General features: G+C 39.2%; 3 protein-coding genes across 8 annotated transcripts in view; all 3 read left to right on the top strand.

Moving 5' to 3' along the window:
- LOC120434139 overlaps positions 1-195 on the top strand; it is a 21,075-nt gene extending 20,880 nt beyond the window's left edge. The window contains exon 3 of the mRNA XM_039601697.1: positions 1-195. This exon is cut by the window's left edge and continues 126 nt beyond it. Within this exon, the coding sequence (XP_039457631.1) occupies positions 1-195 (195 nt within the window).
- Positions 196-2,651: 2,456 nt separating this feature from the next.
- Positions 2,652-21,911, top strand: LOC116326908. Of its 3 annotated transcripts, XM_039601739.1 has the most exons (32): positions 2,653-2,941; positions 3,053-3,106; positions 4,859-4,924; positions 5,363-5,425; positions 5,546-5,611; positions 6,212-6,280; positions 6,410-6,481; positions 6,576-6,641; positions 6,781-6,840; positions 8,056-8,121; positions 8,199-8,246; positions 8,350-8,424; positions 8,539-8,607; positions 8,694-8,747; positions 8,840-8,911; positions 11,043-11,120; positions 11,223-11,279; positions 11,501-11,581; positions 11,694-11,744; positions 12,097-12,186; positions 13,079-13,141; positions 13,265-13,354; positions 13,566-13,616; positions 14,096-14,170; positions 14,309-14,359; positions 16,015-16,104; positions 16,273-16,323; positions 17,636-17,680; positions 18,727-18,804; positions 18,890-18,926; positions 19,075-19,126; positions 19,705-21,911. In XM_039601739.1, exons 1-32 carry the CDS (start codon positions 2,939-2,941, stop codon positions 20,684-20,686), a joined length of 2,925 nt encoding a protein of 974 aa, XP_039457673.1. In that variant the 5' UTR covers positions 2,653-2,938; the 3' UTR covers positions 20,687-21,911. The 3 variants fall into 3 exon arrangements, with proteins under 3 accessions (XP_039457674.1, XP_039457673.1, XP_039457675.1); XM_039601740.1 differs by lacking the exon at positions 11,694-11,744 and having other exon boundaries at positions 2,652-2,941; XM_039601741.1 differs by lacking the exon at positions 11,043-11,120.
- Positions 21,912-25,535: 3,624 nt separating this feature from the next.
- Positions 25,536-63,169, top strand: LOC116313439 (calponin homology domain-containing protein DDB_G0272472-like). Of its 4 annotated transcripts, XM_039602588.1 has the most exons (44): positions 25,536-25,677; positions 31,054-31,106; positions 31,593-31,619; positions 31,763-31,830; positions 32,509-32,562; positions 33,167-33,247; positions 33,414-33,476; positions 33,558-33,623; positions 33,721-33,786; positions 35,696-35,764; positions 35,851-35,901; positions 37,457-37,561; positions 38,971-39,042; positions 39,143-39,208; positions 39,423-39,491; positions 40,136-40,195; positions 40,341-40,412; positions 40,550-40,615; positions 40,857-40,922; positions 41,194-41,265; positions 41,407-41,472; positions 44,130-44,180; positions 46,397-46,453; positions 46,568-46,639; positions 47,443-47,502; positions 47,681-47,737; positions 49,624-49,692; positions 50,508-50,579; positions 52,043-52,108; positions 52,276-52,347; positions 53,135-53,188; positions 53,279-53,350; positions 53,445-53,516; positions 55,655-55,711; positions 56,192-56,263; positions 56,351-56,419; positions 56,623-56,694; positions 56,905-56,967; positions 57,142-57,204; positions 57,679-57,753; positions 57,839-57,878; positions 57,969-58,020; positions 58,508-58,922; positions 59,862-63,169. In XM_039602588.1, exons 10-44 carry the CDS (start codon positions 35,702-35,704, stop codon positions 61,500-61,502), a joined length of 4,221 nt encoding a protein of 1,406 aa, XP_039458522.1. In that variant the 5' UTR covers positions 25,536-25,677; positions 31,054-31,106; positions 31,593-31,619; positions 31,763-31,830; positions 32,509-32,562; positions 33,167-33,247; positions 33,414-33,476; positions 33,558-33,623; positions 33,721-33,786; positions 35,696-35,701; the 3' UTR covers positions 61,503-63,169. The 4 variants fall into 4 exon arrangements, with proteins under 4 accessions (XP_039458522.1, XP_039458523.1, XP_039458524.1 ...); XM_039602589.1 differs by lacking the exon at positions 49,624-49,692; XM_039602590.1 differs by lacking the exons at positions 52,043-52,108; positions 52,276-52,347.
- The last annotated feature ends 8,022 nt before the right edge of the window (positions 63,170-71,191 follow it).

The following is a 71,191-nucleotide window of genomic DNA, read 5'->3' as shown; positions in this document are numbered from 1 at the left end:
ATTATTCTTGATGATCTGCCAGACCTTCCTACTGCCTTTGCCTACCTGTTTGGCCTACTTTATGGGCTCAACATGGAGTTTCCCAAAGAACTCAAGTACACATTTGAAGCTGTGCAACACATTTTTATGGAGTTGACATCTACCTGTTCCCAGAGGATAAGAAGCTTCAAAACCAAGCTCTTAACCAAAGTCTAACCTATTTGACAACATGTTCAACTCAAATGCAACTTGTGTAAGACAGAATGCAGCAATTTGTTTTGATTTACAGTTTTTGGGTTTCGTGGTAAGTTGCTCTGAAAAAAGTTAATTTCTGGCTTTAAGAAAATGGTAAGGTGCAGAAAGTTCTGAATCAATCTCTTCTGTTCTAACTTTACTTAATGTAGCTTGCATGACTGATTGCAGATTTCATGTATAACAAGTTTTTATACAATGTTGAAAGGGTTTATTCTAACTTGAACTGTTTTAAACAATTTTTATAATCTGGTTTTAGGTACATTTGTATTAGTTTTATAACAAATGTGGTGTGATACTGAACTTCAGAGGAAATTGAGTGGAGAGAGAGGAGTGTTGATACCATTACTATTAAAAGACAAGTGGTGGAAAAATTTGTTTGAAAGTTGTTTGCTGTATGGAAACCAGATATTCACATACCAGATGTTCACATCCTGCCATCTGATGTTTTGAATCTGTTTGTTAGTGACTATCTATCAAGATAGGTTTGATATTCTGTCTGACAATACCACACCTTTAAAATTGGATGAGTAACAATTGTTACAAAAATTTGACTTTTTTTGTGTTTTTGGAAGGACTTTATTTGTGGCTGAATGTTGTCAGTATGTTAAAAATGGCTGATCTCAAAAGTCAACATTGTCAATGGTGCAGTTGTGTTTGAACACAAAGTTACTTGAAAATCAACTGTGTAAACATTCATTGCTACAACAGGGAGCACCTCAAGAAAACTATAAAAGATACTTTTTCTAAACTTTAGGAAATTGGCAAAACAAAAAAAAATATGTTGTGTAAACTTTAGGAAATATGTTGCTAAAACTAATACCTTGTGTAAACTTTAGGAAATACGTTGCTAAAACTAAAACTAATACCTTGTGTAAACTTTAGGAAATACATTGCAAAATCAATAAAATATGGGTTAAGAAAAAGCAAAATTATTAATTTTGTAAACACAAAAACATTAGCTGAAGCAACTTTTCTCCTAAACTTAAAATTATAAGTTATCCATCAGAACCTAAAAACGTAAATGCAGTGGGTTGCCTTGAGTTTTTAAGTTTTCGCAACGTTTTTTTTTTTTTTTTTTTACAGTGTACATTTGACGACCTCCCCTGTACCAATGACAAATTTTGACATTTCATTATATATGAATGAAGATCTGGTTTGACGGCCATTACAGTAGTTTCTGGGTTTTTCAAAGGGGAGCAGTAAAGTTATAGGAGTCCAGGCTTTATATTGTAAAATAATCTGAATGTACAATGCATGACCCGTCACTTTATCCATGTTGGTCATCATGTAGAAAACTCCTGTTTCTGAGTTTAATTTCCAAATTTTATAATTTTTCTTGAAGGACTTGAAGACTCTGTCTTTTTTTTTTCTTCCTGTAGGTGGGCATGTTTGTGTGTAGAGGTCCTGTTCTGATTTTAGAGGTGAATCCACTAAGACCCACTGAGCTGGTTTGCAGTGATGGAGAGGGAAAGCTCTACTTTCTCTCCTGGAGAGAGTAATTCTCTGTTTGTTACAAACTAAACTTCAGGAGTTCAGATAGTTTGTAGTAAATCACAACACTACCCAAAGACCATCAGGGATGTTTTCCTTTTGGCATCAAATGTGCAATAAATCTTTGTTAAAAAACCACACAAAAAAAAAAACCAAGAACTGAAAACTTTATGCTCTATGCTGACCCCTACTTTTGATTTACATGGAGAAACTGACACATGTAACAAGCAAGGTTTATTAAAAATTAAGCTTTAAATGTTATCAAATGTTTAAGTTCTGTTCAAGATGAACAAGAAAGTCTAAAAGGAAAAATAAAATAAATCTGAAACTCTTTTTTTCTTGATGGCTCTTTGAGTGTTAGAAAAACAGCAGTTGATATGTTTTGTTAGTTTGTTTTGCTTTTAATTGCTGATTATTTGATTGTTGATTTGCCCATTAAAACAGATTTTATTTAATCAGAATTTGATTAAATTTCTGGCAGAGAGCTCTGGCTATTTTGATTAATTTTTGTACTCCTTTTGACCTCTTCAAAGGATAATTAAATATTAATGGTTTTCCACACAGATATATTCTGTTTTCAGAGGGTTTTCTCTAAATGTCACCTGTGTAAATTGAGATTTTGATTATGTAAGATTTTTTTGTAAATATACACAATCATTGTTCAAAGTAGCTTTAAATATCAAATATTAATCAAGAAAAACGTTCAAAAATGTAGTAAGCGTGCCTGCCTCTGTTGGTAATTTAATGTATGATTTTATTTTTGGCACTTAGATCAATTTTTACAATTATTTGAGAGACAAAAGGGACAGTACACACCCTGCTGGTGTTCCTCTGCAGTTGGCTTTTTATAAGGCTGCAAAGGGGATTTCCGAACTGCTCCTGAACGCAGCAGTATCGGGTTGACCACTCCCACGTGAGATAAAAACACACCCTCACCTGGACCACAGGGTACAGGTGAAAAAGACAAGCTCCGCCAGTTTCAAGGGATAACCCAGATGTGTGGGAAGTATCTCCAGCCGGTTTCTTTTTTTTTTTTTTTTTCGAGAAGGGAGGGAGGATCCCGGTCTGCGCGGCTCACTGAGTGAAAACAACCCACAGTATCAACAAGTAGAGGACACAAAGTCCTTCTGAGGGACTTTTATATTCATATCCATTAACCTCTGCGAACAAACGGGATAAGTTCACCGTAACGGAGACACGGCACTTCTCTGTAATGGTACGTTAATGTGGCACAGCCGGACGGTGGCCATTTCGGCTGTTCTGGTGAACGCCTTTATAAAAACATAACGTTGATGACAGTAAGCAGGTAACCTGCTGTCTGTTACAGGAGCGGTACGATAACTTTGATTTGGACCTGGAGTGTGATGGAGGAGCTGTCTCTGTGAGTACAACTTTACTGTGTCGAGGGTTGTTTTTTTCCTTCCTGAAGTCAGTCAGTAAGCATGTTCAACACTTACTGACTGTACCGCAAACTGTGCGGCTGCAAACACACGCATAAGTATGCGAAGAGTTGCACGTTGGCTCTTCAGCGTGCACAGACCTCAAGGTAACGCCTGCGAGGTTACGTTGAGGGTTTATTTTTGAGCGTTTGTGACTTTAGTCGGGTGATCGAAAATAAACCACTGGACCCCTCATTAGCTTCTGCCTTTCACTGTTGTAAATAAACTTCTATACTGTTCAGGTTTGTCCGCTAGGACTTTTAAAACTCATAAAAATCAGCGAGTAGAGGTAAAAGCAAATCTGCTTAGGTTGGTCAAATCTCACAGTATGATTATTTTATTTTTTTTATCAATTCAATAAGTTTTGCCACTTTTTTAGAAAAATATGAGAGATTGTCAAGCATACCAACACTGTCACTAAAGCCTTGCCATCTGCTATCAGTCTGCAATTGAACGGGGTCAAGTTGGCAATTGCATACAATCTATTGTTGAATAAAATATCAATGTTTGATGTCCTTGCATCGATAGCATACCGCCATGCAAAATATTGTGATACTATTCTATCTAATTGTCTTTCAATACCCCTACAAATGCTTAGAAGTTGATTTAAATGTCCTCCAAACTACTCCTGTGAGTATGCACCATTCACTAAACTAGGGATGTTTAACTTAAAGAATCGCAGAAAAGTAGAAATCTATGACTGACTATCACAAAAGGTGGCACTTGTATGATACCTGATCCTGCATCATGCCCAAAAAAGCCAGTCTCTTATACCAGCTGACCTTGGAACCATATCCTGCCTCTAGTGGAATAAATAACTGACTGAATGTGTCACCAAGACAGCATGACTTGCCCAATAGGACCTTGGCCAAACTAACCTACAAAGATTACATTCACAATAATGAACAAACATACTATTTGTCTTCTCTGACACAAAAGAGTAAACTAAGTGAGCCTTTGAGCTCAAATCATTAGGATCCTTGTGTTAATGATTTTAATCTTTTGTTGACAACAGCATATAAAGGGATTATTTCCAGGCCTGCTGTTTTCTTCAACCAGAACATCAAATTACATGTACTGGGCTCATATCCAGCACTATATTTGACTCCAGTGTTTCATTGTGTAAAATAATGCACATTTGCCTTATTGGGCTGCGCATGTTCCCACAATTGGTCAAGACATAGTTGTAGTACATTCATGTACTAGTCTTTTACATGCTAACATGTGTACATGTTAATACACTTAATAACACTTAATAATGGAACATTTTCTCAAAATTTTTTCCATATTTCTTCTTTTGTGGGTCATTTTCTCTATGAAATGTACTGCTTGCATCATTTTTTTTCCATTTACTTTAAAGGAAAGATTTTTTTTTTTATTATTCATTTGTTATTTTCTTTAATGCTGTGATGCTCTGAACAAGTAATTCTAATCTAGATTAATTCCATTGCGCCTTTAAATGCAAAAATTAAAAAAAAGGATTTTAAGTTTACATAAACGTATTAAACAAAGTGGTACACTCATCAAATTTTCCAAGTCCAGACATGAAATCAGCTTAAAGTCTAGATTTTAAATTCAAACATGAGATTGGAGTGAGATCCTTAAAATTTGTATGTATCTTTTCAGTTTTGAGCAGAGTTGTGATCAGTGATGTAGTTTTATAGTAAAGAATGTCTCCTCTTCTTTTCAATCAGCAAAAACCCCCATTATTCGGTGGGATATTCAAAAAATCCTCCAAGTCTACAGAACCATCTGCACAGGTAATGTTGCGGCTTAAATTCACTTTTTAAAAATTATTATTGATTCACTTATTTATTTATTTATTTTGTTTTGTTTACAAAAGCTTGGATCGAGGGCTGACTTTCAACAAGTTGCATCGATTTAATTAACTTTAATCTTCAGTAATTAATTGACAAGTCAAATTAAATTTGTTGTAATTCAATTTAAAGCCGGTTTACATTTTATAATTACACACTTGTATTTCCAATTAATGAATCGTATTATTCATTAATTGGATATTCACTTAAATAGTTAAATGCTTCTGTTTTTTTTAAAAACTTGAATATTTATTGTTGTAATGATGCTGATGATGTCCCTGGGCAGTAAGATGACAGTATTATAAATCTGTGTTATAAAACTATAAACTATGAAAAAAAAAAAAAAAAAAAAAGAGTTAATATTTTATGTTGACATCACAGGACAATTTATCAGTCAACGGTGAGCTGTCAAAGAGCAATGACAGTCTGTCTGACAACACCAAGGTGAGCACGAAGTGTTTTGATCATCCAGTTTGCTTTGATTATCCGTCAGTTAAAGTTAAATTGAACCTGGCTGTTACCATTTAAAGAACATAAATCAGCGTTTTATTGATAATTTTTCAGAAGAAAGGATTTTTTAAAGGAATGCCTAAAAAGACAACCAAATCTGCCAAAGAGGATCAGCCACAGGTAACAACTTTAGAGTGCTGTACATCTTTTTCTTCTTATCATTATTATTATGTTTAAAATATTTTTTAAAAGGTATTAATGAAAAAAATATCAATACAATTATATACAGATTTGCTGGAAATTGAAATCTCAGATTGTGCACTAAATCAGATGGATTACATGCGTTATACCACAAATGCATGCAAATCTTGTCTAGTTTTGAGCTACAGTAGCTGTGTGCCTGAGTGGACAGGTTTTGTTTTTGTGTGTGTTTGTATGAGAGGGGGGGAAACTGCATGCATCAGCTATCTGGAAAAGTGCTGGCAAATGAACAAAACACTGAACCCTGCTTGTCCATCTGACGGATGCACCAGTTTAAACAAAGAAACTTATTTTATTCATTTAAAACTGCATAAAAAGTGCTTTATGTAGACAAAAAACATCTTTGCATGTCTCTTTTTGTTACTTTTGCGAGTCAGGGGGGATGATAAGTGGGATTTTTTTTTTTATTAAAGGACTCCAAAATGCATCTCAGTAATTTGATGTACAGCTCACTCCTCTTACTTTCACCTGTGTTGAAATAAATATTAAGTGGTCAAATGCTTTTGTTTCTCTTGTTAGAAGGATTTGTCCGCACCCAGTAAGATCTCAGGCAGCAACGACAACCTGTCTATAAACAGCAACACTAAGGTGAGGTTTTAAAAAGCAGCGACCAGTTTTAAAGTCAGCTTTCACACTACAAGAAGCGAAGCGAAGGTAACGCACAGGGTGAAATCCTTGCTAAACACCAATTTGAATGTGATTTTATTTTTTCTTTAGGAGACCAGTGGGATGTTCAGCGGTATGTTTAAAAAATCCCCAAAGCCTTATGGAGCGAGAGGACAATCTCAGGTAAGAGATTAACAACATTGTTGCAGTCTGTTTTCTGGATTGTTATGAGTGTTATTATTGATAAAGTTTATTAACATTTTTTTCTCACCTTCAGGAGGATTTGTCTGCACCGAATGATCTCTCTGGCAGCAATGACAATCTCTCTGAGAACCACGCAAAAGTGAGTTGTTTTTCTCCTGTTTTTTGTTTGTTTACTTGTTTTTTTTTAATGTTCACTACCATCTGTAACAAACAATGACCAGTATAAATAACTATGTCTCATTAAATGCTGGCTTCATGCTATTTTTTTTTTCTTTCAGGAGAAAGGAGGAATCTTCACTGGCATGTTCAGAAAAAAAGGTGCCAAATCTCAGTCTCAGGTAAAATGATTAAGTAGCCAGTAAAACAAAGGTTTCTAAGCCTGAAATAAAACGTAGATGGTTAAAAAGAATTAAACAGATTTTACACTTTTTGTTCATCAAATGGTCAAAAATCACAGAAAAATCCCTCAGTTTCTGTTAAATAAGGTGACACAGGCGTCTTCCACAGCCGGTTGTGGCAGATGGCCGCCCCTCCCTGGTTCTCCTGGAGGTTTCTTCCTGTTAAAAGGGAGTTTTTCCTTCACACTGTCACCAAAGTCCAAAACGCAGCAGCCAGACTATTAACTCGTTCTACCAAACGTGTTCACATCACTCCCATCTTATATTCTTTACATTGGCTCCCAATAGAGTTTAGAATTCGCTTTAAAATTCTTGTTTTAACATATAGAGCACTAAATGGCCAGGCCCCCGATTATTTATCCAAGCTTCTTATAAAATACACTGCTGCTCGTCATCTCCGCTCACAGACTCAAAGTCTCTTAGTTGTTCCCCGTACACGACTGAAGACAAAAGGGGACAGAGCCTTTCAGTCTGTTGCACCAAGGCTGTGGAACAATTTACCACTACAGTTACGTCTGCTTGACTCTGTGGATTGTTTTAAAAAACAGTTAAAAACTTTTCTGTTTAAACAAGCCTTTTGTTGATCTCTTCATATTTTATATTTTTTACATTATTTACATTTGATCTTTTATATTGTGTACATTGTCTATTGATTTTTATTGTTTATCTTAATATTTATGTACAGCGCTTTGTGATTGTCTATCTGCGAAAAGCGCTTAATAAATAAAGTTTACTTACTTACTTACTCATAGCAGGTCATATAATTGTTGGGTTTTTCTCTGTATGTATTATTGTAGGGTCTACCTTACAATTTAAAGCACCTTGAGGCAACTGTTGTTGTGATTTGGCGCTGTATAAATAAAATTGAATTGTCTTATTGTCACACCAGTAAGGCTTAAGAGTATTTATAATCAACCCCCAAATATTTCTGGCTGTTTTTATGTCAGACATGTTTCACTTCACAAACATGTCCTGCATGTTAATTATAGGCGTGTCTTTGCCCAGATGCCTTTAATTGCAGAATTTTCTCACTAACAGTAACCTAAAGTCTGAGCTGTCTTAAGCAGTCTTATTGTTTAATTAAAATGGTGCCAGATTCATTGAGTCTTTTAATCTTGTTTGTTAATCTGACGATGACCTTTCCCTTTTGTTAAGGATGATTTGTCTGTTGATGATGAACCCCTTGCTGGTAATGACAGTGCTGTGAAGAAGTCTTCAAAAGTAAGTGATAAGGTTATTGTTACAATATACAGGAGATACTATCAGTTTCTAACCTTAACTGCTCTGAATTCTGTCAGGGTGGCGTTGCAAAGATCTTGAGGAATCCCTTCACCTCCTCGTCGCAGGTTATTTCCTCACTCAGTAATATCACGTCCTCTACCTGCCTGGTACACCTGGTACACTTGTGGTTATGCTTTCTGGTTTGTGATATACTTTATATGTGACCAGGATAAGGAAAAGACTGACCCCTCGAGAGACTCACAGGAGACTGTTTCTACCACAGAGAAGCCCAAAACCAAGCAGGTTGGTTGTTTCTCCAAACTGAATCTCAGCTCTCTTTAAAGGATCCTTAAACCTGAGATTTTGAAAAGTTGGTTACTGTGACATTAACTCGATCAAAATTGGCATCATCTACAGGAGAAGAGCTCCAACAGTGATGATGAGGAGACAAGCGACCACGGAGATAACGAATCCACTCACAAACAGGTTTGTGTTCATGTTTCCCCTGTTTTTATTATGCATTTAACATCTGATTTATTTATTTTTTTATTTTTACCCTACCTCATATTCAGAATAAACTGGCTGGGGCAATGACAAAGCTGAATCCGTTTCGATTTGCAAACAAGGTAAGGATGCTCTTGATTATCCCTCGAGGGGAATAAATATGTCAGGATTGTACAGCTGTGTTCATCCGTTGATTCCTGTCTGTTCTGTACAGAATGAAAAGCAGGCGGGCTTAGATGAAGAAGATCCAACTGTCAACAACGAGAAGTCATCAGGCCAGAAGCAGGTACTGGGATAGATACCTTTCCCTGTGTAAAGTATGTTTTTTGACATTTCTCTGGTTATTTAATTCAAGACACGTTTGACAGACACTGAGGGGAAGCCTTATTTAGTAGGAAGCTTGCTGCTTCCTGTTGATTCAGTCAGGAGGTGGGTTTTGTTTCACCACCATTGATGTAAATTTGGGAACGAGTGAAGTGCTTTTTTGTTTTTCCCATGGCTTTGTCTGCAGTCCTGCTTCATTTGTCCTGTCGGGGCTTGTTGAGATCTTCCTGCATTAAGTCTTTAAATTAAATGTTGCTGAGACAAAACTTCTTGAATATCTGTAATCAGACTGTCTCGTACACTCGGCGTTCACAAACCTTTTTTGTCAGTTATTGTGTCTTCATTCACAAACTCACCCACTAGAAAAAGGAATGGGATAATAAAGGAGGCTGGTGTAGTTCCCTGGGTTGAGGAGGCAACTCATATGCCATAAAGCTATTTCCCTGAGGCCATTTACTGGGTGGTCAAAGGAGCTTGCAAAGAAAAGCGTCTGGACTTCTTTCAGTTGCTTGAAGACGTTTCACCTCTCATCCGAGAAGCTTCTTCAGTTCTAAGGTCAAATGGCGAGAGTCCCAGATTTAAACCCAGTGGGAGTATCCCCAAGGAGGGACAAAGGACCCCTGGTGATCCTCTAATCACATGCGCCAAGGTGTGAAAGCGGGTGTGGGACCTAATCAGCCAGAGTTTTGGGTGAGCTCATTGTGAAACCTGGCCCCACTTTGTCCTGTGAATTCCTGAGGTCAGATGGCCCAGGATGTGAGTGGGCGTTAAGGCGTCTGGGGAGGGAACTCAAAACTGGATTATAGATGGCAGACAGTTGGTGTCGTAAACCACCGAGGTCATCTATGTCCACTGTGAGCGACCATCTTCCCTCCCCAGACGCCTTAACGCCCACTCACATCCTGGGCCATCTGACCTCAGGAATTCACAGGACAAAGTGGGGCCAGGTTTCACAATGAGCTCACCCGAAACTCTGGCTGATTAGGTCCCACACCCGCTTTCACACCTTGGCTCATGTGATTAGAGGATCACCAGGGGTCCTTTGTCCCTCTTTGGGGATACTCCCACTGGGTTTAAATCTGGGACTCTCGGCCATTTGACCTTAGAACTGAAGAAGCTTCTCGGTTGAGAGGTGAAACGTCTTCAAGCAACTTAAAGAAGTCCAGACGCTTTTCTTTGCAAACTCCTTTGACTACGATGACCTGGATGACTGAGAACCTTCACAGACCATTTACTGGGTGTCTTCTCCCTGCCCTCTCTCCAGTTATTATCTGTCCTCTCTTCTCTATCCTGTCTCAATAAAAACTTAAAAGTCCCCCTCAAAAGATCATTTAAAAAAAGGACTAAAACACAACCAAACCAGGAATGCCAGTGCTTACTACCTGAAACCTTGGGCCATTACGGTGCCACCAACTTTTAATATGGAGATCTAAATGATGAAGATTTACTATAATAGGAACAAGTGGCTCACTTAGCTGTTTTCTCACTCACATCCAAATACAGCTCATCACTGAAACCAGGTGTCAGCTTAAATCTTATAAAGGAGAATGACAAACAAGTGGAAGAAAAGTGTACACACACACAATGAGAGTTGTGTTTTCATATCTTTGTGGGGTCATCTAATTGACATAATGCTTTCCCTAGCCGCTTACCCTAACCATCAAAAATGAATGCCTAACCCTTACCGTTAGTCTAAACTTAACCATAGCCTAATTAATACCCTGACCCTAATATAACTGACACTAAAACCACATTCTGAGTTTCAAAAATAATTTCAACTCACGGGGACAGGCATTTTGTTCCCATAAGGGCTGCTGGTCCCCACAAGTATAGTAACATTCCAATTTTTGGTCCCCACAAAGATATGTAAACATGGTACGTACACACACACACACACACACACACACACACACACTCAAAATATCCTCTCTCCTCACAGTTCTTATTCTGTACCTTTCACCACTTCCTCCTCCTCCTCACTGCATGGCTTCCTCTTATCAAACCTCCCTGTCCTCCTGCACTGGTGCATTCAGTTACACTATGTGTGTGTGTGTGTGTGTGTGTGTGTGTGTGTGTGTGTGTGTCCTTGTCAGGTCAAAAGTAACATGAACCAGTACGAAAGAAGGGAAAGGAGTGCAGCTATCCTGGTCCCATCCAGACCAACTCAGGAGGTTCACATGCAGTCAAACACAGCTGCCTCTTTGTGTGACGTGTGGCCTTTGTTGGAATATTCTAACTTCTGCTCTCTTTGTTGATGTGATTTCGTTGTGCAGGAGAAGGTAACGTCCTCACATGACAAAGTAAAACCAAGAAGAACTGAGGATAATAATGTACGGTTTGCATTTCTCAGGTTTTACGTTACTTGTCCAAAGTTTTGTTACGTTTGAGGGTGGCTGTTAGAACATAGATTAGATCATTTTAATGGCTATAAAAGAATCAAAATCTGTAAAATCCACTGTTGTATAAATGAGAAGTCACTATTTGGGGTTACCTGGGTCTTTCACATTCAGTTTCAGCTTTGGAACAAGTGTTTTATTTTTGTCCTGTACAGGAAGGCAAAGACATGACCTCCAGAGAGAAGAAAGAAAAACCTGCAAAGCCTCCTGCAGTTCCTGCCCGACCATCAGAAGAGGTGAGCTCCCTGAGTTTAGGGAATAGTTTCTGTCTGCATAAGTTTGAAGATGATGTGTGTTAAAGCACTTTAAACCCTTATCGTTTAGAAAAATGTTGTGGTTTAATTTCAGGAGTTGAACAGAATAATTAGACACAGTCGACAAAAGCTGAAGAACCAACAGGTATTAACATTTATTCATACAGTACAGCGAGTAGACTCTAAAAAAGGGTTTAATGTTATTTTAGACAAGTATTGATTATTGATTATCAGCAGCTGACTATGAGGGAAGATTCTTTTTGAGTGCAGCTGCAAAAAAAAAAAAATTAAAAACGTACATAAAATTAGTCAGAAATGTCTTTATTCTTCTGAAGAACTGAAGTTTCTCCTTAATGTTCATTTTGGCACATGAGCAAACATCTGGGATCAGATATAACTGATCGAATGTTTGACTAACCTAGTTCATAACATCATCATCTGTTATTCCAGTAAATTCCTGCCCAGTACAAAAAAAAAATGTAATTCATTTGCTGCAGAGCCCATCAGGTGAAGAGGGCATAAAAGAAGATGAATCTGCTGTAGCCAAAGACGGCGATGATGAGAAGAACTCTCCAGAGGGTAAAACTGTAAGTTTGTCTTTTCATTATTGTGGGTCAGACTAGACCCGCTGCATATCCCATATTTTGGCTTTTCTTTTTCTGGGCATAGGTTCTCTGACTTTGCTCATACACTATCTGCATATTGAGCCATTATATTGAACAAAATAATAAATATCTAATATAGATGAACTGATCTAAATAGAATGACGAGCGTATATATTTAAATGGTTAGCCTTTTTTTTTTTTTTTTTTTTTTGTAAATCCAGTGTGGTATGAACATTTCTGTGCTTTTACATCAGGTGAAAACAAACATGAAGTATTTGTGGCAGCTAATCCTGCCAGGATCTAACTTTTCTAGTTCTTGCTTCCTCCTTATCGAGTGTTTCATGTCATAGCCACACATGCAAATGTGTACATGTGACACCTCGTGGTTTTTACTGCTCGCATGGAGCTTTAACCCCTTCACTACAGTGTTGTGTGTTTGTTTTCCCTTCAGATGCATGGTAAACTCATACTGTTGCGTGCCATGTGGTGTCATATCAATCCTTATCAAAGATAATAAAAGTAACTTAATTTCTGGTTCACCTTTCTACCTACAACAAATTATGTGACAGAATTTATAACAACAGCAATATTAAAACATTCCAAAATAAATAAAGTGAGTGAAAAAGAACAAAAAAAATGTGAAAACTGAAGAAGACATTATAAAATGTAATACAGAAGTTGGTCTATACAGATGGGTTTTTAAACATTTTTGAAAATAGAGAAGTGATTGTACTTATTTAATAGTAAGAGGAAGTTTGTTTCATAGTGTTGGGCCAAAAACCAGAGAAATCAGCAGCTTCAACATTATTATAGCAGTGTGGGATCATCTTCAAAGAGAATGGAACAGAACATGATACTTCTTTTTTTTTCACAGGCTAAAGTGGAAAAACGCAAGCGTCACAATCCATTTATGGCCCACTTACGTTCTGCAGACAAGGTAACTGATGGCCTTCATCAACTGGACTAATGTTAGATTTTACATTGTTCATTACCAGGATGCTAAGTCTATTTATTTCATTGTGTTCACCTTGCGTTATGGTGTTTTTATTATTTACTTCAGGATGGATCTGATGATGAAGTGCTCAAAGTTGATGACGAGTCTGCACCCAAAGATGAAAAGAATGAAGAGGAGGGCAAGGGAAAAACCGAGGTCTTGAACATAACTTCCTTGTATTGTTGTGTTAAAATCCAACTGTTGATTTGATATTAACATTTTTCCCCTCGTGTTTTAAGAAATAAAAATAATGCCTCATTGTTTATTTTTTTGTAGGAGAAAAGGAAAAAATATTTGATCTTCAAACTAATTATTTCTTTTTTTGTTTTGGGTTTTTTTGTTGTTGTTGTGTTTGTTTGTTTTTTAGACTAAAGACAAGAAAACAAAGAGAAACAACCCATTCATGCATTGGGCCAAGGTAACACGCAAACATGCGACTTGTACAAACAGGTTTCCCATGTGGACACAAAACAGAAAAAAATCTTTAATCTCATAAAAATAATGAGAAGCAAATGTTTTTCCCCAAGAGACTGAATCTGTATCATTGTGGAGCTGTTTCAGCATGTCACTGAACTGGAGGAACCAGAATTCAACCTGACGTCATGCTACATGTGACCGTCATGAAAAGTTCATCCACCCATTTACACTGTGCTAGTTAAATCAATGGCACGCAAAGCTATGGGGTTGTGACTAACTAAAACAAAACTTAATGTGCTTTTGATGACATTTCATAATAATTTAGCCCTACTTTATCAGAAGTTTAAGTCTCAGTGCACATAAATGTATTTGGAAAAACGTTTCCACAATATATAGAATCCCTTCAACAAAGTGAGCATATTACTGATACAGTGTGTGCGTTTGTGATTGGTCAAATATGTTAAATGTTATTTACTGCAGGCTGCATCTGATGATGAAGGACTTAAAGAAGATGAAGAGAAAAATAATGAAGTGGAGGACATGGAAAGAACAGAGGTCTTACAGCTAAAAGCTTTCTGTTCATTAACAGCTTTTGATTTAAATAAGTTGATAATCAAGTGATTTCAGTCACTGCAAAAGAAACAGTTCAGTGTTCGACTTTCAGACTTTGTTGTTTTTTTTGTTTCTTTTTAGAACAAAGTCAAGAAACCAAAGAAACACAACCCATTCATGTCTCGGATCAAGGTAACATTCAAACATGCAACCTGTAGAAACCGGTTTGTTGTGTGTGTGTGTGTGTGTGTGTGTGTGTGTGTGTGTGTGTGTGTGTGTGTGTGGGGGGGGTCATATGCATTTTTTTCCCTCCCAGCTGACCAAATTTGTTTTTTTGTGCTAATTACATTTAAAAATATCTCCATCCATCAATTTTATTTTGCTTGTCTGTCACAAGCAAAATGAGAGAGACAGACATCCCTTCACACTTACATTTAGACCTAGACTATGTCCACACGTACCCGGGTATTTTTGAAAACGCAGATTTTTCTATGCGTTTGCACCTTTAAATCCACACGTAAACGGCGTTTTCGGTCACTGAAAACGGAGATTTCTAAAACGCCTGCCAGGGTGGATATTTTTGAAAACTCCGTTTTGCATTTACGTGTGGACGAGGAAAACGGAGAAACGCATCGTCAAAGGTGTGCGCCTTTTTTGACGTCACGCTGTGCGCCACGTTTTGTTTCGGTGAAATGAATTTCTACAATACTGTTAATTGTACTCTCTGCGGTGTTTAAATGCTTACATATACACACACAGTTATTGTCCCTCTTCCACACATACCACTCGGTTCTGCTTCTATGCCCCATCTTTATTTACTATTTCCTACCGAGGCTTCTAGACTTCTGATTGGCCAACATTTCTACACGGTTAGGACTATATCGCCACCTGTTGCTTTGGCATGTTCCTAGCAGCGTTTTCCTTCATTTCTGCGTTTACATGTGGACGGGATTATTTTTTTAAAACGAAAACGGAAAATCTCAGTTTTCAAAAATACCCGTGTACGTGTGGACGTAGCCCTAGAGAGTTTAATAAATATCTTTATTTTTGTCACAATGTTTGAAACGGACTCACGCGCAGACCAGGAATCCTTGGCAAAAGAGAAAGTGTGTTTATTTACAGTGAGACACCAGGTGAGAAAATATATATATACACACATACATGCAGGGGAAAGGGTCCAGGGGGAAACGGGGATTAATCCTATACACGCTCTCCTCCTCAGTAAGTTCCAAACACGCACACACTCGCTCGGTTCCAGGGCAGATCTATATGCACACACAGAAAGAAGTCCAGGTTAGGAATAATCTCAAACTCACAGATTCAGATTCAGAGGGACTGATGCTGATGGCTCAACCATCCAGCGAAGGATGACACAAGTCCACCATCATAAACAGTGCTCCAATCAGCTGGGATCGGCTGCAGGTGTAACGGTGAGCACAGGTGTGTGGGCCAGGGGCGGGAGCCCGTAATTAGCACCGCCCCGGCAGAGGAGAGAGAGGGAGCACAAAGGAAAATACACAAAACATGTTGCCAAACACAGAGTCAGCCGGCGAGGCACAGGGACCATGACAATTTTATTCATTTATTTATTTTCATTTATCTATATTTACCATGTTAAAGGTTGTTTTGGTGGCTTAATTTCCATACCTCATCTTTATTAAAGTTTTGCTCCTTGTGGCACCTAAATGTGACACAAATATATTTTTTTGTGAGCGCATTACTGTTAGAAGCGTATTTGTGAACCTTGACTATTATTAGATTTAACATTCATTACCAGGACGAGATGGTAATTTTTTTTCATTCTCACGTTGATCTTTTTATTGTGGTGTTTTTGTTATTTGCTTCAGGCTGCATCTGATGATGAAGGGCTGAATGAAGATGAGGAATCTGCATCTAAAGAGGAAAAGAATGAAGACGTGAGCAAGGAAAAAACAGAGGTGTTTAAGCTACTTTCCTTCTCTTTATTAACAGCTTTTTGTTTCAAGTTGGCATGCGATCATCGTGAACGTTTATTCATTTTACTGCAGGAGTATTTCAGTATTTCACATTTACACTAATAGTATCATCTGTTTCTTTTTGTTTTGTTTTGTTTTCTTTTCTTTTAGATCAAAGTCAAGATAAAAAAGAAGCACAACCCGTTCGTGCCTGGTGTAAAGGTAACATTCAAACATGCAAAATGTACAATCAGGTCTCTTGCCATGTGGACAAGGTCATGTTGGTCTAATCAACACAACCAAAGCATTCCCCAACAATCTCATAAAAACAGTGAGATGCAGATATGTTTTTTTTTTTTTTTTTTTCCCCACGAAAATGGATCTGTACCTTTGTGGAGCTGTTTCAGCTTGAGGCTGAGCTGGAGAAACCAGAATTTAAGCAGACTGATCTAACCTGACGCCACTCCATTTATTCTGTGCTAATTAAATGTTTAAGTGAATGTCTGTTTGATGAAAATCTAAATCAGAATCAGAGGCTAGGGGCAAGCCTGGTGGAGGCCAACACGTTCTGAAAATATGCTTGACTTTGTGGCAAGGACTGACAGTTCTCAGTTTTCAGCTCTCATGAGCATCTGATGGCCTGTAACAACAGACCTGGACCCACATACTGCCAAGTATTCCACAGGTTCCCCCGAAGAACCAAGTTGTAAACTTTCTCCATGTCTACAAAACACATGTAGACTGAAAGTCAAACTCCCACGATCCCTCTAGAAGTCCCCCAAGAATGAAGATCTGATCTACTTTTCCATGTCCAGGACAGAATGAGCATTCCTCCTCCTAAATCCAAGGTTTGACAATTAGCCTTTGCAGCATCCTGGAATAAACTTTCCTAGGTTGGCTGAGCAGTGATTCCCCAATAATTGGAGCAGACCCCTTTTTGAAAACCATCATCCCACTCTGACAGAACATTAAAGAAGCACGTCAACCAAGATGGCCCAACAGTTTCCAGAGCCTTTAGCGTCTGGAGGCAGATCTCATATAAACCTGTTGTCTTGCCATCAGGGAGCTTCTCAACTAACCCAGTGACCTCTGCCAGTATCAGTTGGTGAGGCTTCCCCCAAGCCTTCAAATTCGCATGAGCTTTAAAGTCTGCCAGGAGAACAATAATACTACCCAAGGACTCCTAATTCTGACTGTTACGCAGTCAGAATTTATTTATTCATTTCTATGCTTCAATTTCTCTCGCTGTTTCGAAGCAAAGCTGTATTTCTGTGTTGTTTTGGCAGGTAAGTTTACATAGCCCAAATTCCAAGTCCTGCCTTCTCGAGCAGTTCACTGACCTAGTCCTAAACCTCCTGAATACCAAAGAAACTAAAAAGGAAGTCATTGCGTCTTTTTTCAGCTTTTTTTTTTTCTTGAAGAAAAATGACTTATTAAATAAATAAAATAATTTAAATGTCTATAATCACAGGACTTCCAGATAAGGTTGGTCTTTCAAACGATTGAACTGTGTGTCTGTGTTTATTTATTTCAGGCTAAAGTTGTACAGAGACGTGCACAAGAAGCAGCCAAAGCAGAGGTAGACAATATAACACTCAAGAAGCTTGCTTTCTTCTTTTCTTCTCTCACCCCTCGCACATCAAACTTTAAAACCAAAACTAACTATTTAACCTTTCCACACACCCACACACCCTCTTAGCATGTTTCACTGTATTTGCCCACTACATTGGCATTTTGGTGGTTTAATCATTGTGGTTCAGAATTGACAAACTATCATCTGTTTTCGTCACCTAATGCTTCCTTCCTCCACCCTGTAAACAACCTCATTCTTACAGTCATTTGCAGAACTTGTCTCTAGGGTGTACGCTCATCTCCCAACAGCCTCTATTGTAGTCTACATGTTCTTTGTTTTGTTTTTCCACTGCTGACATGAAACCCACACACAACGGCCACACGGTGTTTGTGCATGTCCGTACCATGGAAGATGAGACGAGATTAGACTACAATGTGCCCGGACTTGTTTGTCTGCTTCCTTTTCCTTTTGTTGAGTCCTTTAACTTCTGCAAAAACAGCAGAAAGAAGTCATTATGCCCAGAATCCCTTTCACCAAAACTTCCTCCTTTTTACACGCAAAAAATATAAAACAGAGGAAATGTGTTGCATGATAATGTGATTCATCCTCAAGCACTTTTTTTGGGGGGGGTGTCTTGTCATTTCACTGTTCTAAACCATTTTCACGCATAAAGACTGGACAATTTTGTGAGAATCAGGTTCAGCTAGCATCTGAAGTTGCCGTTTCTCACAAGCAGCAAACAGAAGATGATCATAGTACTAGTTTAGGCAAGGGTGCTCCCTGGGTACCACACCCAGGCCGTAATTACCTGCCCTGATCTCTCATGAGTTCAATCCAACATTAAACAAGTTTCATTCTAGCTGGCTTTAGTGTTCTGTATGGTCTTAAAATCTAGCAGGTTTTAAGACCATATAGCTCTGTCGGGTAATCTACGTTTGAAAACAACTACACACTTAAGTTTCACTGCAGACACGGTCTTTTGTTAAAGTAATTATTATAAATATGGTGGTTTTGATATGTCATTTTATGATTTACCATTTCTTTTATCTCAGAATGAAGGTGAAAACAGGTCTGTGTTCGACCAGCTAGAGGACTACCGTATTGGCCCTGCCTCAGCAGAAGATAGTAATGTAGGTTTTTAACATTTTAATGCAGTCTTCACACATTGTTTGAAAAGAAAACATAACAAACATGGATCCTAATGATGTCTTTCAGGATGTTGATCTTATGGAATGGTGGGAAAATGTGGAACGTAAGTTGGAAATGAAATGTTTTGGATTTTTTTCACATCCTTGGCTTTTATTTTTCTCAGTTTTTGTGTTGGGGTTTGTTGGGATTTGGGGGAGTAAGATACACAAAATGATGATAAATCATTCTCTATGATTTTTTTTTTTTTTTAGAATGGAAAGACACACCTCAACATGGAGACATGACTGAAAAAGAAGAGGCCAAGTAAGTAAATGCTTTAACAGGTGTTTATGTTTCATTAAATGCTGTTTTTGGTCTTTAACCCTCTCAAGGCAGGCGTTGCAGATTTGCAACAGTTAAAAGCTAACAACCTGATTACCCCACATACATATTTCGAGTTTTTTTTACTCAGAAGTACCACTGCAGGTATTCTTTTGTGCATTAGCAACAAAAACTTAATTTGAGCCTGAGAGGGTTAAGGGGTCTGTTCTCCTAAACTTTTTTACTTAATCGCTTACTTTGATTTAAACAATTTAGGGAGGAAGCACATTAAAATGTTTGTGGTGTGTCTCTTAAAAGGATGGTAGGATTTTATTTTGATTTCTTAATTAATCATTAATTCATGGCTGTTAATTCCTTGTCACCTGCTATCTTTGCCAGATAGCAGGTCTGCTGGGATTTCTCAATGTTTCGAAAAAACAAAATATTCTACTGGCCTCAAAATCACCAGTTGGATATCAAGATTTTGGTTAATTAACACTTATTCTGTTGTGTAAATGAGACAAAATGGCCTTTTTTGATGGAGTTACTTTGTATAATAGGACTCAAATTTCTTTTCTCAGGGCGTTTGCTTTGACCGCTGAGAAGCTGCAGAAGGGCATCAGAGTCTTCAACAAACTCTTCACTGAGCGGGCAGAGAGCCTCTGGCAGCATGTCATCGACCTCAACGCCATCGCCGATGGGCTCGACAAGTTCAGCAAGAACACAAAGATCGCTCAAATCACTGGCGGCTCCACCAGCGCCGTTGGGGGCGTCGCCACTGTTGCTGGCCTCGCTCTGGCTCCGGTCACCATGGGAACTTCCTTGATTGTGACTGCAGTGGGACTGGGCATTGCCGCGGCAGGCGGTCTGACATCAGCAGGTGCTGGCATCTCCAACCAGGTCAACAACACCATGGACCGCAAAAAGGTGGAGAAGATCGTGCAGGACTACCAGGAGAAGATGGAAGACCTGAACAAGTGCCTGACGTTCATCAAACAGGGTATTGAGAACCTGCGCAGGTTTGACCTGATCAAGATGAAGAATAGTGCATACAATCAGGACTTTCCTGCACTTACTAGCAGATTCTATGAAGATGGCGCCATGGCAGGAAAGGCGATCCTCATCAATGCCAATGAGATCATGCGTTTTGTCCAGATTGCCCATGTAGCAGGTAGCACCGCAGCCAGAGCGGTCCAGATTGCTAGTATGGCAACTGGCGTGCTCACTGGACTCTTTGTAGTTATGGATATCTACTTTGTGTCCAAAGACTCCAAAGAACTCAAGAAAGGGGCAAAATCAGAGTTTGCTGCCAAAATCAGGGAGGTGGCGCAACAGCTGCACGATGGTCTGGTGGAGCTGAACTCAATACACCAAGAGCTGCAGTTCAACTCACCAGAAAATCATGCAGAGAAGACCACTGAAGATCTGGAAAGTGAAAAGAAAGAGAAGGATAGAAAAGATTTGGACAGTGAAAAGAAAGATGATGACAGCTCAGATGAAGATGAAATCGACCGCATTAAAAAAGCCATCAAAAAGGACCTTGAGAACCGAGAATATGTTTGACACATAACTAGGAAGTACTTTCAGCTTTGCTTCCTTAGTCAGCTTATTAGTCACAAGCAAAAGTTTTGTATTTTACTATCTATGAAGTATTTGATTTTTAAAGAAAACTGCAATCAGACGTATTTTAATTGTCCGAAAGGAGCCTTTTATGATGCCTTAGAAATTCAGTGTAGCCTTAATCAGCCTTAGTCGTATTTTTGGTTCTCAGGGCTACACTGATGCCTTGATTGGTATGTTTCAGATAACATCACAAATGGTTTATTCGTTTTGTATATTTTAATGAAAAGCGCAAATAAAAAGAAGGTAACTGGACCATGTTTTACTGCAGTAGCTGTTTGGAACCCCTAGTTTGCTTACGTTTGTTTCAAACTAGTGAGTCTTTCCATTCAAACGGGCTGCTCCATTAAGCCTTCAGGATTGACTTGGCTGCAGGCAGTGTTAACAGTGTTTTAAAGCACTAAAACCGCTTTAGAGCCCGAAGCTACTGACTGTGTACACAGGAACTTAAGATCTATAACATCACTTCTAAAGCGAACAACTTTAGAGGGGGTGGTGTTAACTGCCTGTCCTTTTGTAAATTGTGTTGCAGTTATACATATATTCAGAATTGCATTTATTTCAGTTAGTAGCAGCTCTTCATGTATTTTAGTGCAGATGGAAAACATTTTATTTAGTATCCTGTTTTTGTTTTGTTTTTTTTAATTTGTGGTTTTTTGTTTTCCTTCCCAGTTTACATAATTGTTAAATAATATATTTCAAATCATGTTTTCACACTAACTCTAATATTCACAAAACTAAACTATCGTAAAGTTAATGTGGTTGTGACTACGCTTCAAGGTTTTAACCAAGCTAAGTCTGAACTTATGAACATAACACTTAAACAGTAGCAGAAAAGGACAAATATGAATGAAACCATTTGGTTTGTAATCATTTTTTTCTCTTTGGTGATTTCATTTTGTCCAGGAGGGTAAAAAAGACCGAGTCATTCTGTCCTGAGAAGATTCGCTTTTATTATTTTTATTAATTCAGAGTCGAGGGTTGACGAGCTGCCTGTACTGTAAGCTCTCATGGTGACAGCTCTGTGGTCTGTTTCATAACAGTTGTATTTATTTATTTATTTTTTCATATTCTGTGCTGGCTGAAGTTGATCATTCAGTGATGGTGTCTTTGTGCAATATTCTGTTCAATATGTGTAATAAATGTGAAATTAAAGGTCAGAAACAATTTCTGTTTGTGCAATTTGTTAAGCCTTTACTTGACTGGACATTTCTTCCTGCAAACAAACCACTGTGCAGTTACTGAGTTGGTATTTACTCAGGTAATATCGGCGATAAACCTTTCAGAAATCTCCTCCTGCGCTGTTTGCTTCTATTTGAAGTTTTCTGTGACTGAGCTGAATAGGTGAATTGTGTTGGTTGCACATGTCTCGGCATTTAGAAACCAAAAAGTTGCATTTAAAAAAAAATAAAAAAAATAAAAGTGTTGTTTCATAATGTTGTTGTAGAGGACGACGGGCACACAGTATAAATAAAATATTACTTAATGCTTTTTTTTGTAATTATCACAGGTTTGTCATGGCAGCAACAACACACACTTACACAGAACAAATCAACTGAATGGATAAATGCATCCCTCGGGTCCTCCAAGTCTTGTTTTTACTAATTACTGACTTTTATTGACTTCCAAAACACTTCTTTTTTTTTTTTTTTGATGGCTGTAGTAAATCTAAAAAGTTACATTCAATTTAATTTTAAAAAAATCTGTAAGGCCAGAGGCTGCAGTCAGTAAATTTCCACTGTTTATTGTTATTTCTTTCTCTCTGAAAGTATCAGTGTTTGTTTTTCCACCAATGACGATGACTCAATTTTGACTTTAGGATTTAAAATAGTTACATGATGTGAACACATATGAAACTGATGACTCAGAGTAGCTCCCAGAGGCAGGTAACCCTCAAAGTGACCACGCCCCTTTTTCAGGTGAGTTCACATCACTAAAACCAGAAAGGAGACAAAGAACTTACAACCTCTGCATCTGGGAAGACCAGGTGAGAAAACAGGAACAGTTATTTCATAAGTATTTACTGACTCAGATATTTTATATGACGAGAACGCTCCTGATTGAACAACAGATTATTTCCGTGAGGATTTGAGGTACAAAAGCTGTTCAGGGCATGTTTTGGTTTGTTTAAGATACTTTTTCAACCAGCAAACAAATTTGCCTTTGGGTGGTGACGAAATGCTTGGGCGTACTGAATGAGACAGGCAAGTAGCACACATAATATATGTGTTGATAACATGTAAAGGAGGAGCTGATAATAAAAATGATATCGGGGTCATTGATTTGCATACTTCTGTTTTTAGGGTTGTTTTTGTTAGCATATGTATCTTTGCTTTTATTTCCTTTTCTATATTGTGGCAAGCTCAGTCACGGAGGAGACAAGGGTTTCTTTGGGAGCACCCGTTTATTTACAGCCGGCCCAGAACACTGCCGCTGCCTCCCTCCTCAGCGCGGCAACCACATAAACAACACAAAAATGGCGCTCTCACCCGGAAACACACAGTTGCAGAGAGAGCGTCACCCGTAACCATGGCAACAGAACATAAACGTCAATAACAAAACCCCGAACAGCCCAAGGCCCGCTACAATATATTAGAACAACACTGAGTGCAAGGTTTAAGGTTTACCTGCCCTAAATTTACAGCATTGGCAATAATTATTTTTTATTTTAATGCTAAAATATAATTATTATTGCTAACCATGAATTTTCAAATTTACTGTTTTACAAAATAGCAGAAAAAGAAGTAAAAAACGTAATTATTTTTTGATCAAGATGCGAAATTACAGCTATTTGTTTGGATTCATTAACAAAAAATTAGTTTTAGTGGAAGTACAACATTATGCTTGGTTAATTTCTGACTTCTAAATCTTGCACTTCCCCATATCAATTGTTAACGTGTTATATAAAAAGTCAAGAACTTCATCTGAATCAAATTACTAATGTAACGCCTTCAGCGAATGATAAAACATTACATTAGAAAGAAACACCGTTGTCATCATGGATAGTGTTGTAACTCTGTTTATCGTATAAGATAACTTTCATATACAGATGTATAGACAGTAAAATAAAATAGACAAACATGGCCAAATAAATGTTAAAATACGTGTAAAATACATTTTACACCTACGATTTTTTGTCCACACATAAGCCAAAATATCACAAGTAGACATATAGGTTTTAAATGATATAAAATAAAATAAAATAAAATAAAATAAAGGGGGCTTCTACGATAGGGCACGTCAGAAAACGTTTACTCTAGGTCAGGGGTCGGCAACCCGCGGCTCTTTTGTCCTTATACTGCGGCTCTGGGTGGGTTGGGAAAATAAATTAGAAGTATTTAGCTGGAGTGTATTTTATTTATGTTAGTGCTTTTTTAACTTGTAGTTCTAAATGGGAAGATTATTGTGATTTTGTAATATAAAAATACAATTATATTTTATTATTTCATCGCTCAAAATAAGCGTCACACTCGCGGAAGCCGGTGTACCCGCCAAAACGCCGTGCATTTATCGAGACTTTCGACCCCAGGTAGGCCAATTATGGATCTTCGAATTCACATTATGTCGGCAGCTGTTCTCAACCGTGAACTATGTTAAAAACAAACACGCTCACGCCTCGCAGATGACAGCTTACAGTCCTGCGTAACGATGAAAGCCCCGATTTCTAGATGCTGTGCGCAGAGGAGTCTCATTGTAAACATATCACGGCAGACCTGACGACGTTTGCATGGACATGCTTTTCAGCATCTCTTTATTGACCGCTTTTCACACACGGTTGCTGTACGCATACAGCCGGCTGTAGCTTTTCAGCTCACAGCCCGACATATACCAACAACAGCAGAGAGAGCAGGTGCCGCTCAGGTGCGTCCAATTCCCATGCAGCAGCACTGCAGACCACGCCCCGCTACACACATTAACCAGGTAAAATACATATTTAGGCAGAATTTTGCAAATATCTATTTTTAGCGGCATAGTGCTTTTAAAAAAATATTTTTTAATTGAAAAAAAAAAACTGTTGTGAGGGTGGCGGCTCACAATGGTTTTTGTTTGGATCATTTTAGTTCAGCTGGGTGTCTTTCCTTTTGTTATATTTCTTTAATAGTTCAAATTGCGTTAATTGCATAAATAAAACGTGATTTTCTCTGTAGCGCTTCATGGATTTCATAAGCAACACACCTTAGATTCTCTGTGGATTCTTTTAAAAACCAGTTAAAAACGTTTCTGTTCAAACAAGTTTTTTGTTGATCTACGTATTTTATATTCTTTACATTATTTACATTTGATCTTTTACATTGTGTATAATGTCTATTGATTGTATTGTTTATTTTAATCTTTGTGTACAGCGCTTTGTGACTGCCTGACTGTGAAAAACACTTAATAAATAAACATTACTTACTTACTTTAGTTGTTCACACAAAGCATAAAGGTAAAAAACAATATATACAGCGTTATCTTCATTTTAGATGTCAAAAAGTATTTGCGGCTCCCAGTGTTTTCTTTTGCGTGGAAACCGGGTCCAAATGGCTCTTTCGGTGTTAAAGGTTGCAGACCCCTGCTCTAGGTGAAGTTTTGTGTTATTTGTCTAGATTTAGCTACACGCTAAACCTCACCGGAAAATGAAAACGAAAAAAAAAATGAAGCAGCTAGATCTTTTTCGTTTTGTTTGTCATAAGGATTAATTAAAGTTCATTTCAGTTCATAATTTTACTTGAAATTACAAACACAAAATTCTCGAAACTTGAAGATGTGATTTCGCCGCTTTTTGAGGAACCCCTGAACGCACCATTGTGCGGACGTTGTTGTGCGGGTTTAGTGAAGTTTTAAAAACTCCGGGGAATGTCCTGATAGTTAAGGAGTCGTCGGTTCGCTCCGCGCTGGTTTCCTTCATTACAAATTAGATGTCCACGAGTGTCTGCGACGTCTTCAAACCTCCGGTAGGTGAAACTGTTCAGTGACACATTAACGGGACCTTCTTTCTTTGTACAAGCCTTTTGCTTATCATTTACAGTCAAATATACGCACTGTGGGCGCTGACATGCGGTGATTTTAGTTTCCAGTGTTGACACTGTACTTGGTCAGCTCCTCACAGCTTACGGTTTGTCATTGACTCAAATACATTTCTACAGGTTTGAGAAACACCGTGAGTACAAATTAAATGGCTGTATTTGTAATTAGTAACCTGAAAACAGAATTCAGTTTGAATATTTGTGATTAATTTCCTTAACTGTGTACTGTCGCGTTTCATATCGCCGGGAGCAACCTAAAACTAAACAGTAACAATAAATCTTTGGGAGTAAAGCCGCGGAAAGCAAAGTTAAAAACAAAAACTACAAAAGAAAATGCAGAAGTGGGGAAACCGTTCACGGGAATCATTGGTGATCAGTATCGCCTCTGTCAGTGTGCCCCAGGGTGGCTGTGGCTACAATGTAGCTTACCATCAACAGTGTGTGAATGGGTGGATGACTGGATGTAACGCGCTTTGGGGTCCTTAGGGACTAGTAAAGCGCTATATAAATACAGGCCATTTATTTTAGTTTGACCACTTATAGAGTAGCTTTGCATGATTCACAGTTTACTTTTGCCTTGCTGCAGACCCTTAGTTCATCCTCCATCTGAAACAAGCTCTTTTAGCGCCTCTCTCTTTGAGCAGTCTTTCTTCTGATTGGCTGCCCTTTACATACAGAAAGTTTGAACAGCAGACGGGTGGCTATGGTTCTCACAGCCAGAGCTGACATGAGCATATCATTGAAATCACCACTAGCTGATATTGAGCATTGAGAACAGTCTTTACTCTGAAGTTTATGCATCGTTGTAACAGTATATATGGGAGAAAATAAAGAGAAGCCAAATAGGTCCACTTTAAAATACTTTAGGTATCTCTTTTAAAATCATATGTTGCTGAAATCAACAACAGACTAACAATATATATATTTTTTTGGATTTTTTCAGAATAACCGGGTATACTCTGTTTTGTTGTTGTTGTTTTTGTTTTTTTGATAAGCTGTTGTAGACCAGAAACAACTGTATGAGTCGAGTGTTTAGAGCATTTTCGTGCAGGGACATTCCTTCATCCACTTCATGTAAGAGTGATTAGATTGAAAGCAAGGGAGCATTTCTGTTCAGTATTCCTTTACAGCTATCACAGCAGACTGAGCTTAGGCACTTGAAGGGGTTTTTCTTCAAGGAAATTCTTTCATCCAATACCAGGTGGATGTTATATCAAACAATCAAGATGTGGTTGAAGCACAGACTTCAGGTTTAATTTGTGGGTGTTATGAACAGTATTGCATTGACTGTTTTGGTTTTACAGCCATTTTTATGCACAGTCCCCCAGTTCAGGGGCTCAGTGTGGCTCATAGTTGGATGAAGTAACATAATTTCAAATATAAAAATAGTCTAGAGAATCTATGGACATCACCAAATGCTGAGTTTCCTCCTTTGAGATGCTTTGCCTGGCTTTTACTGCAGCTACCTTCAGTTACTGTTTGTTTGTAGGCCTCTGCATTCAATTTTGTCATTAGAAACTGAAATGCATGCCATATTGGACTGAGATCAGGTGACTGACTTGGTCATTGAAGAATATCTCATTTCTTTGCCTGAAGAAAAGTGAAATGGGTTTCTTTTATGTGATACTTTGGGTCATTATCCATTTGCGCCTCTCTCTCTGAGCAGAGAGCCCTGTACATGTCAAAATTCATCCTAATCTTCTTTCAGCAGTTGCATCATCAATAAACACTAGTGAGCCTGTTCCACTGACAGCCATACATGCACATAGCATAGCATTGGCTCCACTGTGTGTCACTGATAATATGGTATGCTTCAGATCATGCACTGTTTCTCGCCTTCTCCATACTCTTCCCATTCAGTTGTGAGTTAAGTTCCAATTGTCCAAATATTTTTTTCAGCATTGTGCACCTTATTTAGATGTTTCCTGGCAAAATCTAATCTGTAACCAGAGGCTTGCACATTGTTGTGTTTCTGTGTCATGATTGTAAACCTTGGCAATAACACACAAACTTACTTCAGAGTGGTTTTAACTAGGCTAAATATTGTGAAGCTATTTTTAATTTTCTTAATCATGGACACCCTGTCATCATCTACTTTAGCTGTCTTCCTTGGTCTTTTGGGTCTCTTTATGTTGCTGTGTAGCTAAATTGTGCATTCAGTTAAATTTTAAGAATTTATCAGATTGTTGATTTGGCCATCTCATAGGTTTATTTTTGATTTGTGAGGCTAGTGAGGGCTTTTGTTGTGTCAACATATCTTCAGACCTCATATTGAGCTAAGAAATGCAAGTTCAACACTTGGAATCAACTACATATCTTTTAAAACAGTTTGTCAGTGAGTTGTCGAATTACTTTTGAGCCTCTAAAAATTGCAGTCTATGTGGAAGTCTGTGATTCCTATTCTCTTAATGCAACACATTTGATATTTTCATTCAGTTCAGTTCAATTTGATTTTATTTACACAGCGCCACGTCACAACAACAGTTGCCTCAAGGTGCTTTATATTGTAAGAAAACAGAGAAAACCTCAACAGTCAGATTCCCCCCTATGAGCAAGCACTTTGGTCACAGTTGGAAGGAAAAACTTCCTTTTAACAGGAAGAAACCTGTGGCAGAACCATGCTCAGGGAGGGGCATCTGCATTTGGGAGAGAGGGGAGCAAGATCAGACCTCCAATAAGGTCTTAGGAGAGTGTCTGTGATCACTGCAGGATCAGAGGAGCTGAAGGAAGTGCATACTGGGGTATTTCCTCCTAATGAAATGAGTGCTTTCAGATTCGTGAAGTCCCTCTTAAGGCAACTTCTGATCACTTCCCGGTTAGAAATATTTCCCTGACAGTAAATCTCTGGCTGAAATGGCACCAGTAACTTCACTATGCAGTGTGGCAGCAGTTTAAAATTTGCCTTTTTTTAAAAAGTTGCTTTAGCAAGCGTTCTGGCCACGTCCACTCAGTGCATACTTGCCCGTTAAGGCACAGTGATGTCTGTGTTTTTAATGCTTTTGCTGTGACTGCAGAAAAAAAAATCATTCATCCTCTTTTTCATGTGTTAACATGAGAAGTGTCTACACAGTCAGTGTTTGTATTTTTCTGTCTTCTCCAAAAAAATCCAGACTCTGTTTATGTATATTTGCGCTTGTTAACAGATTTTTAAATGCTCCTACTTCTTTCTTCTTCTTCCTCTTTCGTCTGCTCCCTTTGCAGGTTGCAAACAGTGGATCAACTTATGTCTCATTATCCAACACAATGTAACACATCCTCTGGTTCATATGAGGCAGAAATTTTTAAACATTGTATAGCGCATGATGTATACAATTTATATAGATATATTTATTATTTTCTTTTATATGTTAATTAAAAATGAAATGATAGCTGCCAAATCCTTAAAACTTTGTGTAATCTTCTCAGACTAAACATCCTGTACTCTTTGTCACTGCAGCAGTACCAAGATAAAATCATTGTGTTTTTTGACGTTGAAGGTTTCGCCTGCTTTTGACAGTTTTAAAAATTCCTTACATTTTTGCCCTTTACTCATAAATAAGTGCACACTAGTGTAGTCATGTAGTTGAATTGTAGCCACTTCAGATCTGAAATCCAAGCTGAACATGCTCATCATTTGGCTTTATTTAAAAGATCAGAGCTGATCACATGAATACCAAAAGTAATGATCCATTCAAGGGCTTCTGATAAGATAAAAATACATTTTTGAGACAAGAAACATTCCAGCAAACAGCAGGGAATTTAAAAATTCCTGTGGGAAACTGAGAGAAACGGACATCTGTCTTTTATTTACATTAACAGAGAATACTCATTTCATTTAGCTTACTGATCAAAAACAAAACCCAATGTGTACACCTGACTTCTGTTACAGGTATGGCTATTTTTCCTGTTGTGACAAAGAGGAATGTCTGTTATGGAGCCATATGAGCTGCTGAAACTTTAAAGGGATGGGTTTTTTCCACAGCAGACACCTAATGTCACGTGGCTGGAAAACCACATGTGGGAAGCTGACAAAGACTTTGTCTTCCAAGGCCTTTATAAGGCCACTATTTACAATACCACAGATATGCCCCAAGAGCATTTAAAAAAAAAAAGCAAAAAAGTAATTTAAATAAATAAGCTTTCATGCTAAAATGAAGCTATTGTATTTTAAGTGTGGTGCTGATGGTAATTATTGTTCTAATATGCAATTCACAAAGGAAATGGTGGAGCTGCCAACAGCTGGAAAATATTACAGTTAACTGGAGATTGTGGTGAAAAGGCTAGAAAAACTATCATGTAATATGAATCACAAACACTAAAGCCTCACATTAAACTCTTATTGTTCTTGAACAGCTTGGATTTAGGACAAAATAAGCAAAATTCAGTTAAAATTGGAGCTTAGTAATTAGAAAATAGGAATATCACTAACACAATTGAAAGGGAGATTTAGAGTAGTTAAGCATGAATCACTGTTCTAAATGATCCTCATTCATCTTCTGTTGGGCCTTCCACTGTCTGAAACACGTTTTTTCCCCTTTACCCTCCATTTAATCTGTCTTTCTTCTGATTGGCTCCCCCTGCAAACAAAACAAAATAATAAATAAATAAAAACAGAAATGGAAACTGTGACATTTTAATATATCATGAAAAATATTAGCTCATTTTGAATTTGATGGCAACACTTGTCAAAAAAGTTGAGACATCAGAAACAAACAACTGGAAAAATAAGCGTTACTAAAAAGAAACAGATGGAGGAACATTTTCCAACTACTAAGGTTAACTGGCAGCGCGTCAGTAACATGACTGAGCTTCTTAGAGAGGCAGAGTTTCTAACAAGGAAAGGATGGGCAAAGGTTCACTAATCTGGAAAAACCTTTGTCAATAAGTTAAACTGGTGTCAAATTGTGAAGACTACAGTTACAGTACATAATATCATAAAAAAAAGATTTACAGAGTCTCGAGAGGTGCAAGTGGCAAAATCAAAAATCAGTGTTGGATGGTTGTGATATCAAACCTTTCATACATAAAAACAGACATGATTTGATCATGGAATTCACTCTGTGAACATCTTTCATGGAAAATATGGACGCTGCATCCTCCAGACTAAAGAGGGGAAGGATCATCAGCTTTTTTTTAAGCATATTAAATTTAGAAATTCATGTTATAAACTGGAGAACAAGATTTTTTCACTTGCAATGAACTGTGGACAAGTCGATATTTGCTCTGCTGAATGGTGGAAGGTGGTCTCTTACTGCTGCTCCTGTTGGCATTTAAATGGTGATGCTGCCATCACAAAGAAGTTTAACCTTTTATATCTCTCTGTAGGCAGGATGGAGGCGTGTATGATGAAACCAGAAGTCAAGAAGAAACCAAAATTGGTGAGAACATTTACAGCCAACACAGACCAAACACAAGCAATGCACAACTCCAACACATCACCCATACAGTGCTGTCAATTGATATACAGCCTGCAGGGCAGATGTTTTAGGTGTTGTAAGTGAGGTGAGAGTACTTGCACAAATTATTCTGTGTACAAACTGCATTTTAAATTGAACCAGTTTTCCTGTAGAATTTTTCAAGCCACTTTGCAGGAAGGATGCTGGAGGAGTTATTTTGTCTGTGTTTTCAGGTCTTCTAATCCTGGACTGACTTCATGACAAAAAGCTGCACAATATCTTTTTCTTGTTATAGCTACAGATTGTTATTTATGTATGCAATATGTCAGAGCTGCTGTAGAGAGTACTAGAGACTAATCAGACATCTTGTTGATGTTTGCCTAAGGTTACAACCTAAACCTTTATAGCCCAAACAGTACTTAGCATAGCTAACACCTTGTCTTTTTTCCCTCTCTTCTCCATTTATAGCCCAAACCTCCTCCAAAGTCCACCGAGGTAGAGTGATAAACACATAAATATATTCATTAAGCTGGTGTTTTAAAATGTTTGGTTGTTTTTTAAAGTGTGTGTGTAGTGGCATAAGGATATTATAAAGTATGTCATGATATGTTATAAATATATTATAAACATGTTTTCAGCTAAGAAAAATGAACCACAGAGACCTCAGATACCCCCTCCTGCGGTTCCTCAGAGACCAACAGATTCTGTAAGTGCTGCTTGTAAATGGAAAATAAAAGATTTCAAATGTATTCACATCAAATGGTTAATGATAATAAAACATGCTGACTTATTTCATTTTCCACTGATACTATGAACCTAACAGGAGCAATACATTATTAATTATTACCTTATCTCGTTGTACTTAATGGGCCATTCTTATTTATTTAAAGTATTTTGTTATCGTTTTGTCTTTTGGGAAATCTTATCTTATTCAGCCTAAAGATTTTTCTTAAGCTGTTTTCACACATGCCTGTCAGCCTTGAACACTGACACAAGTGCATGTGAGAACACAGTCAGATCGGTCATCAGCCGGTCTTTAACCTGCCAGCGCTCGAGCACAAAGCCTTTGTGATGTCACCGATTTGTACCAATGTGAGATTAGAACAAATAACTGTCAGGTGAATTCACAGGTAGTGAGTGTCTGCCTGTGAAAAGCACACAGCGCATTTCCAGTAATCACATTTTCACCTGCTTTGCCATAAATGTGAGAAAGAACAACTTTGGACAACGTTCTGACAGGATCCTCTACATTTTTGTGTGAAAGTGGCTCTATGGTCTAAAAAACTGTGCCTTTTTTAAAAATCTGTTTTAAATCTGTTTAACATGTAAGAAATAGTTTTACTGTACTCATTTATTTCAAAGCAGATTTGTATTTTCTCTGCAGGAACTGAGTCACACGCAATACAGACTGAAAAAAGTGACAGCAGCATACAATGAGGTATTTACTGCTGTTTACTACTTATATCTTTACAGATCACGCTATCACCCTGAATCTGCAGCTTTCCTTCATTTTCCTACTTCAGATAAATATTCCGATAATCTCTTCAAGTAAAGTGCTTCTTTACTTTAATCCTTTGACTAATGTAATGATAGGTAGGTAGATATAGATTCAAGGTTATCTTTATTGTGTTGTTGTCTTTTTTTGGGTGTAGTTTTACATGCCCATAAACACAAAGAATAGCAACCAAAAACAATTACACCAAAAATAACCTAAAGAAATTACAGGAAACTAAGAAAGTTCATCCAAGTGTGCAGAAGTAAAAAAAAGTGCTGGTGTAGTGCCAGAAACGCAGAATGCTGTTTGCTGTTAAGCACATCAGTAGCACTCAGAATAAAACACACATGGACTCTTTAGTCCTCACACAATTTCTCTCCTAATTACTCGTCTTTTATAAAAGTAGTATACAGAGTAATATATACATGTGAAAACCATGCTGTGATTGTGTGTCATTATGATTTAATCCTTCTTGCCCTTGTGTACTTTTCTCGCTCATTTGTGTGAGCTTTAAAAACACGTTTATACGCTTTGTTTTCTTTATTAGAACGATGAAAATGTGAATCAACAACAGACAAAAGATAAACCACCTGAGACGCCCGTGGTCCCACCCAGACCCACAGAGAAGGTACAGCACATCTCATTTTCTCATGTTGAAAATAACTACTGTGTCTGTTTTCATGTTGACATGAACATGAGTCGTGTCGGGTTTGGAGCTTCTCAGGGTTTCATGTTTCTTTCCTGTGCCATATGTCTTTTGTTATTGTTCCATGTGGGGCGTTTTGTGCGTGCAGGAACTGAACGCCCCAACCAGATACAGCCAACGCAGGACGAACGCACAGACCAAGGACACAGAGGTACAAACGCAACAAAGTACCATCTTCCTCCTCGTTTTTTTTCATAAACTGCCAGGTCAAAACCTTCCTCTTTCTCTCCAGAGTGCCAAAGAAACCGAGCAACCCGAAGCTGCTGCGGTTCCCAAAGATGATGCAGACTTCAAACAGGTATTTCAGCTGCAGCCAATCACGCCCAGCTCAGGCTTAGGTCATGCACAGTACATACAATGTTATCCTCTTTCTCCACACATGTGCTTTGTTGTAGGGTAATTACTCAGTCCTTACTGGATTATTTCATCGGAGCCAAAAAGGGAGAACGCCCACTTTCACTGTAAGCAAAGCACCTCCAGCTGTTCACTGTAAATGCACAGCAGGGCTTTAGACTGTCTTTAAATGTTGCGTGTGTGTGTGTGTGTGTGTGTGTGTGTGCGTGTGTGCTTTCACACAGTTTCAGGCTAATGTAGTTGTTTGTTCTGTTCTGTAAGCACTGACGCACAACAGGTTTCAAAATCAGTCGCTGATGGAAGTGGCAAAATCCTATTTTTCATTATATGAATGGATATTTCTGTGAAATCATGATGCCTGTTCCTCCATTTTAATAATCCTGGCTCATCACTCGTCCTTTCTTCTTGAAAGAAGAAGAACGTCTAAAAACCCTCAAGCAGAGGGATCAGTGTTGGGATGATCTGATATCGTCGTGTTGGTGTTGTTCCCAGATCATCATGAAAATGTTGTTCCAGGTTCAACATTACAAGTGACCAATCACATTGTTGTGACGTTATTCTTTTGCACGCCGAGCCATTCGTGCATTTATGAAATTCCAATGTTGCAAGGACAATATCAATTCTGCTTACCGTTTATTAAAGGGTTAGGGTTAGGGTCAGGGTTAGGGTCCATTGATTGGCGGACAAGGTGGTTTCTCACAGCGTAAGTACAGGTTTTTGTTTTACGGCAGTTTTTCCCGACGTTGCAAAAGTATGACATCACAATATTCTGATTGGTCACTTGCAATGTTGATCCTGGAACAACATTTAGTATGATGATCTGGGAACAACACCAACACGACGATATCAGATCGTGCTCAGTGTTGGGACTAATAGGGGATTTATAGTCCTGTGTTGAATCTGTGGCAGGTACATTGTAATTGAAACCTTTCTGAAACCCTGTGCAATAGGGCAAACTAATGTTCGTCCACCTGCACAGGTGTGCTGTCTTTGGGCAGTCGTGTGGGCTACATTGTAAGGTCTACATAGATTTACCGCAGATGCATAAATGAAACATAAAGCAGCGTCCAGACAGGAAACAATTCGCTTGTCACACACACTTTGTCGTTGATGGTCACGTGTATTTACCACCTTGTCACAAATGAATCACCAGTGTCCTTCACTCTCATTGGTAGTCGCTTCAGTCGCTCACATTGAAACTTGACATCCACCTACTTTCTGTTGGGAGAAATTAGTAGCTGAATGTCTTTCTATGTCAGAGCTCACGCCTTTACTGAGCTCCTGTGATGGTCTTTACAAACATGTCACAACGTTTCCGTTAAAAATAATAGTGTAATTGTGGCTTTTTATCAGGTTATAGCTAATAAACGCAATTTCTAACTTATCAAGGTGCATGCATGTGGACAACAGCAGTTACAAACTGATACCAAATTTAATACCAGTTTTTAAAAAAAGTTATGAAATATGAGAATTCAAAGCATTAACAAAAAATAAAAATACATAAATACTATTCTTAAATACTATTCTCATAAATACTAAACATTTACTTCCTTCTGCCATGTTTTTGCCTATAACCCATGACCTATATCATGACATGGTAAACTTTCAGACTAGTTTTACAAGCTGGAGTGGGCGTTGCTGTGACTTTCCACAGTTGGGAGTTGTTTCTTTTCCGGCGTGATATGATTGCATAGCTGAAGTCTCTGTGTGAAACGTAGTATCTGTATAAACAAAGTGCATCACGTCATGACATTAAAAAGTTAACGATCTCTGCAGCATTAAAAAAAAGAATCCTGCCCCCCTTTGCCGGGTCTCTATTGAAAATGAGATTTTAAAACATTAAAATACTTTTAAAAAGTTTAGTAAATGTTGTTGATGTCCCCACTGATGCGTTATGTGTACGTCTCCACAAATGACAGCTGCTGTTTGCGACTTTTTTAGCCTTTCTCCTCAGCTGAGTAGTCAGAGTTTGGTTTTAATGTGGATTGATGTGCTGAGCTTTTCTTTTCTCCTCAGAGTTACATGACGAATGAAGAGGAAAAGACTGATGACGTCCCAGTCAAACAGGCTCCCGACAGCAAACCGGTATGTGTGGGTGGTCATGCGTGTTACCAAGCGCTCCACTGTCAGTGATGTCAGCTGTTTTTGTGACATGTGACTGTGGTTGGCAGGGCGTTCTGAAAGGAGTAATGAAAGGGTTGCAAATCAAGTCATCACCAAAGGTATGAAGCACAGCCGGAGCTTTCTGCTGGTGGTGGCTGCTGTGCAATACTGTCTCACAAACACTTTGACTGATGGTATGGTTTGGTGGTCGTGGTGGTGCTAACTGCATTATGTGGGTTTTCTTCGCTTTGCCTTGATGTTGCCTTACTTTCAAAAATGATCGAATATGTAAAAAGACAAAATATATCTTTGGTTGCACAAATTGAATACAACTTGTTGGTTTAATTCAGGTGAATAAAAGGTCTGCTGTATATAAACATGTTCCTACTTTAACAATCCACCAAGAATTGGAAGCAAGTAAAAGTTGGTGCATAAAATCACACTTCCTGTGCTTAACCCGTTTCTTTTAGTTTTTGTTTTTGGCTTTCATAAAAACCAAATTAGTGGATTTTCCAGATGTTAAGTCAGATTTATTTGGTTCTCTAGTACATACTAAACTATGCTTGTTAGGAGGTTTCCTGTAATTCAACTCAGGTTGGAATAAATGACACTCAGACAAGTTTTACAAATTTAACGTGCACACGGGTGAGAGGATTTCCTGCTGAGCTTGCACAACGTAACTTCTCTAATAAAAAAGAGCAAACACATCTAGAAGACCTTAAATGAAAAGTACTTCTAAACATAAACATAATAAAATCTTTCAACAATGCTGCACACCTTATTTGTTCCATATGCTATTTATGTTGTCTAAGTTGTATGTATGCTATCTATTATGCTATTTTCTGCTCTTAGCTCTGAATGGTGAGAGTAGGTAATGTAATCACCATGTGCACAGATCCAGCTGTGAACACAGAAGCCCCGTCCACCTGATGTTCAAACTTTGTTTTTGCAAGGGTCAGCCAATTAGAAGTCAGCTTTATTTGTAAGCACATATAAAAGCAACAGCTCTTGATAAAACTGCTGTACAGCTGACAGACAGCAGTACCTGATGAATGCGATACCTTCTGATACACCGAAAATCCCCGTAAAGCTTGTCTTCTCTTCCTTCTGAAACCGTTTGAGTTTTGTCTCTACCACAAACTGTAATGGAGTTTCCGTTGGGTTGAGAGCTGCGCATAAACAAATCCCTGCAAACTTCAATGAAATTAAGCAATGTTGTAAAGAAGAGTGGGCTAAAAATGACTCCACAGTGATGAAAGAAGCTTTTTAGAATTGCATTTTGTTAACTTTTGTCTGTTTTTGTTTTATACTTTGTCTTCCCTGTGTGAAGCACTTTGTGATCTTTTATCTAGAAAGGTGCTATATAAATAAAATTTTACTTACTTCAAGTTGTTGCTGCCAAAAGTGGTTCTACAAGCTATTAAATTATGAGGTCTAGTTAGTTAGTTACTTCGCTACTAAGTTTTCACATGACATTCACTTGATTTGTAACTTTGTTGAGACCTGCATTTGCCTGTTACAATGTTTTGTTTTGGTTAATGAGCAACTTGTTTCATATGTAAAGAAGTTGTAGATGCTGGCGCCCTTGCTTTAGGGTACAGCCACATTTGTTTTTGTTGGGTTTTTTGTGTTTTGTTTTTTGTTTATCAATCATAATGTTGACTCTTCTTTCAGGCCAGCAGAGAGCACAGCCCAGCTCCTAGTGCAGAGGAAGCAGGCCCAGTAAACCAACAATCTATAAAGAAAATCAAGCAAGAAAAAAATGCAGAACCTAAACAGGTACAAACTAAAAAAGGAATGTTAAAAATAAAGTTCTGCTTTTCCATTTGAAACACACACATTATATATGGTGTTATTTTTATACCTCTATTCGGAGTGCACATTAAAAAATTTTTTTGCAAAGGCAAATGTTGCATTTTGAGGAGAAAATTATTTTGAGCAAAAAATAAATAAATGTTTGAGCGAAACAAATTCATCGCTTCATCCAAGAAATGTATTTCAGTGTTTGCTGTTATCCATATGTCTGTGAAGGTTCTCAGTCATCCAGGTCATCGTAGTCAAAGGAGTTTGCAAAGAAAAGCGTCTGGACTTCTTTAAGTTGCTTGAAGATGTTTCATCTCTCATCCGAGAAGCTTCTTCAGTTCTAAGGTCAAATGGCCGAGAGTCCCAGATTTAAGCCCAGTGAGAGTATCCCCCCAAAGGAGGGACAAAGGACCCCCTGGTGATCCTCTAATCACATGCGCCAAGGTGTGAAAGCGGGTGTGGGACCTAATCAGCCAGGGTTTCGGGTGAGCTCATTGTGAAACCTGGCCCCACCTTGTCCTGTGAATTCCTGAGGTCAGATGGCCCAGGATGTGAGTGGGCGTTAAGGCTGTTATCCATATACACACACACAATAACAGCTCCTCTCGCTCAGTTGTTGGCGTTTACTCTGGCTCAGATCTCTGATCTGTGGGCTCACAGATATCTGCGGACCTGCTCTCAGTGTGTCGTTCTCACTCACAACATCTCTGCTCTGTGCCCGCTCAACTCTCTGTACACTGTTATAAGTATGACACAAAACTAACCAATCACAGACTTGGATGCAAAAATTCTGATTGGATGTTACAATCAGCTCACTAGACACTGCATTCTGGAAACAGAGTCCAGAATGTTGCTAAATCCAGTAGAGGGGTTTGGTTAAATTAGATTAAAACCAACAATGGTGTTAAAATTTTTATATTTTAAAATAAAATAATTAAACATGCTAACCAAAAATGGATTTAGCTACATTCTGACCCGGAATATAGTATCTAGCGAGCTGAATTGGAGACCGTAACAGCCAGAATTTTTGCATCAAAGTCTGTCTGCCCAAATTAAACTTTTCTTTGCTCAAAATAATTTTCTCCTCAAAATGCAACATTTGCGCTTGCACATTTTTTCTTACGTGTGCTCAGAATAGAGCCACAAAAATAACGCCATAATTATATGATTAGTGTGTAACTGACTTAATATTGTAAAATGGTTTTGGATGTCAGATTACTTACTACTTACTATCAAGTGCATTCCTCTTCGAACAAAGCCATAAAGCAGAACTTTTAGATTACTTCCATAGTGCACACTAACTCATGGTGCAGATGAAGATATGCATCATTTTTATTTTTATTTTTTCATGAATAGGTTAATTTTTATCTTTTACCATCCTTCAGGAGAAAGGAGATCTGTTTACTGGAGCATTCTGGCAAACACCCAAAGAGAAATCATCTTCTCCAGCAGTGACGGTAGCATCAGCCTGTTGATAGTGTTTGTTTTTTAATGTCAATTTCCACTTGTTCATGTGTTTGTCTTTTTTGACTCCTTTTTCTTTGTGATTGTTCCCAGGTCAGTAAAGCAGACAGTGATGCTGAAGATGCAGAAGAAGAGGCAAAAACATCAGAGACGCCCCATGTAAGTTTTGTTACAGTGGCTTTAACACTGGGGGGAAACACCACAGGAGCAAGGAGGCAAACATGCAATCGTTTAAACACAAGGCTCTCATTCTGTGCATGTATTTAGATCCTGTTCAAAAGCCGTATAGCAGCATATGGAATGACTCTGTTTTGTTGATAGCTATTTTACTGCTATGTTTACTTAAAAAGAAAAAAAATTCATTCCTTTGCAGGAAAAGGGAGGTTTCTTCTCTGGTATCCTTAAAAAAACAAAAAAATCACCAAATGAGATGTCAACACAAGTGAGTGTGCACCTTTCTTAAAATATTAAAATACTGTAAATGTTGAAATCAAAAATGCATATTTGAGAAAATGAGCTTACTTGGATGTGAAATGTAGGGGGAAAAAGTAGCCATTTTATTATTATTATTATTATTATTATTATTATTGTTATTATTAATGTTATTATTAATGTTAGTGGATCTCCAAAAAGATTATCTGTTCATCTAGATGTAGCGTTTTTAGCGTTTTGTTTTTTTTCTTTTCCACCTCTTCCATGTACAAGTTGGCCACGATGGGTGACACTGGGAAACCCATGGCACACCCATTTTTCTGCCTGTAGTACTGACCCTTGTATGTGAAATTGGTGGAATTAACACACAGTTCCAAAAGCAAACACACTTGATAGGTGCTCAGAGTGCCCTGTTGCTGAGGTTGAGGTTATCCTGTAATCTCTTACAAATTAACCTCAAATGCTTCAGTGACTGGAACCTGCAGTCAGCTGAGACTGAAGAAGTCATTTGGATGAATGATGAATGTTTGTCCCACTGAAAACGCTACATTCAGAATCAACTTTTTGGGATTTCTGGATGAATGAGCATACATCAAGATAATATTAGTGTTTTTTTTTTTTTTCTTTTTATCTTAAATGACTTTGGTGTTTCAGGAGAATCTGAGTGCCCACAGTGACTTTTCTGCCAGCAGCGACAGCCTTTCTGAAAACAAGGTGAGGTCCTGTAGCTGCTGTAGTGGTAGCAGAGATAATGTTATCTGGAATTACAGTGTACACATACAGCTCAATGGTAAATTTACCTGCAAAATTACTTGTCTGACTTTAGAATAACAGAGCATGCTGTTCGTGTCTTTTTCAGGAAGAAAAACAATGGTACAGTGGGATGTTAAAGAAGCCGTGGAAACCAACAGAAAGTCCTCAAAGTGATCAGGTAGAATCATTAAAAATACAGATGAAACATGTCGGTTTATGTGCAGATGTATTGCATAACTACTCACAAGGTCACATGATTAGATTACTGCTTCCATCACCTGATAATCAAATTCTACACTTGTATTTTATTGTCAGGACAATAAAGCAGACAGTGGTTCTGAAGACATAGAAGAAGAGAAGAAAACATCAGAGACGTCTCATGTAAGTTTTCTTATTGTCACTTTAGCATGTGAGGAATTTCTCTTCCACAAGAGAAATTGCACAAGAGGAAAGAGGCTGAGGGAGGCTTAGTGTACAGTAAGAAAAGCTGCCATGGAGTTTGGAAGCTCTAATTTTGTACATGTGTTTAGATCCTGTTCGTAGGCAACAATCTTAATTCTCTTGTGTTTGTGGAAAGATGGAGATGTGTGGTCGTCATCATGTTTTATCTTATCTATCTCAGGAAAAGGGAGACTTCTTGCCTGGCTTCCTTAAAAAGCCAAAAAAACCAGCTGATGAGACGCCAACACATAATTTAAATTGTTAAAGTAATAGTTTTACTTTTAGGAAAACTTATTCGCAGGAGAAATGCATGAAGAGAAATATTCATTTTAGTTTATTATCAGTATATTTTTCCTCTTAAATGACTTTCTGCCAGCAGCAACAGCCTGTCTGAAAACAAGGTGAGGTCTAGTAGCTGCTGTAGTGGCAGCAGAGATAACGTCACGTGGAATTATATACACACAGAGATCTGTGATAACTAGACTAAGTGAGCACGAGCGTCCTGTTCCTGTGTGTTTCAGGAAAAAAAACGTTGGTACACTGGGATGTTAAAGAAGTTGCCGAAACAAGCCGAAGCTCAAAGTGATCAGGTAGAAAATCTAATAAAACATCCCATGACTCCCATGATGTTTTCATAACTACTCAAATAAAGCCAAAAGGTCACATCCATTAATACCTTTATTGCCCAACAAATCAAAATTAGCAAAATTAACCCATTTACTTTCTTTCAGGACCAGCAGTGCCTGCATGGTGACTTACCCAACTCTAATGATGATCTGACTGAAGCTCAGTCAAAGGTGTGGATAACTTAATATTATCTTTATGTAATTCCAATTAATTTTTCTGATGTCACCAGGAAAAGGGTTTTATTTTTTTATGAGTGGAATCATCTGCAGAAATCCTAAAACTCCTGGAGAAGGGACAACTGGGCAGGGGATGTGTGAATCGCTGAAATGATTAAACGACAGGCTCTCAATATTTTGTTGTGCTTAGTTTATATAACTAAAGTCTTTAAATACCTAGTGTGCATTTGGGGAGGCCACCTAGATACATTTGCAGACTCTCCGTGAATCGCTACCTTATCGTGGTGGAGGGGTTTGTGTGTCCCAGGGATCCCAGGGGCTATGTTGTCTGGGGGCTTTTCCCCCCTGGTAGGGTCTCCCATGGCAAATTGGTCCTGGGTGACGGACCAGACAAAGAGCGATTCAGAAGACCCTTATGAAGAGAACATCGAGGGAACAGTTTACCCTGCCGGGATAGGGTTACGGGGCCCCCCCTGGAGCCAGGCCCGGGGAGGGTGCCCAGGCGAAGCGTCTGGTGGCCGGGCCTTAGTCCATGGGGCCCGGCTGTGCACAGCCCGAAGAGGAGACATGGGCCCATCCTCCCGCAGGCCCACCACCCGCAGGAGGTGCCATAGGGGTCGGGTGCATTGTGTGCCGGGCGGCGGCCAGGAGCGGAGGCCCTGGTGGACTGATCCCCGGCTGCCAAGACTGGCAATAGGGACATGGAATGTCACCTCTTTGGTGGGGAAGGAGCCTGAGTTAGTGCGTGAGGTTGAGAGGTACCGGCTAGATATAGTTGGGCTCACCTCTACGCATGGCTTGGGCTCTGGAACCAGTCTCCTGTAGAGGGGCTGGACTCTGTCTCAGTCTGGAGTTGCCCCTGGTGAGAGGCGGCGGGCTGGGGTGGGTATTCTAATAGCCCCTCGGCTTGCTGCCGGTACGTTGGGGTTTTTCCCGGTGGATGAAAGGGTTTGTTCCCTGCGCCTCAGGGTCGGGGGACGGGTCCTGACTGTCATCTGCGCTTATGCGCCGAGTGGCAGTTCAGAGTACCCAGCCTTCTTAGAGTCCCTGGGCGGGGTGCTGGAAGGTGCCCCACCTGGAGACTCTGTTGTCCTGCTGGGAGACTTCAGTGCTCACATGGGTAACAACAGCGAGACCTGGAGGGGTGTGACTGGGAGGAACGGCCTCCCCGATCTTTCACTTCGGTGGCCTCAGAATCTCATCTCTGCTTTTTGCGGATGATGTGGTTCTGTTCGCTTCATCGGGTGATGGCCTCCAGCTTGCATTGGAACGGTTCGCAGCCGAGTGTGAAGCAGCGGGAATGAGGATCAGCACCTCCAAATCTGAGGCCATGGTTCTCAGCCAGAAAAGGGTGGAGTGCCCACTCCGGGTCGGGGATGAGTTCCTGCCCCAAGTGGAGGAGTTCAAGTATCTCGGGGTCTTGTTCGCGAGTGATGGGAGAAGGGAGCCAGAGATCGACAGACGGATTGGTGCTGCGGCTGCAGTGATGCGGACGCTGCACCGGTCTGTCGTGGTGAAGAGGGAACTGAGTGTATCTCTCGGCTGGCCTGGGAACGCCTTGGTGTTCCCCCGGATAAGCTGGAGGAGGTGGCTGGGGAGAGGGAGGTCTGGGCTTCTCTGCTTAGGCTGCTGCCCCCGCGACCCAGCCTCGGATAAAGCGGATGGAGATGGATGGATGGGACTCATCATTTTTATATATATTTTTTAGTCTTTCTTACAAAATAAAAAATACGGAACAAAAAAACTTAAAACTTCAGTCCAACCTATCCCATCTCATATGTTTCCCGCTAGTTTCTACAAATGTCATTCAGCTTCTTCTCCAAAGAGGATCTCATTCTCCCATTAAACAGATTCCAATTCGACCATCTTGGGCATGCAGCATGTCCTCATCCTGCTCTGGATGTCTGCTGAGAGCTGCAGGGCTCCTGCAGTCCAAGTTGGTGGAGTTGGAGTTCATCCACGTGACATGAGACTCACTGAAGAGGGAGCAGAATTACATCTTTCAGCTACATCATGAAACACACAACAGTTAAAATGTTTGCAGAGGAGAAACGTAAAAATGGCTTTTTAAAAATATTTTTCAAACTCAGTGTTTTGCAGCAGTCAAATACATTCATGCATGAAGATGCAGAAGCCATTTGAATGTTTTTGCACCTCTGGTAGATGCGTGCACACACACAAACATCTTACATTTTCGTCCATGAAAAACACATGAACTACCGCAAATATTGGCTTATGTAGAAGGAAACTAAGGTAGGGTTCATGTAGTGTAAAGGGAGAACGTGGAGAAAATTGAGTTCATAGTGTATGTGTTAAGATAAGTTAAAGGAGTAAAGAGCACAGTAATGGAGGCAAAAGTGACAATAAAAAGTCAGCAGTCAGATGACACTAAGGTTTATCTGACTGAAACGCTGACCAATTTTAACAATTTTCCAAAGAAACCTGGAGGCATTTTGACATAACTCTAAGTGTTGTAACAACAAGAATAACATGTGAACCAGAACAACGCTGTGTTGTAAGATAATCATGTAAAGAAAAACAGTATTTGCTTTACTTGTGCTGAAAAGTAGCACGAACAGTAGGCGTGCCATTAGTACCATTTTAATCAAACGTGTTTGTATTTTTTACAGTGTGTGACTTTTGCATTTCAGGATAAAGAGTCACTGCAGACTGAGGCATCGGCCAGCGACGAGAGCACAAAAGTAAGAGTTTTTAACAAACTTTGGAGGACTTTGTGTTATTATAATATTCATATCTGAAGAGAGAACTCTCCGGGTGATTGAACCAGACACTGCTAACTGACTGATGAAAACAGCACCTGGTGGTGAAATCCTTTTGCCACTGTGTATTAGGAGAAAGGAGGTGGAGCCTAGCAGACAGCTATAGCTGCCAAGGTTGGCACCTACCTCTAATCAAAGCAAACACACCCAATAATTCAAACATAAAGCTTAAATCATTTTTAAACAAGGGGGTTGTGAAAGATTTCACACCAGGACTGCTGAGGAGCTCATCCTGTGGTCAGACTTGACCATCTTGGACAGCGTTTTCTGCTCTGGAAAACTGCTGCAAAGTGGAGGGCCTCTCTAACCAGCTCAAGGACCAGCACCAGCTGTGATCCAAGACGATGGAGCTGGAGTTCGTTAGAAGGATGAGAGACTCCTGGGCTAGCAGGAGGTTTATTTGGATTTCCAAATAAAGGTTCTTTAACGATGTCCCACATTTAGAGTCTAAATGGGAAACAGTGTAAATTAAAGTGGAGCTTATATTATTACGAAAGAATATAAATTCAAGTACCAGGGTAGCTCACTGGTTGAGCAAGTGCCTATATGCCTGATGGCTTTCCTGACTACTCTACACTGTTCAACTTTAAAAATAAAAAGGCAAAAGTCCCAAAATAAATATTTACAAAAGAATAGAAATGCAGTGCACAGGAATAAAAAAAAAAAAAATGGATCATGAGAGTGTGCTCCAAGGTAAATTAAGGGATTTGAGTGCAAGCAAAGTGAAGGTAATGGTGGGAAAATGATAAATGAGAACGAACACTATCTAAACATCAACATCTAGATAGGGAGGTGTTTTCTTAAGTTGTGGTGCATTTGACCTCTCAGTGCCCCCATATATAGGCCTTACATCTCCAAAAGTTGAATCTGTTCATCTGGACGTAGCGTTTTGTGGGAGAAACGTTTCGTCACTCATCCAAGTGACTTCTTCAGTCTCAGCTGACTGCAGGTTTCCCCAAACCTTATAAACAGTACATTTGCATAATGACTGAAACCAGCCCACTGAAGGAACAATGGGCTGGGAGGTCAGTTCCTTAATCATAATTATGCAAATTCCCATGACCATTGATCAACAATCACTGACCAAAACCCACTGATCAAAGAACACTGAGGCTGAAACTGAAACGTTTCTCCCACAAAACGCTACGTCCAGATGAACAGATTCAACTTTTGGAGATTTACTTTCCTGGATGATTGAGAATGCATCAAGACATATAGGCCTTACAGTTTAAGAATTATTGCCTTGCATTACAAATATACTGTTGGGTAAACGTATCAGTGAAAGCAATATAGAAATTGTAAAGAAATGTATATTATTTTCAGAGACGAGCAGAACTTAAAAAGTAGAAATGTACAGGAAACATTCAATTTCTCTCTCACTTTTCATATTCGGTCATAGAGAATAATACCTCTCTGGTGATGTGTATGCATATTTTGGAAGATTTTCTTTTTGTTTTGTCACTGCGATTGTATCGTTTACAATTTCCTGAAGTGCTTTGCTTTGGTCTTTCAGTTCTGATGAATTGGTTAAGCATCACCATGTTTGTTAGTTTGTTACCGTTGTAAAAATATCTTCCGTCTGCCCTCTTCTGCTCATCTGCTTCACAGTTTTAGGGGGCTGAAGCCTATCCCGGTTGTCACAGGGTGAAAGGAAATGTACAGCATACACAAGTCGCCAGTCTGTCACTGGGCCGACACATAGAGTTGATTATTTGGTCCAACTCTGATACATATCTCCGATTATTAATTAATCTAAAACCATGAATGTCTTTGGAAGCCACACAGCCTAAATCTGAACCCAGGATCTTTTTGTTTTGAGGGGGTGCTAACCACCACACCGACACCCATGAGCATGCTAGCTTCACAATCTGTGTGAAATGATCTGTGTGGTTTTGCTTATCCGAAATGCAAATAAACACCATATTTACTTGTACTTTTGTACAAGTAAACTACAAGTTTTGTACAAGTAAAACTACAAGTTTCCTGTAGTGCTTGCATTTTAGCTTCATGTTATGATTAAAAGTTCATACACGCTGTCACCATTTAGTTCTTAGTTGCCGTTTGTGCAGCATCATCAGTGCACAGGTTTTTCACCCCCAGTCCATACTTGGTGACAGTGTGGGTTGTTTCTCTTTCAGGATAAAGAATCACTGCAGGCGGAGGCGTCAGCTAGCGATGACAACAGCAGCACAAAAGTAAGACAAAGACTTTTTTCTTTCTTTCTTTTACTCCCGTGTGATTGAACAGTGATGACAAATGAATTATACAAACCACCACACCACAAAGTTCTCTTTTTCTCCTTCTGTCAGGAGAAAGGAGGCGTTTTCAGATCAATGTTTAGGAAACCTCCCAAACTGTCTGAAGGTCCCCGACTGGAGGAGGTAATCATTTCTTTTGATCTATATTTCAGAGCATATGTTGTGTATAAAAGAGTATTTATGGACAAAGTCACAGTCATGCTCAAACTTCTTGAAAGGACTGTTAGTTCAGTTAAGAAATAAATAATATTGGCCAAATATTAAAAATGCTTCAGAAAACATGAGCAGTTCTAACAGGCTGAGTGATCCAGTGTAGTGACTCAGATTATTGGAGGTGAAGCAAGGCTGTAGCCACTCGTTTCGACGCTCACCTGTTATTCAAAAATGCAAACTTCAGTAAAATAATACATTACAACTCACCTGTTAGATTTTTTTTTTTTTTTTTTAAAGTACAGTTAAAACTGGGGAAACTGCTTTAGCAGACTGGCATTTTCATAGTTTCCTTGTCTTACTTACCACTCAGGAAACCAAAACAATGTCAAACAAGGTCATATCTTTAACATACAGTATAATGTCACATGTAAGCAGTTTAACATGGTAGTCTCACTTTGGAAGACTGCCTCAAATGGTCATTAGAGGAACTGCAGTTTTGGGCACCTCTGCATTTTGGTTCATATTCAGGTCCTAACTAATCGATTATGGTTGCTATGAAGACAAAAAAACCCAAGAAAATCATGACTTAATGTTTCTTGTTTATTCAGCTGAAATAAAAAAAAACAAAAAACGGTCAGGTGTCGATGTGAGAAAGAATTATGTGGCACATGTCTACATGTTCCCGTGAATCCCTCTGCCTGCCTCTACTTGTTGTATGTCAGGTTTCATTTCAACATGATCACACAGGTTGAGTCACATTTTTGTTTGTTTAGGGTGCTGAGACGTTGCATGGCGAGCTCTCTGCCAGCACCGACAGCCTTTCAGAAAACAAGGTGAGGCTTTCATGACAGAACTTACAGATCCTCCCTACACACCCACTGAAACCACATGAGTCACCATGACAAACATGTATGAACTCAAATAGCTGCCGTTCTGTGAGAGAAAGACAGATTTCCGGGTAATTATTAAATTCTAAGAGAATAAGTTGTCTTTTGTCATCTCTCTCTATAGGAGAAAGGTGGTTTGTTTAGTGGACTCCTCAGAAGGTCTCCAAAAACACCTGGAGAGGTAACGATCCTCAAACACAATCATATTTTTGATATCGAAACTCTGGCAAGAGTTTGCTAATCTAATCAGAAACATTTCACACACACTTATGTCATACAACTACAGGAAAAGTGCAGTCAATCAAAAGGGGGAAATCCTCCAAGAACCAGAATCTTTGCGATCTGATCCTCAGGCTATAAACCTTTTCCATGGCAGATATTTTTGACTTGTATGCATGCTAGCTTACTGGAATTGCTGGCAGAGATGCCTAATGGACCAGAGCCACGATAAATATAATGTCTTTCACCTTTTTCCTGAGACGTCAGAGTGTCTCCTGTGACCCTGGTTTCAGTAGAGTCGGGCCAATGAAAAGTAGAAGGAAGTGTTCCAGGTGAATGAATCTGTACAGGCAACATGGAGAAAACAAAAAAACTCCAATTCAGCTTTTGCGTATGTAGTGTTTATATAGCGCTGCTTCACAGCAACAGTTACCTCAAGGTATATTTCGTTGTAAGATTCAGTTCCTGTAATATTATACGAGGAACCCTATCCATCATAATGAACCCTATGAACAATCACTTAGAGACAGTGGGAAGGAAGAACTCCCTTTTAACAGGAAGAAATCTCCTGCAGAATCAAGCTCAGGGGCGCCATCTACCATGATCGTTTCAGAGGTGAGAGAAAAGGGAAAGGGTGAACAAGGCGAGACTACAATTAAAGAACAAGACAAGATGAGTTAATGACAGGCAGCAGTGGCATGCAAGCGCATCAGAAGGGAACAAAGACCAATAGAGAAGAAATGCTCAGTCCCTAGGAGCCCGAAAGAACATAAACATGAGGTAGTTGGCCACAGGTTTTAACAATTATGAATTAATTAATCAATTAAGGAAGTACGAGCCAAATCTTTAAAAAAAAAGAGAAACTGCATTCTGTTTAAAAATTACTCCAAGTTTCTTCACAACAGTATTGGTGTCCAAGGGAACAACTTCTAATTAAATATTTGATTGGACACCAAGGCTACAAAAAATACTTCATATACAAATATCCAAGGGCCTCCTTGGATGAGAGTGTCTAATGATAATGGCTGAAGCACCCGATGAATCCAAGGTCCACTACTGACGATGTGTCCCAAATCTTAATATGATAATCTAGATCAGGTCTCTAATCCCCCAAAATGGCAGATTATCTTGGGTAAAAGACCAAAAGTTGAGGCACACAACGATGTGTACTGCTGGTAAAGTTTTTGGGCTGACTTTCCTCATAACAGCCATCCCTCAAGATTCTCTCCATATAAAGCAATGCAATATCAGGGACTATAACATCTCCTTTTACTGAATCACTGAAAATCCTGAGAGCAAATTCAAATCAGGGAGAGATTCGTTATCAAATCAGAAAAATAACGATGCTGCTGTATGAATAAATGTAACAGCAATGAAGTCTTTTGTGCGTGCTGCTGGTAAATTATCAGCGGCTGGCTCAGAGACCGGTAATGTTTCACGTCATGATAACACTCAGGTTTCATTAACTTTTTCAGTGACTGTTACATTGAGCCACAGTGTTGGCTCTATTTCTATGTTCTGTCTTGTGACAGTGATATGATATCCATGGTTTACATGTTTTTGAGTTGCTAAACTGAAAAGCGAACGATGAAAAGACATACTATGAGGTTTTACTGCAGTGTATTGGATTTAAGTAATCACCTGTCTCTCTATCATCCTGTCACCTATTCTTACTATTGTAACTGTTATCATTTTAAAAATCTCAAAATGTCTGACATAAATTAATTATTAAAATACTTTTTAAAATGGTACATTAATCAATGTTATTTATGAAAATTGCTGAAGCATAAAATTGCAAGAAAAATATTTATTGCCATAAATCAGCCTTTCAAAGCTTTCTTGTTTCAGGGGAATTTGTCAGTAAATAAAGACGTTTCAGACAGCAGTGACAGTCTGACTGAGGCTACTGGCACCAAGGTCAGTTTGGCTGCAAATTAAAACTCTCCTAAGATAAAATAATCAATGTTTTTGTATTAAACGTTATTGTGGTAATATTGATAGTAATGGATGGCAATGTGTTATTCCCGTAAAGTAACAGAGTCACAAGTTGTTCTTTGTTTTTTGTGCTCTAAAGAAATCAGAAATACATTTATGTAAAAACCTGGAAAAATAACTTGGCACATAACACATTCATTTAAAACTGAATACAGTTGTTGTTGGATTAGATGGTGTCATGGAAGTTTAAAAAAACAAACAAACAGCAAACATCTTTTTGAGCATCTGTGAGCGTCTTTTTGAAGTGGGTTTAATAACATGTTGCAACATGGAGAGAAACGCTCTAGTCAAACGCCAAAGTGGTCTCTTGCAATGGCCGCCGCCCTGATCTCTTTCATTCCACAACTCCTACATGTTGGCCCATCTCACGGGGGGATATACATCCCAAATCCTCCCTCTTTCCTCCCTTCCCTGAGATAAGGACAAGGAGTCTTACTATCTGTTTAATGTCTGCCTAATGCCTCAGTGTGTGTGTGTGTGTGAGTGTGTGTGTGTGAGTGATAGAGCTATTCTACAGACATATAACTGTGTGAGAAAGTGATATTACTATTATTAAAGTGATATTGTTAAAATACGTGATCATTACATAGAAGAAGGAAATTTGCCAATACGGTGGCATTAAACACTTAATTGCACCCGTTAAAATGTTCGGCCTTCAATATTTTTATCCAGCAGCAGAAGATGGCTTCATGTGCTGTGTGCTGATGCCTTTTTAATCTGGGTCCTTTGCATTTCAGGAAAGAGGAGGTGCGTTCAGTGGAATGTTTAAGCAATCGCCCAAACTTGCAGACGATCTTCCCACAGAAGAGGTGACCTCCATCTCCTCCTCTCATTTGAGCTTCAAAAATCCTTGTAGTACATTAAAATGACCTGAATAGTTGAATACTGGTGACCAGTGAAATGCCACTGAGTAAGGCATTGAGTAGAGCGTGAGCTGTAGACTTGTTAAGTTAATCCTTCATCCACAGCTGTGAAATAACATTTAGTTTAGGAGAAATCATCACAATTCATTTCTTTCTTTCTTTCTTTTTTTTTTTTTTAACCTGTCCCGTTTGGCTCTTTTGCCATCAGAATTATTGTCTAAAGGCGAAGAAAGATGCCCAACGGGTTTACTTTACCAAATGGACCATCCCAGCCTTGCCATAATGGTCTATTTGATTCACCTTTTATTGTTTATTTTATTTTCACTTGTTAAATATGGGACAGACTTGACTGGTGGAAAAGAAAGGGGAGAAATAAAGAGGGAAAGAAAAACAGCGGAGAAGAGGGACGGGGAAAAGGGCCAAAAAACAAATACCAACAAAATAAGCAGACAAAAAATACATATATCGATCACCTGGATCACCTGTTGGGAAAGAAAAAAGAGAAAACAAGCAAAAGAAAGAGAGCAATATAACAAACAACATCATCATGATGATCTATGTGAATATAACAGTAAATACTAAATATTAAACATTATTGTGCAGCACGTAGGATCAACAGCGCACAGTTTGCTTTGAGGTAGGAGCCAAAAAGGGTGTAGTTTGTGTGTGTGATCACCCGTGTGTACACCTGTGAGCATGGACGCGCTTGTATTTAAAAGGTTCCTTCATGTAATGATCTGCTAGAGGGTGTGGGGGGCCACAGTCCCGTCCTCCAGGGCATGACGCAGGTATGGAGGAGATCAAAACTCCAGACATCCAGAGGCCCCCAGAACACAAGAGACCAAGGAAGACCAACAGAGGGGCAGCCGCGCCACTATCCCAGAAAGAGCTGAGGAGAGTCCCAGATGAGGGGTCACTCAGCAGCCGCGGAGCAGAAGCCAGGGGGGGTTGCAGTGACGTGACCCTGAGCTCCGCCAGCAGCCAGCTGTGCCAGAGTAACCGAGCTCCAGGCCCAGAGGCCGAGGGCACCCCACCCCCGAAGTGGCCCGAGCGAGCCCCAGGCTCCAGGCCCCGATAAGCAGCCACCAAGGAGTGAGCCGGTGTGTACCTGGACGCCCATCCCCGGACACAAAGAACCACCAACGCACCGATGTCTGAGGGCGTCTGCCACTGGCAGGGGAAGTGGTGGGGGGAGATAGGCCTCCAAACCTTGGAGGGCCTGAGATGTCCCCAGAGAGGTGGCGTCTGATACCCGACCTGACATATAGACACAGACATACAGGCACACACAGATACAAACATCCATTCCCACGAACTGGTTCACCGGTAAATGACAGTTTGTGGATGTGCAAGAAAGTCTGTCAAAAAATTTCACCATATTTTTATTAATGGACCACTTCCTGTTTCAGGACAAAGAAGCTCAGAAAGAGCTGTTGGCCAGCAATCATGACTTGTCTGACAATGACATCACCAAGGTCAGCAATTTAAAAACAACAAAACCTTTGTCGGTAACTTTTAATGACTTTTTGGTTATTTTTAGGAGAAACACTTTTTGGGCAAGATGTTTAAGAAACCGCAGAAACCAGCAGAGAGCGGCTACAGATGAGACGTTGGGTTTTATTGTTCTTTGCTTTTATTTCAGGAGTTGGAGACAAATATTGAGGCTCAGTTATCTGTAAGCTGTGAGAATTTGAGTGACACAACCATCACAAAGGTATTCAATTTAAAAAAAACCATAAACCAAAAAAACCCCCCCAAAACTTCTCCTTTTTAGAAAAGAAAAAAAAAATCAGCTGTAGCTGCTTTTGTCATGTGAACAACTGAAACCTGACCACACACTTAGATCAGATGCAGTGAGTGCAATGAGTCATTTACTGCTTTCAAATATCTGCCATGAATGCACCAGAAAAAAATTAATATATACATTTACATAATTAAAACATCTGCAGATGTGTCAAAATCTTTAGTACATGTAAAATCTCACATTCTTCATCACTGCAACATCGAGACTTTCTGATATTGAAAGTTGTCAAGTTCCTGTTTTATTTTCCCTGAGACAGTTTTTGCCACTAAATGTTTTGATTTTTAAAAAGTAACTTAAATGTGTTTCTTAGGAGAAAAAAGGAGGCCTGGCTAAAATTTTAAAAAGATGTCAGTGTCAGTCCTGCGCAGAGCGGCAGTGAAACGGATTACATGTTCAGCTTTTAATGCTTAGTCTTTGTGCTAAATCAGTAATATTCCTCTATAACACACAGCACCCTGTGTAATCTTGAAACTGTGTGTAAAAGCAAACCTCATACCGAGTTGCTTTATTCTTGTCTTGTTTATCTGTTTGTCAGGTTGTTTCCTTTGTGCGATTTCATGTCGTCACACTTTAACCACTTCCACATCAACATTTTAACTTTGCCTTGGTGCTTGAGTTACCCTTCATTTTCGTTTTCTCTCTTCTGGATTTCTCAGTGCAACACACTGTTTTATCTGCTCATTTCTGCTGATTTCAGGGGAAAAAGAATTTCAGTGAGCTGTTCAAGAGAGCTCCAAAACCAGCAGATGAGGTGCAGTTTTGACCTTTAAATAACTATAATACACTCTAAGATAAGCAGTTGGTCTTTTTTAATGTTTTACTTTTTGTCATGTTCGTTCAGGAAACAAACGCAGATGAAGAACAGAAATTATCAACCAGCGATGAAAACCTGTCAGGAGCAAACACAGCAACGGTACAGATGTGGACCAGCACATCTGGACAGTCACAATCATGCCCTGTTTCACCCTCATTTCTGTCTTTGATCGTTTACTGTTCATATATTTCAGGAAAAAACAGGAGGATTGGCAGGACTCTTCAAAAAGTCTCCCAAACCAACTCCACGCTCTGTCGCTACTCAGGTGCCAAATATATTTGGATTTTAGACGTAGTATGTTATCAGAAAATTACTCTATAAGCCCAAAATATATATATATATATATATATATATATATATATATATATATATATATATATATATATATATATATATATATATATATATATATATATATATATATATATATATATATATATATATATATATATATATATATATATATATATATATATATATATATATATATATATATATATATATATATATATATATATATATATATATATATATATATATATATATATATATATATGTGTATATATATATATATATATATATATGTGTGTATATATATATATATATATATATATGTGTATATATATATATATATATATATATATATATATGTGTATATATATGAATATATATACAGTGGGGCAAAAAAGTATTTAGTCAGCCACCGATTGTGCAAGTTCCCCACTTAAAATGATGACAGAGGTCAGTAATTTGCACCAGAGGTACACGTCAACTGTGAGAGACAGAATGTGAAAAAAAATCCATGAATACACATGGTAGGATTTGTAAGAATTTATTAAGTAAATCAGGGTGGCAAATAAGTATTTGGTCAATAACAAAAATACAACTCAATACTTTGTAACATAACCTTTGTTGGCAATAACAGAGGTCAAACGTTTACTATAGGTCTTTACCAGGTTTGCACACACACAGTAGCTGGTATTTTGGCCCATTCCTCCATGCAGATCTTCTCGAGAGCAGTGATGTTTTGGGGCTGTCGCCGAGCAACACGGACTTTCAACTCCCGCCACAGATTTTCTATGGGGTTGAGGTCTGGAGACTGGCTAAAGCCACTCCAGGACTTTCAAATGCTTCTTACGGAGCCACTCCTTTGTTGCCAGGCGGTGTGTTTTGGATCATTGTCATGTTGGAAGACCCAGCCGCGTTTCATCTTCAAAGTTCTCACTGATGGAAGGAGGTTTTGGCTCAAAATCTCACGATACATGGCCCCATTCATTCTGTCCTTAACACGGATCAGTCGTCCTGTCCCTTGGCAGAAAAACAGCCCCATAGCATGATGTTTCCACCCCATGCTTCACAGTAGGTATGGTGTTCTTGGGATGCAACTCAGTATTCTTCGATCCTCCAAAAACACGACGAGTTGAGTTTATACCAAAAGTTCTACTTTGGTTTCATCTGACCACATGACATTCTCCCAATCCTCTGCTGTATCATCCATGTGCTCTCTGGCAAACTTCAGACGGGCCTGGACATGCACTCGCTTCAGCAGCGGAACACGTCTGGCACTGCGGGATTTGATTCCCTGCCGTTTTAGTGTGTTACTGATGGTGACCTTTGTTACTTTGGTCCCAGCTCTCTGCGGGTCATTCACCAGGTCCCCCGTGTGGTTCTGGGATCTTTGCTCACCGTTCTCATGATCATTTTGACCCCACGGGATGAGATCTTGCGTGGAGCCCCAGATCGTGGGAGATTATCAGTGGTCTTGTATGTCTTCCATTTTCTGATGATTGCTCCCACAGTTGATTTTTTTCACACCAAGCTGCTTGCCTATTGTAGATTCACTCTTCCCAGCCTGGTGCAGGTCTACAATACTTTTCCTGGTGTCCTTCGAGAGCTCTTTGGTCTTGGCCATGGCGGACTTTGGAGTCTGACTGTTTGAGGCTGTGGACAGGTGTCTTTTATACAGATGATGAGTTCAAACAGGTGCCATTCATACAGGTAACGAGTGGGGGGACAGAAAAGCGTCTTACAGAAGACGTTACAGGTCTGTGAGAGCCAGAGATTTTCCATGTTTGAGGTGACCAAATACTTATTTGCCACCCTGATTTACGGATAAATTCTTTACAAATCCTACCATGTGAATTCATGGATTTTTTTTCACATTCTGTCTCTCACAGTTGAAGTGTACCTCTGGTGCAAATTACTGACCTCTGTCATCATTTTAAGTGGGGAACTTGCACAATCGGTGGCTGACTAAATACTTTTTGCCCACTGTATATGAATATATATATATATATATATATATATATATATATATATATATATATATATATATATATGAATGACACAGAGTATGTTCGGGATGCTACTGGACTGAAGCCATTCACTGCATTTCTTTTCCAGGATCCCCTCTCGAGGCAGCTGTCAGCCAGCTGTGACAGCCTCACAGATGCAGGAGAGGTGAGATTACTTCTGAAACTAGTGTCGGGATAATCAGGTCGGGAAGTTATCCTTTCTCAATGTTGTGGAGTTCTACTTGTGGAAATGCAGTGTCTGGTTTCAGCTTAGAGTGCTGCTTAAGTAGAGCATGTAAGACGTAGCACACAGAAATATTACTCACTAGCTTTGAATAATCAGGACAAATCCTAATCACGTAGACTTTGTACAAGGGAGCTAGCAAGGTAAAGATTGTAACTTAGATGGGTGATACCTAAAAAAAAAAAAAGTTTAACACTACACTGCATGTGTGAAAAAGCTGTAAAGGCTTTAAACATGACACAGCAGTGCTCTGTATTAATAATATAATATAACTTTGGATGACTCACAGTCTCTGCATCCAAATTTTTAAACATTATTGTGTGATCATCAATTTTTGTCCCTGTTTGATAGACAAAAAAAAGAGCTAATAATTTATATAAGACTGTATTTGTCTTTATAAAGGAGGCGGCTTTGGGAAACAATCAGCTGTCTGCCAGTAATGACAATCTTTTAGAAGCTTCGAGCACCCCCAAGGTCAGACTTTTGATTTTAACATTGTTTCTCCTTTCTGGGGTTTAGCAATAAATAAATAAATGCCTCATGGTTTTATTTTGTTAACAGGAGAAAAAAGTCGGGTTCTCCGGGATCACTGGGATGTTCAGACGGACGCCCAAAACTGAGGAGCAACAGGTAGAAACGACCTCAACAACCTCAACAACAGCTGTGTTTAGCTGTAAAGCCGCCTCTTGAAATGGTCCTGACATGAGAGAGACGAAGCTTAGTGGGCTTTACTGCAAAACGATTTTTTTTTAAATCAACCTTAAACAGCAACCATGGAAAAAAAACCCAAAACTTTAAAATTTAAAAAAAGACATTTCTGTTGCCTGCTGCAGGAAGATGAGGACATGGAGGCTCCGGCAAGAAGCGCGCTGAGACGCAAGAGGACCATCAAGAAGAAAAGACGAGTAAGATGTCGTTCATTACATGAGCAGACGAGTGCAGACGATGAGCTGCAGGAGGAATAAGCATGATCGGTGTCAGCTGCTGTAGTCGGGGTTCATCAACAATAATCACTGCATATACAGAAATTTTCTTACACCATTTGAGTTCTCAGTTTTGATGTCAACGCGAGACTTAAATAAATAAAACTTTACTCCCTTGTTTATTTCTTGCAGGTTGTGTCATTCCGAGTCAAGAAAACTCTTCCTAAAATTCCCAAACTTGGCCTGGCTTCACAGGTACTTGCAGCCGTTGTTTGTTTGGGGTTTTTTTTTCTGCCTTATTTTTTCACCAGATTTTCCAAAATTATTTTAATTACAGAATTAACTTTCAGTCAGTATGTAAAATTTTTAAAAAGACATTTCAGCGTAGATTATTTTCGTCTATGACAACATTGATCATTTTTCCTCCAGACTTCAGATAAAATGCCTGTCATCGAGGAGACTCTCGAGATGCAGGACATGAGCCCAGTACAGGTCAGCACGATCATATTAAAGAAGAAGTTAAAATATTCATTGTGGTCTATGAATGTCCAGTAACGCATTAAAAGCCTGAAAATTTAACCCTTCTCCGCTTGATATTCATATTGATTCGTTTAACCTCCAATGAGAAATGTGGAGAAATGTTTGTATATGTATTATTATATGTATATTATAATTTTGCCTCTTTACACCAAAGCAGTAGATTTTATGCAGTATGTGATATTGTTGAAGTTCAGATTATCAGCTTTATTTTGCAGGGTTTAACAAAAGTATCATAGCATCGAGCCAAGCCGAGAACACTTCAGAGGAAGTAGACGCATCATCGTCAAAGGCTGCCTTCATGAATTCAGTTCAGTTTTAGTTATCTAGCAGCAGTGCACGACAACAGCATCTCAAGGTGCTTTATATTGGATTAGAGAGGAAACTCCAACAGTCCAACTAAGGGCCGTTTTATTATTTGTCTTCCAGGAGAGCACGGTGGAGGTTCAGCCGGTGGAGATGGCTGCTTATCCGACTGAGGAAAACCCAGTCGAAACCGAGCCGGTAAGCCTCAGAGTTTGCGTGTTAGGGATTTATGGTATTTGACAGATGAGTTCTTTTTTTTATTGACAAAGCTTCTTGTTTTCAGGAAGAGGATGAGCTTTTGGAGTGGTGGAACACAGTCAAAGGTTAGTGTGGTTTCAACATTTAGGAGAAATATTATAAATTTTTTATGTCTTTTGGTTACTCATTGTATTATTTGTGCTGCCGTTTGCCAGGTTGGAAGGAGTGGAATGAGACTTCTGATTTCCAGGCAGAGGATGAGGAAATGTGAATATATTTTCTCTTTTTTAATAACCTTCATGTTTTCAGAAAACGTAATATTCTAGATTTTTACTATTTCTTGACAACTTTAAGGTTCAAGTTTAGCAGTAAATATAATCGGCGATCGTGGCTCAAGAGTTGGCAGTTCGTCTTGTAATCGGGAGGTTGCCAGTTTGAGCGCCGGCTCCGACAGTCTCGGTCGTTGTGTCCTTGGGCAAGACACTTCACCCGTTGCCTACTGGTGGTGGTCAGGGTGGCGCCAGTGTCCGGCAGCCTCGCCTCTGTCAGTGCGCCCCAGAGTAGCTGTGGCTACAATGTAGCTTGCCATCACCAGTGTGTGTGAATGGGTGGATGACTGAATGTAGTGTAAAGCGCTTTTGGGTCCATAGGGACTAACTAAAGCGCTATACAAATGCAGGCCATTTACCATAATAATGTGAACTTTATTTGTCAGCTTGACAAACATAATATCTGTTTGTGTCTGTTTCTGCAGGGCGATAGAGCAGGCAGCCGACCGTGTCTACATGGCAGCCCGTCTTTTTGTGCGTCTTTTCAACCAGCGCGGGGCGTCCTTACAGCATCGCATCCTGGAGCTTTTGGCTATGGCGGACGCTGCAGATGAGTTTCATAAGAAGACAGTGTCGGCCGCTGTGGGCGGAGGCGTGGCCAGCGTCGCGGGTAGCATCACCACAATCACAGGCCTCATTCTGGCGCCTTTCACTTTTGGTGCCTCTATTATTGTGACAGCAGTGGGGATCGGTGTGGCGACGGCCGGCAGCATCACGTCAGCGACAGCTAACATCACAGATACGGTCCACTCCAACATGGACCGTAAGAAGATGGAGAAAATGATCCAGGGCTACCAGGAGGAGATAAAAGTCATCAGAGAGTGCATGGAGTTTGTGCAGGTGAGGGGATTTTTTCCAAAAGGTTAAGAACAAAGTATTTGAAGCACACTCTCTGAGATCAGAATACCTTCCTGAGCCTGCTAAAATATTATGATGGATTTGTTTTGTTTTGTTTTGTTTTGAGATGCAAAGAAACATGTTGCCTGCCCAAGCTTTAATCTCTTAAGCTTTGCAGTAGTATCACAGATCCCTCAGCAGGTGGCATCATACAGCTCCAGGCTGTGTTGACTTGCAGGACCTGGCTACTATTTACCTCCTTATTTCTATGGAGGCAGTAAGCGTGTACTTAAATTTTCACAGGACTGCAAAGCATCCAATGAAGCCTTATTTTGTATGTGCAATTTATTCACAAGATTATTTACGAGTTGTGTTAAGGTATTAAAATATATTTAAAAGCATTGATTTGGGCTTTTCAAAGAGGATAAAGTGGCAGCCTTTCTTTCTCAAAGGTTGCATGGGTACGCGCTGCTCTGGTCAAGTGCTTATATGGCAGTTTACTGTGACACAGTACTACATTACAGAACTGCAACAATGACTGCAGTGTTTTAAATTCCTAGGACTGTAAATCCAGAGTTTTGTATCCCTGAATTTAGACACTCTGAGATGTAATCTAGCCTAGATTCAGTCAGTTAAGTCCATGTTTAACTGATTGGGTATGGTTGGTACTTTATACCCCTTGGCTGTAAAAGGCTAATGGAGTATTGTCGTCACTCCCTTGGTTGGGCAGGAGGGTGGGCAGCGTGGACACCCAACTTTGACACCTAACTTTGGTGAACTCGACCTTTTAAGAGGAAAATAATAATTCTTTGAACAAATGTTAAAAAATGATATCTCAATAATATTTTATCAACAGGTTTGCATTTCAAATCAAATTTACTGTGAGAAATCCTGCAAAGGCAAAAATATCCATCTCTTTATTGTCTCTCTTTTCTGCTGTAGAAAGGTCTTGACACCCTGCAGGAGTGGGATTTTGAAAAATATGCTCAAAGTGCTGCCAAAAAAGCTATGAACCACAACATTAAACATGTGATGAAAGAGGGAGGCCGTGCGGGAAAAGCCTTGATGATCAACACCAACCAGCTCGTCAGCACCGTGCAGGTTTTAAGTAGGGCAGGCGGCATAGCCAAGGCCGCTCAGGCCATCAGCGTCACCACAGGCGTTATGTCGGCACTCTTTTTGGCTTTGGATGTTTTCTTCCTCGCTAAAGACTCTCATGAGCTTCGCAAGGGTGCCAAAACCAAATTTGCCACCAAGATCAGAGAGGTATGTAAGGACCTTCAAGATGGCCTCCTGGAACTCAACAGGGTGAAGACGCAGCTGCAGAAGACGATGGACGGCATTGAGGTGGAGGAGTTTGAGGAGGTTGAGGAGGTGGAAGTAGAGGTTGAGGACGACTTGGTGTCTGATCCAAAGAAGCTGGCTGAGCTGGAGCAGGAGCTGGACCTCCTGGAGGAGAAAGTGGACAAGAACGTTGTAGAGGTTGAGAAGAAGGGTAAAGAAATGGAGAAGGAAAATTCAAAAATTAAAAAGGTGAAGAAAGAGGAGAAGAGCATAAAGGAAAAAGATGAGAAGGAGAAAAAGGAGAAGAGCTTGAAAGGAAAAGATGAAGAAAAGGAGAAAAAAGAGGAGGACAGTAACGACAAAGACAAAGAAAAACGCAAGTCCAAAGAAAAGATGCCCGATGAGGAAAAAGAGGAGAAAAACAAGGCAAGTGGCAAAACTGCCAAAGAAGAAGTCCTGAAACAACAGTCTCAGACAGAAAGCAAACAAGGCAAAAACACCAAAAACAGAATAGCAGCTGTAAATGACAACTGTAAGGGTAAGGTCAGCAAGATAAACGATGATATTGGTGCAAATAAAACAACAGAGAAAGAGAAACATAAAACTAGAAAAGAGCAGGAGGAAGTGAAAAGCAGATCAGAGGGCAGCAAAAGTGAGCGAGTGAAACCTGAGAGAGGAAGTGAAAGGAGAAGAAGCAGCAGGGATGATGAAGGAGAAATGAAGCCGCCTGAAAGTACATCTGTAAATAAAGAGAAAACAGGGGACAGCAGTCAGAGGAGACATAGCAGCAGGAGTGAGAAAGGGGTAGAAAGAGGAGGTGAACACCTAAATAGAGGGACTGGCGAAGAAAGGCAAAGCAGGAAAAGGAGTGAGGAAGATAGAGGAGTGAAGGACTGGAGAGCTGAAATGGCAAAAAATAGAGAAGAAAAGAGACAAGGTCAGGAGACTGAGAACAGGAAGGAGTCGCACCAAGATCACGAAATATCATCAACGAAGAGGAGAGCGTCACAAAGAGAGTTAGGGGGCAGCAGAGAGATTTCAAAGAGGAGCCACCACAGGGGAGAGCACAGGGAGAGGGGAGATGAGAAGCATGGGAGCAGGGTGGAGAGTGCAAGGAGGCAGTTTGAGAGGGCAGGAGGTGAGGAAGATGACACAAAGGCAAAAAGAAAAGACGATGGAGAGAGTCAGAGGAGTAACAGAGAGAGGAGAGGAAGTGAAAGAGGGAGAGAGCATGAACACAGCCAACCAGGACAACGAGCTCGTGCCAAAGCTCTCCTGCGAGACGGGCTGGACATTTAATTCTAACATCTACCGCCTTACCAACAAAAACATACAGTGTGTTACTTCAACTAGAAAATCCACTGCATCTATGGTTTCTCACAATACTGCAGTAAACCAGTGATAGCTGTGTGTACATGGAGTTGTACATTACAAACAGGAGCAGCAGAAGGCTAACTGAACTCCTTTTAATGACGCAGATACAAGGACAAAACAGTAGCACTACTGGGGTGGGAGGTGGGGGTTGTCCCACTTCTGACCTGATGCTCTGTGAGGAGCTTCACGTTGAAAGTCAGGACACTTTGAAAAAGAAGCTGATTTTTGTCATCTGACAATAAGACAGTGATGTAGGAACGCCAGCAGCAGTATTGTGAGCTGTCCAGAGATGCATTAGAATATCGTCTTGAAATTTTTTAGCATATTTGGTTTTTGATTTTTGACTCCCAGAACATCTTGATTACACCTCTTACAAATGTGATGAGTACGGGTGTCTTCATGGGATTTGTGTGATCCACAGATGATAACTCTAATGACTTTGATGCTTTCAGCACGATTGTTGGGTCAAAGGTAAAACTTTATTGTATCAGAGGAAAATTTACCTTCTGCTACTGTGCAGTGCTAAAAGTAACTCGACATACAACCTGTAAATACCCCAATAAAACATGGCAAATGCAAAAACAATAAATAAATAAATAAAATCAACACTAACATCACTTCACATGAAATCAAATCAATTATGACACCCGAGAATACAAGTAAATCTGCTAAATTAGAATTAGAAGTTATCATTAGACAGTTATCAGTAAAAATAATAATAACCAACCGCTGCTAAGCCTTTTGGCATACTGACACACTACATAATATAGTGACAATTAGCGTGCTAATGTTTGCAATAGGTTCAAACTCTGAATTTAGTCTCTCTTTCACTCATTTGCTTCTCCCTTTGAGTGGGAAAATGCAAGGGGCTCTATCTGCAAACACTGTGAGACACGACACTAAGACTTCATATGAATCATTGCATTTAGAGGGAGCAGATATTTTAAGGTCCTGCCATACAGTCAACCTGCAGAATGACCCTTGCAAAAGCTTTCAGTGCATTGTGGCATGATTAGCAAAAAGGAGTCTACAGGCCATCGGCACTTTCTAGTGGACTAACTAATGCACTAAAATGGATAATAGTAAAAATAAGTAAAGGGAGGTTAATAAATTTAAGATGTGGCTGAAGTCACTCTGTAACATTTCTGCAGCTGAATAATAAGCATGTGAATGGCTGGATTTGGTGAGTCGGGATGATTTGCAGCCCATGCTATACATACCCGTTTTATTTTCCACAGCTTCAGAGACACTACATTTAGATGTTTTATGTATGTTTTTGCAATTGTAGTATTTGTATGTGATAGGTTTGTAGCTTAAAGCTATTCACTGGAACGTTCAAGACAATTTAACTACACAGCAAAGCAAGACGCGAGTAGGCAAAGTTCTTTATGTTTCTCGTGCACGGGAGAGAACTGGACAAACGCCGTTCCTTTGCTTGACCCCAGTTGCTCTCGTCTCGCTCCCCCTGTAACACTGCTCTTTATTGAGGTTACATGAGTATGCATAGGTTCATTAACTTAATGACGTATGCATACAAACAAAGAGTACTGTGTGTGTGTGTGTGTGTGTGTGTGTGGGTGTGTGTGTGTGTGTGTGGGTGTGGGTGGGTGGGTGGGTGGTCAGAATGTGACCCCATAAACGAGTCCAGCAGATCCATCTTCATCCGCTTTATCCGAGGCCGGGTCGCGGGGGCAGCAGCCTAAGCAGAGAAGCCCAGACCTCCCTCTCCCCAGCCACCTCCTCCAGCTTATCCGGGGGAACACCAAGGCGTTCCCAGGCCAGCCGAGAGAGATAATCTCTCCAGCGTGTCCTGGGTCTGCCCCGGGGCCTCCTCCCGGTGGGACATGCCCAGAACACCTCACCCAGAAGGCGCCCAGGAGGCATCCTTGTCAGATGCCCGAACCACCTCAACTGGCTGCAGTTCATCTAAACAAAAGGCACTTATACTAAAACACATATAGATGTGTTTATCCTACCATGAAACCATAAAAGAAGGTACGACCTCTCCCATGCTCCCAGGATGTGGGTGTGAATGCCAGAACACTCTGGAAGGCACACAGTCTTTGCAGACTAGTAAGGATCAGACCCCTATCAATATGACATCGATTATAAACTCTAAGCGTATATGAGTAAATATTTCTAAGCATAAATGACAATCAGCCATATGAACCTGACAGTATGCAGTATGTAATTGCAGCATTTGTTTAGGCAAATTCAGGTGGGTTAGGTTTAGATGCTCCCTCCTTCCTCTGTTGAACACAATCAACCAAAGTCGGTGATTAAACACAGGATAAATGACAAAAAAACAGTCATGATTATTACTGACTTCTAACATTATATCACCTTTTTTATATGTATTTAAAATATGTTACACAGTGTCTGTGTTTTTTTGTTTTTTTTTGTTTGTTTGTTTGTTTTTATTGGTGTATCCAAGTAAAACTTGTATGACTTGCATGTTTTAACAAGCTTTTCTTGCAGAAATGCTCCAAATTGTTTTTTTATATGACAAAAAAAGCCAGTTTGACTTTGAGTCATTAAATTTCCGGCACTACAAAAGAAAAACACACCCTGGAACTGCGCCAGGCTGATAGAATAATCATGTGATACCTGTTTGTGTTTTTAAAGCTGACCTGTTACAGAGATTTTTCAAACAGAGCACTTTAACCAGGCGTCGTTTCCTCCATGCCCATGCTCTCAGGTTCAATGCCGCTACATTTTAGTGATGGTACTTTGTTTCTGTGTGTGTGCTTTCATCATTGGTGTCTCAGTCTGTGTATAGTCATTGTATGTGTTTTTACATGGGTCTTTTCTACTCCCCTGGGCTTTTCATGAGTAAACAAAGAGAGAAAATGTCTGTTTTGTGTCCTTTCTGCTACACCTAATAACCTTGAAGCAGATGTCATGGATCTCAATTCCACAGTTAAAGTACAAGAGTTTCTAAGCTCACCGATGAGCTCATGCCTTGGCGAGGTGTATACCATAGCTACAGTGTTGATCAGATGGTTCAAAATAAAGTGATCGAAGCCACTGCAGTTTACCAAAACCAAATTAAGAGGTACTCTGTCGTCTTTAAAAGCTACATTTCCATTTATACAAAGCAGTCTTGTTACCGCCAAAAGCACTCTACATTTCCATTACAAATTTTACACACTCTTTCATACCTGAACAATTTAATGTGTAGACTGGAGGAACTGGGACCTACTGGGGGTGTTTAAAATGCCACCATATAGCATCACCACTTTTAATAGATTGCATTATTTATGTTATAAACAGATCACAGTGGTTTGCACATTTGCCTAACAAGGAAAAGAGCCTTGGCTCGGCTCTGGGAGGAGATACAAATGCTTTTGGGGTTGTGCCAGGAAGGGCATCTGATGTTGAAACAAGAAAAGAAAAATCTGCCAAATCAATCTATCCCCTTAAAATGTTGTGAGTTGAATGTGACGGGTTAATTAAAAATGATTTGTTAGTTAATAGTTTAACTATTAATAGTTTAAATTAACTATCTGTTCACCAGCCTTTAATAAAGTGTCACGCTTCTGGGTCTTTGTGACCCAGCATTTTGAGTCTCTTGTGTTTTGGTACTTTATATTATGGTTTATGTTCTGAGTCCTTTGTTGGGCTGTTTTGATTATTTTCGTTATTATTATTACCCTAAGTTCGGTTATGGCTGTTAAAGTTTTAGTTGTTAGGTTTTGTTATGGCTTCCCTGTGTTCCGCGTCTACTCTGTGCCGTTCTGTCCCTCGCTTCAGGTCTCTGTTCTGTCTCCCCAGTCTCTGTTAAGTTTACATGTCTAGAGTTCAATCGGTGCGTTTCATGTTTTACTTTGAAGGTCCGTGTCTCATATCAATGTTTCTAGTTTTGTTTCCCTTGTGTTGTCCGGCCTAATTACTCGCAGCTGTGCTCTCCTTCTGTGTCGCATTCCCCTCGTTATTCCCCGGCGTATTTAAGCCCCGTGTTTCTCTTTGCCAGTGTCGCAGTCTTCCTCATCCATGGCTGTGTGTTTCCTTGTGTGCCTCTCCTTGTGTTTAGTTTATATTTTCCCAGTTTAGTTTTGTACCGTTTTCCACTTGTGTCAGCAATAAAGCTGCCTTTTGAGTTCACTTTCTCGCCTCTGTGTAGTCTGCGATTGGGCCTTTCCCGCTTGCACTCAGCCTCATTATGACATAAAACCATAAATTAAACATAAGGGAAAAGTGTTTACAAAGCACAAACCATGTGATACGTTCCTTTTCCAAAAGTATTTGTTGTTCTGGTCAAACAGTCACTCTCCACCTCTCCGAGCTAGTATTTTGAGTAATTCATACGCTGAAAAAGAGGCAAATTTATGGTAGAGAAGTATCTGAATATTGATACTGAACAACATGCTAATAACCATAACAAGTCATTTTAGCATTCACAGAGTGACATACAAATGTATAAGGAAGTCTTTCAAAATAAACTAATAAAAGCTAAAGTAAAGCCAAAAGTTATTAAAATAGAAGTAAAGACGAGCCTGCATTCACACCATGATGATTTCAGCTATTTTCTGCGGCACATTAAAAGCAACTCAATGTTTAAGCTCTGCTTGTGTTACTGTAGACCAGCTGAGTCCTTGAGAGGTCAAGTTAATTAGTAGAAGACTAGATATGAACAGGGTAAAACTTTTTACTATCTTGTAAATTGTGGCTGTGTTTACCAAAGGAGAAACCACTATGTTCTTATCTCAGTCCTTTATTTTATTATCTCAAAGGATTTGGGATCATTTCAGGTTGTTTTTTTAAATGTGGTGTGCTGCTCTACCTTGAAACAGAAGGTATTACAGGAATTCCCGCTCCCTCTCTGGGAGGAACTGATTATTTTAATTGATTGAACGTCCAGTAAGTAGGAAGGCTGTATTTAGTCACATGGAAAAGCACCAGTGTGTTCACTGAAGACAGCAGTAGCCTAACTCAAATCAGGTCTGATTGCAGGAAAACTTGTCAAACGTGATGAAGAAAAAGGAACAGTGTGATATTACAGTGATCATTATCTCAAAATGAGGAAGTTTCAACATCATGACAAATGGAAGGAGTTTATGACAAAGCAGTAAACGATGTGCCTATTGTTTCTCTGCTGGTAGTGTTGTATAACATAAAGTGTGTTTGTGTGTGTTCATTTTTTCTTTAGCCTCGACCAGACTAATGTGACTAAAGTGGATATAGTATGTGATCTCCTTCATTTCTGTTTCTATTGTGGAATAAACGTTGGGGGTGTTTTTTCAGGCGTATATACACTCATCAGCCACTTTGTAAGGTACATCTTGCTAGTACTGCCTTCAGAACCACATTAATGTTTTGAGTTAACGAGGTGCTGAAACATCCCACAGAAATTTTGGCCCATATTGACATGAGATCATCACGCAGTCGCCAAACATCCATGATGCAAAACTCGTGCCCCACCACAAATCCCAAAGGCGCATTATTTGATTAAAATCTGCTGACTGTGGAGCTCATTTCAATTCACTGCCATGTTCAAGAAACCACTTTGAGAGGATTTGAGCTTTATGACAGTGTGTTATATACTCAAAACAGCTATCAGATGGGTACACTGTGGTCATAAAGGGATGGATATTGTCAGTAACACAACTCAGGTAGGCTGTGGGGTTTAAATGATGCCCTGTTAGTACTAAGGGGCCAAGAAAATATCCCCTACACCATCACGCCTTGCTTACCAGCCTGAGCCATTGATACAAGGCACAATGGATCTAGGCTTTCATGATGTTTGTGTCAAATTCTAACCCTACCATCTGAGGGTCACACCGGAAATCAAGATTCATCGACCAGGGGCCTTTTTTTCAGCCTTTTGTCATCAAATTCTAGTAAAACTGTGAAAATTGTAGCCTCAGTTTGCTGTTCTTAGCTCAAAGGATTAGCACCTGGTGTGATCTTCGGCTGCTGTACGCCATCTGCTTAAAGGAGTGACATGTTGTGCATTCACAGAGATGCTCTGCAGAGCTTGGTTATATCAAGTGTTTATTTGAGTTACTGTTACCTCCCTACCTTCTCAACTCAAAGCCATCTGTCCATTTTCCTCCGAGTTCTGGCATCAATACGTTTTTTTTTACCGAGAGACCTGCTGCTCATTGGAGAGGTTTTCTTTTTCAGACTGTTTTCTGTAGACTTTAGCCATGGTTGACTGAGAAAATCCCAGCAGATCAGCAAGCAATAGGGTTAGGTTTATGTTATGTTTAAGGGTTAAAGAAGTTAATTACAAACAGAAAAGACCATAAAAGAGGTAGTTTTTGGTTTATGTTAAATTTTTCATTACTTACATACTCCTTTTACATTGTGGGCCACAGACAGCCCAGTGAAACTACATGATCCTGGTAGTTAATTGTATGTATTTGATAATTAAAATAAAACATCAACTTAAAAAATAATAATAATTTAAATTAATTATTTACTTTTGTACTGTGGACTCACTATAAAAAACAAAACAAAAAACCCAACAACAAAACAGACATTTCTATAGTTCACATTTTTTTTAAAGCTGTCCAGTTGAGCAGATTTTGGCCCCTGGGCCTTTTGTTTGACGCCCCCTGACTTGAACCACAAATTATTTAAGTAAGATATGTGCATCTGTGGTATTTGACTATATTATGGAAACATTATTGTTTCAGAGCCTCGCCTCTGTCAGTGCGCCCCAGGGTGGCTGTGGCTACAATGTAGCTTGCCATCACCAGTGTGTGAATGCGTGTGTGAATGGGTGGATGACTGGATGTGTAAAGCGCTTTGGGGTCCTTAGGGACTAGTAAAGCGCTATACAAATACAGGCCATTTACCATTTACCATTTTAAACAGAAGGTAAATGAGTTTAACTTTGTAAAAGTAAACTAGAGGAAAAACAAGCAGACCAGCAAAATCTATTCCTCTTCATCTTTAGGAGCCGTCTGTCCAGTATTTCAGGTCAGTCCTTTCAGTATTAGTTATGACACATCAGAGATGTGACGTGACTAACAATGGCATTCCTTAAACTGGAACATTCCACAGACTTCCATTTTTTTCTTACTATGAGATCATCAATTATGCTGATCATATGTAGAGATTGCAGCCATTGCACATTAATCAGTAGTAAATGAGCTCTTTCACAATGACCTCATTCACGCTTGTGATATCTTGGCTCAGTGGCCATTCCAATCAGCATTACTCTACTCTGGTGTCACTTTGTGTCCTGGTGTTTACTTTGTCTCTCTGACGGCACAGGGCACGACTTATTTGACTGTTGTATTTTTGTGAAACAGTTCAGACCTGCAGAGTAAACAGAGTGTATTCAGAGTGTTAGCCCATTAGGGGGGAAAAAAACCAGTCCTGCAGTGTTTGATGAAGGGTCACTGCCACTTAAACTTGTCTTAACCAAATGTACTTTACTTAACCCCCTAAAGAAAAAGCCTATTCTAATGCCCCAACTGTTGTGATTTTGTTTTTCCACAAAAGAGCTCCTTATTCTGACCATTTTCAGGATTCATGGTCCACCCCCCTCCTGACCTTCAGAGTAAAAGCAGAGTAGTACATGACTTGCATTAAAGCAAATATATTTAAAACAGATGTGTAAATGAAATAATACTCTTTTTCCTAGATGGTGACATTTGAAAAATTTTGATGAATGAAAAAAGAAAAGAGAACAGTGGAGAAGAGTATTTAGTAAAATGAAGTCACATGACGTCAAATTGCAGCTGGGAATTTACCTTTCAAACTTTAAGTAGAGCTCAGATTACAAAGGAGATATGGTTTGACCTTTTCGTCCTACTTACCAGCCATCTTGCCTCTGAGTAGTTCTCTTAAAGATTGCTAATCAGTTAACTTATCATTAAGACATAAGATTACAATGAATCTGTACTCTACATTTCTTTAGCCACTTAAGTCAAGTTTTCCTGGAGCCAAAGTGGGCAGATTAGATTTGAGGGAACAATATCACCACACCTGAATGACTTTTTAGTGCTATGTCATTACAGACCATAAACTGTGTAAAATATATGTTTCTATACAATCTATGACAGAGGCAAACAAAATTATATTTGAAAAATAGCAGATACAGGATGACATAACTATGGCAAGGGTTTTGCTCAGTGTATGTAAAAGGGCAACTTTACCTTTAGACAAAGAAGAAATAAGTCCTGTCAAGGTTAGAGGACCTTTGTTATTGTCGTTACAATAAAATACGCAATAAAAAAATGTAGTAAAATTAAAAATCTTGACTTTTGGCTTGAAGTAGACTAGAAAACAACTGGGGCTCTCCCATGCTAGAGTCCACTATTGTATTCTCCCATCTACTGCCCTGACATCATCCTTATACCAACTTTGTGATGTCTACATCAGCTGATGTAACAACAAAACAACTGACATACAGTACTGTGCAGGTGCAGGTCTTAATCGAGAAAATGCAGTGAATGAACAAAAGAGAAATCTAAATCAAATCAATATTTGGTGTGACCACCCTTTACCCTTAAAACAGCAACAATTCTTCTAGGTAGACTAACCACAGAACTTCTGTGGATGTAGGCTTCCTCACACTTCTGTCCCTTCATGTAATCCCAGACACACTCGATGATATTGAGAACAGGGCTCTGTGGCGGCCATACCAGCACTTCTAGTACTTCTTGTTCTTCTTTCCACTGAGGATAGCTCTTAATGACTTTGGCTGTATGTTTGGGGTCGTTGTCCTGCTGCAGAATACATTTGGAGCCAATAAACAATAATTTATATTTCTGAAAGCATTCTTTGTTTACAGCATTTTTTCACACCTGCCTAAAACCTTTGCACAGTACTGTAGCTTCATTGTTTAGAAAAGGATTTGTAATTTACATTTAAAATGTCATATTAATCAGTTTCGCTCACTGTGTAGTTCTGCACCACTGCCAGTATTTTAAATAAAAGTTTGTTCTGTAGTTCATGACAGGGCAAAGTATTATTAGTTACCAAAAAAAAAGGGTCAAAATTCATACTTGGAAACTGATAAACATCAGCCACTGGTATTTTGTTTCCTGGTACAAGGTAAATACTGGCAGATATTGACAGTTGCGCAATCTACAGGTACATTCCCAGTATTAGGCTGTAAAAACTTCTCTCTTTCTTTCTTTCTTTCTTTCTTTCTTTCTTTCTTTCTTTCTTTCTTTCTTTCTTTTAAACTGGTTTTCAGATTACATTAATTCAGTTTTATTTTTTCAGCACTAATTCTGTATAACAGTGATAAGGTTAAGATCTTTTTATGCAATCAAGGAAAATATTATTTGATCCCTTGATGAAATTGTTTAAGTTTACTCACTAAGAAAACAATGAACAGTCTCTAATTTTCATTTTATTGGAGACAGAAAATCAACAACAAAAAAAAAAAAAAAAAAAACCAGAACAAAACATATTATGTTACACATTACATAAAAAATATTTTAAATAATACATCTATATAAATTGATATATAAATCTACTAAAGATGCAGATGAAGTCACCACACTGAAATGCCAACAGGCAGGGTCATGTTCTATAAAATCTAGACTAGAACAACCAGAATATTGCAGATGGTTCGTGGACGTGTCATCCAACATGATAATGAATTAAACCGCAAAAGCAACGAAGGAGTGGCTAAAGAAGCACGCTAA

Source organism: Oreochromis aureus, linkage group 18 (assembly GCF_013358895.1).
Source record: "Oreochromis aureus strain Israel breed Guangdong linkage group 18, ZZ_aureus, whole genome shotgun sequence".
Classification (NCBI taxonomy): Eukaryota; Metazoa; Chordata; class Actinopteri; order Cichliformes; family Cichlidae; genus Oreochromis; species Oreochromis aureus.
Note: the sequence above shows the minus strand (reverse complement) of the source record. Positions and strands in the feature narration are given on the sequence as shown.

What these genes read in the sequence shown, in the direction of transcription:
- LOC116326908 (XM_039601739.1), top strand. An exon ending in TCTCTGAGAACCACGCAAAA is followed by an intron (nt 6,642 to 6,780) that starts GTGAGTTGTTTT and finishes TTTTTCTTTCAG; the next exon opens with GAGAAAGGAGGAATCTTCAC. An exon ending in CATTCATGTCTCGGATCAAG is followed by an intron (nt 14,360 to 16,014) that starts GTAACATTCAAA and finishes TATTTGCTTCAG; the next exon opens with GCTGCATCTGATGATGAAGG.
- LOC116313439 (XM_039602588.1), top strand. Translation starts at nt 35,702, where the DNA reads ATGACGAATGAAGAGGAAAAGACTGATGACGTCCCAGTCAAACAGGCT. An exon ending in CAGCTGATGAGACGCCAACA is followed by an intron (nt 40,923 to 41,193) that starts CATAATTTAAAT and finishes TCCTGTGTGTTT; the next exon opens with CAGGAAAAAAAACGTTGGTA. An exon ending in ACGATCTTCCCACAGAAGAG is followed by an intron (nt 50,580 to 52,042) that starts GTGACCTCCATC and finishes TTCCTGTTTCAG; the next exon opens with GACAAAGAAGCTCAGAAAGA.